The sequence below is a fragment of the Mobula birostris genome, chromosome 6 (assembly GCF_030028105.1).
Source record: "Mobula birostris isolate sMobBir1 chromosome 6, sMobBir1.hap1, whole genome shotgun sequence".
Classification (NCBI taxonomy): Eukaryota; Metazoa; Chordata; class Chondrichthyes; order Myliobatiformes; family Myliobatidae; genus Mobula; species Mobula birostris.
Genome location: NC_092375.1, coordinates 43,152,784 through 43,224,872, shown reverse-complemented (window position 1 = coordinate 43,224,872; position 72,089 = coordinate 43,152,784). Strand labels below are relative to the sequence as shown.

The 72,089-nt window shown below is 41.4% G+C and overlaps 1 protein-coding gene across 4 annotated transcripts; it reads right to left on the bottom strand.

Annotated features, from left to right (window-relative positions):
* Positions 1–41,936: 41,936 nt before the first annotated feature.
* tent5c (terminal nucleotidyltransferase 5C) lies at positions 41,937–68,038 on the bottom strand. Of its 4 annotated transcripts, none has more exons than XM_072260357.1 (3): positions 67,831–68,038; positions 58,512–58,597; positions 41,937–46,083 (listed from the first exon to the last, which is right to left on the bottom strand). In XM_072260357.1, the coding sequence occupies exon 3, from the start codon at positions 46,057–46,059 to the stop codon at positions 44,905–44,907; it is 1,155 nt and encodes a 384-aa protein (XP_072116458.1). In that variant the 5' UTR covers positions 46,060–46,083; positions 58,512–58,597; positions 67,831–68,038; the 3' UTR covers positions 41,937–44,904. The 4 variants fall into 4 exon arrangements, with proteins under 4 accessions (XP_072116458.1, XP_072116459.1, XP_072116461.1 ...); XM_072260358.1 differs by lacking the exon at positions 67,831–68,038 and adding an exon at positions 67,403–67,806; XM_072260360.1 differs by lacking the exon at positions 58,512–58,597.
* Between the last annotated feature and the right edge of the window lie 4,051 nt (positions 68,039–72,089).

The following is a 72,089-nucleotide window of genomic DNA, read 5'->3' as shown; positions in this document are numbered from 1 at the left end:
GATAAAAGAAACAAAGAGGTGTGAGTGGGTGAGAGGGTGCAACAGAGGGGAGTAGTTACCATAGGTTAAAGAAGTTGATCTTCATGTTGACATCTGTGCATCCAGTTTTTGATACCTGCATGGCTCCTCTTCTGGATGCTCATGGTAACCTGAATCGTACTCACTTCCAGTTGGTGGTTCATTAGAGAAATGGCAGCGGTGTCCAGTGTGGAAATGCTCTGATTCTTAAGCCTGCACATTGAAGCACAAAGTCAGTAGTGAGCTTGCAGTGAGTTGGGTCCAAGTCCAGGTGCAGAGTTCTGCACTGCTGAGCTGGAAGACACACAGTTCAGTTCCAGCTCCTCGGCTTGGCAGCAGCCTGAACCTTTGATCTGTGAGGTGCGTCAATTTTGCATAAATTAAAGGGAAGCAAGAGATATGTTTATTTTTCTTTATATAGCTAGCGCTTTAATTAATTTTTTGCACTTAGGGCGATATTTATTAAAGTTTTTTATACAAGGCTATTTGAAAGGTATCTCAAAGACATTTAAAAATCATTCAAGGGTCTTTTACATGAGTGACACTCCATCTATCCTTCTCCCTGGGCCTCCTGTCCCATGATCCTCTCATATCCCTTTTGCCAATCACCTGTCCAGCTCTTGGCTCCATCCCTCCCCCTCCTGTCCTCTCCTATCATTTCAGATCTCCTCCTCCCCCTCCCACTTTCAAATCTCTTACTAGCTCTTCCTTCAGTTAGTCCTGACGAGGGGTCTCGGCCCGAAACGTTGACTGTACCTCTTCCTAGAGATGCTGCCTGGCCTGCTGCGTTCACCAGCAACTTTGATGTGTGTTGCTCCATCTATCCTTTGTATGCTGATCAGGTTAATGAATGTGAATGGGCACTGCAGGTACTGTCTTTGACCTAACGCATTGCTTCCTTAAAATCGGTTGGTCACAACGTTCTTCTCAAGATTAAATGTCCTTATAAGCTATCTATTAAGATTTTAGAAAGATGGTCATGAAACCCATCAGCAGAGGTCTGCTCACATGAGCACCATACTCCAGCAATGCTGCAGAGCAGGAGGAAGAAAACTGGGGAAGATGTTCCACACACTGCGGTAAATGTCCTTCAGTGTTGTAAAATTCAGAAGCGTGAAGAAATATACCATAACAGCAGTTCAGAAATCGGTGGCAGATCTACTCAGTATATTTTCTATTACTAATATGGGTGGAACTAGAAATGATTAACAATCTTCAAGATTAAAGTTATAAAATATTAAAACTGAAAGCGGACCTATGGAGGATGTAAAATGCAAAATATGGGTTGATGTCAGAGTGCCCAGAACAGTTGAATGGATTCAATAAATAATTCCAGCAGTGCATAATTTATGTTGCTTTCATCCATTGTGTTTTAGTGCTGAACACTAAGCATGTAAATATACATTACCATTCACATCGGTTTTGTTCTGGATTATCCAGAATGTTATCATTTAAAAGAAGTCTGATGAGATAATTCTTAAAGGAAAAAAAAATTTTAATTTGTAAGGCTAAGGCAAAAAATTACGAAGTGAATATCAGTGTGCTGCAACTATTAGATGGTAGTTATATACATTGGTTTGACATTAAGGGTGTATCAGACAATCGAAGACTAACAGCATTCACCTCAGTTCAGGCCTCCACTGCTGGTATCACATTCGTCACACTCAATAACATTTTGTTATCTATGTTGTCCCACACCAAGTACACACAACACTTGATTCAAATTATCTCTTTCTTGGTTCCACATCTACTCTGTTGTTATGAATGCTTCTTCGGCAATATATCAGCAGGTCCATAAATTTCCAGTGGGAGATCAAAGCACCCATGGAAACAAAGCAGTGTTTTCATCCCAAAATGTTTTCATGAAATATGAATACCTTTTGTTAGTAAGCTGTATGCTAATCCGGTTTTGGAACTGGATCACTTATGTACAATGAATAAATAGCAAGCTGAGAAAATTCTATCACATCATGTAACAGTTATCAGCTGAGATCTGCTCTGAGTTGCACAGAACAGGTAGGCTCCCTCTCGCTGACAACAGGAATGCCAGCAAGATTGATGCTGGAATTGTCCCAGTGTGTTTATAAGAATGTTGGCTTTATTAATTCCTGTTCACTTTACTGCACAAATATCCTGAAACATAAATTCACTGCCTGAGATAATAGTTTATCATCAGACTTCACATAAATTAATCAATTAAAAAAATCAGCCTCAAAAGCATTTTAGAACATGCACATTACATAATGTTAAAGTAACTATTCACACTCACTAGACACTCGTGATGATAGCTGGATGACTGGAAATGTATTACAAATAGTTTTAACTCTGAGTGGATGTGGTCAGGAATTTAATTATGTTTTCACCTGCAAATAATGCTGGATTCTGAAATTAATTTGCACAGCTGGATTAAGCTTTGCATATGCAATACTTACAGAATAGATTTATAGAATGTTCCAGAAGAGAAACAGGATAGGTGGCGTACCAGTTCTTAGAAAGAACTTTCTATCTTACTCTTCTGCTTCTTTTTGGCTTGAAATATCGTCTCTTTTAATTATTTATCCAGTTCTGTTTTGACAAAACCTTCATCAGTCATATTTGCCTGTCCTAGCTCAAAATCCTCCTGTGCCTCTTCTATTCAAGTGTATAAATGACCCTTGAAGGTATAGGAATTGTATATGACTCCACCTCCACTGGCAGTGAGTTCTAAACATCAACAACTCCCTTTAAAACTCTTACCTCTCACCTTAAACCCATGCCCTCTTGCGTGTGACACCTCAAGCACTTGTCCATAGGACCATAAGACATAGATGCAGAATTAGGCCTTTCAGCCCATTGAGTCTTCTCCACAATTCAATCATGGCTGATCTATTTTCCTCTCCGTCTGATTCTCTTACCTTCTCCCCATAACCTTTGATACCCTAGCTAATTAAGTGTTTATCAACATCCACTCTGGCCCTGCAGTTATCAATCTTCATGCATCTCATAATATCTAAAACTTCCTCTGTCTTAATACTGACCTATACCAAATTATCCATGTACACCTCTCTGAACCCATTTAAACCTCAGATGTTTCTTCTTGCTCATCTCCATGTAACAGAAACTATACAAGTTCGAACATAATCACAAACTAAAGACCAGTTAGCCTGACGTCACAGACACTGTGTCATGGTCCAGTCTGTTAACCACTCATTTCAGTTAATTTCCTTTTCCTTGTGTTCCACTAGGCTCCTTGATTAGGGCACCTGATCCTCATTTGAACTGGCAGCATAAAAACTCCGACTTTCACCTACTCGCTGCTGGTTCGTCACCATAGTCAGTGCGGCTATGCTCGTCCCACAGCAGCCGAGAATCGTGGACTCTAGTTGCTTCGGTACCTGTGGCTGCATAGTGAATTCAGTCATTTTCGTGTCCAGCTGAGTTGCTGGCTGTTTTGCCGCTACTCCGAGCTAAGATGCGAATTCTGTCATTTTCATGTTCAGCTGGGATTTGCTGGCTGATTGTCGCTACTCCAAGCCACCAAGAATAAGGGAACGTCTTGCGAGCTGCCAAGAATAAGGGACCGTCTTCATGAGCTTCTCCATGTCTAGATACAAATGGATTGTCATTGTTTGGTTTCCGTTGTCTCATTTCCAGCTGAGTAGGTCCGGCCATTTGCCGCTACTCCGAGTTGGGAATTCTGTCTCTTCGTTTCCAGCTAAGTGATTGCTGGCCGTTTGCTGCTTCATGAGCTATTCCATGTCAAGATTCGTATTGTCAGTCATTGGTTGGTTTAGTCGTTTTGTTCCCAGCTGAGTAGGTCCGGCCGTTTGCTGCTACTCCGAGTTGGGAATTCTGTCTCTTCGTGTCCAGCTGAGGATTGCTGGCCGCTTGCCGCTCCTCCGAGCCAAGGTATGACTCGTCTGTCTTTGTTTGGTGTTGTCGTCTCCGTGTTCCAGTTCCAGGCTCCGAGTCCCAGTTGTTCAGTCCAGGTCCCGGTTCTGAGTTCCAAGTCAAGTCCAAGTCCTGGTGATGAGTTCCTAGTCAAGTCCAAGTCTGTCTCTGTGCCTGTGCCCTGCACCTGAGTCTGCCTCCAGTCACTCCAGTCGACGCACATTGCAACAGAATGGACCAGCCAAACACGAACCCAGCGGACACAGACATGGTCTTACAGACTCTTGCTAACCAGAGTCCCCTCCTGCAAACTCCCACCCACACCCCCCCCCCCAGCCCAGGTCGTCATTAATCCGGGCAAGACTGTTAGATCGCCTGGAGACTCCCATTGAGTTACTGTTATGGTCCGGTCCGCTAACCACTCATTTCAGTTAATTTCCTTTTCCCCATGTTCCACTGGGCTCCTTGGTTAAAGCACCTGATCCTCATTCGAACTGGCAGCATAAAAACTCTGGGTTTCACCTACTCGCTGCTGGCTCGTCACCATAGCCAGGCGGCTATGCTTGTCCCGCGGCAGCCGAGAATCGTGGACTCTAGTTGCTTTGATGCCTGTGACTGCTTAGTGAATTCAGTCATTTTCATGTCCAGCTGAGTTGCCGGTCATTTTGCCGCTACTCCAAGCTAAGATGCAAATTCTGTCGTTTTCCTGTTCGACTGAGATTTGCTGGCAGATTGTCGCCACTCCGAGCCACCAAGAATAAGGGACCATCTTCATGAGCTTCTCTGTGTCTAGATACAAGTGGACTGCCATTGTTTGGTTTCTGTTGTCTTGTTTCCAGCTGAGTAGGCCCGGCTGTTTGCCGCTACTCCGAGTTGGGTATTCTGTCTCTTCGTTTCCAGCTAAGTGATTGCCGGCCCTTTGCTGTTTCATGAGCTACTCCGTGTCAAGATTCGTATTGTCAGTCGTTGGCTGGTTTAGTCGTCTCATTCCCAGCTGAGTAGGTCCGGCCATTTGCCACTACTCCAAGTTGGGAATTCTGTCTCTTCGTGTCTAGCTGAGGATTGCTGGCTGCATGCCGCTCCTCTGAGCCAAGATATTTCTTGTCTGTCTTTGTTTGGTGTTGGCATCTCCGTGTTCCAGTTCCAGGCTCCGAGTCCAAGTTCAGTCCAGGTCCTGGTTCCCAGTTCCAAGTCAAGTCCAAGTCCTGGTTCCGAGTTCCTAGTCAAGTCCAACTCTATCTCCATGCCTGTGTCCTGCACTTGGGTGCCCCTCCAGTCGCTCCAGCTGCCGCACATTGCAACACACTGTGGCAAAGTAGCATAGCAAATAGAGACTCCATCTCACAGCACCAGAGACCTACATTCAATTCTGACTTGGGTGCTGTCTGTGTGGAGTTTGCATGTTTTCCCTGTAACCACATGGGTTTCCTTCAAATACTCAGTTTTCCTTCCACATTCTTAGGACTTGTGGGCTGGTAGGTTACTGGCCACTGGAAATCACCACCAGCATGCAGATGAGCCAGGGGCAGTCAACAGGCATAACGATAATGAAAGTAAATACTTTATACGTTATACTTTATTGTCGCCAAACAATTGGTAATAGAACGTATAGTCATCACAGCAATATTTGATTCTGCGCTTCCCACTCCCTGGATTACAAATATTAAATATTAAATATATTAAAAATAGTTAAAATTAGTAAATATTAAAAATTTAAATTATAAACCATAAATAGAAAACAGAAAACTGGGAAGTAAGGTAGTACAAAAAAATCCGAGAGGCAGGTCTGGATATTTGGAGAGTACGGCCCAGATCTGGGTCAGGATCTGTTCAGCAGTCTTATCACAGTTGGAAAGAAGCTGTTCCCAAATCTGGGCCATACGAGTCTTCAAGCTCCTAAGCCTTCTCCCTGAGGGAAGAAGGATGAAAAGTCTGTTGGCTGGGTGGGTTGTGTCCTTGATTATCCTGGCAGCACTGCTCCAACAGCGTGCGGTGTAAAGTGAGTCCATGGACGGAAGATTGGTTTGTGTGATGTGCTGCACTGTGTTCACGATCTTCTGCAGCTTCTTTCGGTCTTGGACAGGACAACTTCCATACCAGGTTGTGATTCACCCTAGAAGAATGCTTTCTACGGTGCATCTATAAAAATTAGTGAGGGTTTTAGGGGACAGGCCAAATTTCTTTAGTTTTCTCAGGAAGTAGAGGTGCTGGTGGGCCTCCTTGGCAGAGTACTCTGCTTGGTTGGACCAAGCCAGGTCATTTGTGATATTGACCCCGAGGATCTTAAAGCTTTTGACCTGTTCCACTTGTGCACCACCGATATAAATTGGGTCGTGCGGTCCGCTACTCCTTCTGAAGTCAACAACCAATTCCTTCGTCTTGCTGACGTTCAGGGATAGGTTATTGTCTTCACACCATGCCACCAGGTTCTTAACTTCCTCTCTGTACTCAAACTCATCATTACCTGAGATATGGCCTACAACTGTGGTGTCATCAGCAAACTTATATATTGAGTTCGATGGAAACTTGGCTACACAATCATGGGTGTACAGTGAGTACAGCAGGGGGCTGAGTACACAGCCTTGTGGGGCACCGGTGCTCAGAGTGATTGTAGAGGAGAGCTTGTCCCCTATTTTTACAGCCTGGGTCCTGTCTGTGAGGAATTTGAAGATCCAGCTGCAGATCTGAGTGCTAAGGCCCAGGTTCCGGAGCTAAGGAATCAGTTTATTTGGAATGATGGTATTAAAGGCAGGCTGTAGTCAATGAAAAGGAGCCTTACGTATGCGTCTTTATTCTCCAGGTGTTCTAAGGAGGAATGCAGGGCCGGAGAGATGGCATCTGCCGTTGACCTGTATCTCTGGTAGGCGAATTGCAAAGCGTCGAGGTTGAGCAGTACGCTGTGGTTGATGTGTGCCATAACCAATCTCTCGAAGCACTTCATAGCAATTGATGTTAGAGCCACAGGTCAATAGGCATTCAGGCATGCCATCTTGCTCTTCTTCGGCACTGGGATTGTCGTTGCCTTCTTAAAACACGAGGGGATCTTAGACTGAAGCAAGGAGCAGTTGAAGATGTCAGCAAACACTCCAGCTAGCTCGCTTGCACAGGCCCGGAGAAACCGTCCTGGGACGCCATCTGGGCCCGTCGCCTTTCTTGGATTTATCTTCAGGAAGACCCTTCTAACGTCCTCCTCGGTGACGATGAATCTCGATGCCACCAGGTCCGGTTCATCCGGAGTGAGCTCCTCTTCTGATCGAATCTTGTGTAGGATATGTTAAGTTCATCAGGAAGAGAAACGCCACAGTTATTGATATTCCCAGCCTTTTCTTTGCGCCCAGTGATCTCATTTAGACTCTGCCATAGTCTACTGTCATCCCTTTGGTTAGCCTGGGCCTCCAACTTGGCTCTATATTGCCTCTTGGTGCCCTTAATGGCTTTCCGCAGTTCACGCCTGGATTCCGTGTAGCGACTGGTATCCTCGGACCTAAAAGCCACAGCTCTAGCCTTTAAAAGGGACTTGACCTCATAATTCGTCCAAGGTTTCCAGTTAGGAAATACGCGGATCGACTTGCGAGACACACAGCCCTCCGTGCATTTCCAAATAAAGTCCATGACAGCTGAGGCATTCTCATCGAGGCTAGCTGCCGAGTCTTTGAATACTAACCAGTCCACCGATTCAAAGCAGTCACAGAGGACCTCATCTGTTTCCTCCGTCCAACGCGACACTACTTCTGACACCGTGACCTCCCGCTTCAGTTTCTGTTTGTAAGCCGGGAGGAGGAGTACGGCCTGATAGTCCGATTTTCCGAAGTGAGATCGTGGGACGGAACAGTAGGCATCCTTGACTGCTGTGTAGCAGTGGTCAAGTATATTCGGGCCTCTAGTGGGGCAGGAGACATGTTGGTATAACTTTGGCAGCACCTTTCTGAGGTTGGCCTGGTTAAAGTCCTCGGCTGTAATGAGCAAAGCCTCCGGATACCTGGTCTCAAGTTCACTGATGTTGGCATACAGTATGTTCAGAGCACACTCCATGTCCGCCTGGGGGGGAATGTAGACCACTGTCAGCATAACCAAGGTGAATTCCCGTGGCAGATAGTAGGGACGACACTTCACCGACAGGTGTTCCAGGTCCGGGCTGCAGGAGCTTGTCAGTGCCACTGTGTCTGAGCACCACACAGTGTTGATCAGTAGGCAGACACCAGCTCCCCTCGTCTTGCCCGAAGACGCCGTGCGGTCCATCTGATGGATCGAAAATCCCTCCGGTCAGATGGCACAGTCGGGGGTGGCAGGGGAGAGCCAGGTCTCGGTGAAACAGAATACACAGCAGTTCTGCATCTCCCTGCAGTAGTTGAGTCTCCCTTTAAGATCTTCCACCTTGTTCTCTATGGCTTGCACATTAGCTAGCAGGATGGTGGGCATAGGGACCCCGAAGCCCCTCAGCTTCAATCTGACCAGCAGCCCAGCTCTTTTCCCACGCTTTCTCGGTAAGTAGTGCATTTTTCCAGGTCTCCATCGATGCAGTGTGTTGTTGTCAGCTCTTTGATGTTGGCGGATGGCGTCATTGTGCGCTCCTGGTCGGGCCGAGTAACGGGGGAGGCTCCGCTGCCACTTCCAGCTGCTGGGGGCCCAGGCTGTCGACTGGGTCGGGCCTCGAAGCCGACACTTAATCCCGGATGGCCGGGCCCCTTGCTGAAACAAATCGGTAAACCGAGTTATGGTTGCGGAGGCCTCCACTCCAGTCGAGCCTTGGGCTTGATTTCCAAGGTCGGCGGTGGAGGCCTCACTTCCGGCAACTGTGGATGGCCACCAACGGGGCTTTACGGTGGTCTGTCCGGGGAAGCGTCTGGGGCATCTTGAGGTCTTCTGTGTGGTCGTCTGCTCCGGAGAGGTGCTGGTTGGAATGGGCCGTGTCTTCAAGCGCTCCAGCACGGTAGCAGACCGCGGGTCTCCGGGAACGTGGTGCGTCTTGTTGGTCGGGTCCAGGTGCGGTCCGGAATTTAAGAACCAGTTCTGGCGCGGTGGTCTCCAGCTGGGTCATTGCTTTGCCAGGGTGTTGTTGATCTTTATCTTGCTAAATTGGAGGCTTAAAAGGGTTTCTCGGGTATGGGATAGTGAAGAGGGCACTTTGCTGGGGAGATCACGCGCAAAGTCGCCAGTTACCAGCGCCATCTTTAAATACGAGGATTAATGTAGGATTAGTGTAAATGGATGGTTGCTGGTCAGTTCGGACCACTGGGCCAAAGGCTCTGTTTCCTTGTTGTACGTTTATATGAAATCAGGAGGAGGAAGAGGAAAAAGTACTGGAACCCATTAATAAGGAAAATAGAGGCAGAGTGTGTCACCCACAACTCCCCTGTCACTAGCCCATATTCACTCTGTTTAATATTTTAAACTAAATTATGTTTAATACCCCCTTACCTCCCCACCCTTCTCCACCTTCTACAGGGATCCCACTAATTTCCTTCCAGCACTTACTCCTGCAAGCAGCCTATGAGCCACCCCTGCTCAGACACCTCCTCCCTCACCTCCATTCAGCGCCCCAAACAGTCCTTTCAGGTGAAGCAACACTTCACCTGCGAACCTGCTGGGGTCCAGTGTTTGCAATGCAACCTTCTCTACACTGGTGAGATCCATTGTAAATTGGGGGACTACTTCATCAAACACCTCCGCTCCATCCACCGTAAGTGGAACTTCCCGGTGGCAAAACGTTTTGATTTTGATTCCCATCCCTGTTCCGATAGCTCTGTCCTTGGCCTCCTCTTGGCCCAAGAAGGGTGGAGGAGCAATACCTTATGTCCTGTCTGAGTAGTCTTCAACCTGATGGCATGAATATCAATTTCTCCTTCTTCTCTTCCCCCCTCTGACCTTTTATCTCTCTCACCTGCCAATTATTTTCCCCTGGGTCCTCTCCTCCTTCCTTTTCTCCTATGGTCCACTCTCCTCTTCTATCAGATTCCTTCTTCCCGAGCCCTTGATCTTTCCCACCCACCTCTCTTCACCTCTCACCTTCCAGCTAGCCTCCTTTCCCTCCCCCCACCAACATATTATTCCAGTGTCTTCCCCCTTTCTTCTCAGTCCTGAAGAAGCCTCTCGGCCTGGAACATCGACTGTTTATTCTTTTCCATAGATGCTGCCTGATCTGTTGAGTTCCTCCAGCACTCTGGTGTGTGTGTGGCTTTGGATTTCCAACATCTGCTGACTTCCCTGTGTCTATAACACTTAATAAACCCAGATTTTTGGGTTTGTAAGTGGCAGAATAAAACAAGGGGGAAAAAAGAGGTTGCATATCTGTACTTTGATGGAATGCAATGCAAGAGGTTATTGAACAAGATTGAAATACCGAGAATTGGGAGGGATACACTGGAATAAATTGAGGGTGGTTAATGGGGCAGAAAGTTAAGTAGGATAAAACTGGCCCTTATCAGGCTGGGAGGTTGTGGTCAGTGGTATACCACAGGGACCGGCCCTGTCAGCTAAAATGCTTAATATCACTGATTTGAATAAGAGGACTAAATATATCATATCCAGGTTTGCTGCTTGTGAAAAGATAGTTGGCAGATTGGGTAGTAAAATGAATGCATAAAGGCTTCAGGAGAATGTACACATGCTGGTAGAAGGGTGAGGGAATTTTGAAATGCACTATGGAAAAATATGCAGAAAAATATGTAGAAAAGCTGGAGAGATGGAGTATTTCTTAAGTTATGAAGGATTGAATGTTGTTGGTTCTCAGAGAGACCACTATCCTTGTGCATGGACCACTAGAAATAAACATACAAATGCAGCCAGTAATTGGGCATTCTTTGTTGCATTTGACTACAAGTGTAAAGATTTCTTGATTTAATATACATGGTCTAAAGAAACTTCTGTTTTTCATGTTAACATATTGTTATGTCTTTCATGCTGGATACCCAAGAAAATGTCTCCAGAACCATACTGAGTACTTATGTGTAGAATTAGCCATGGGAGTCTAGGTGATGCCAGAGCAGTGCTTTATAAAATGTTGGCTTAACTTCTATTTTTGTACTATATATTTGGGTATTTTGAATGTCAAGCATTCCTTCTATACTTTAACAGCTTTTGATATGTTCTTCATTTTTCAAACCTTATTTTTAACCCTGATTTAAAATCGTATCTGTTGCTTTATGTTTCCCCTCTTTGTTCTTCCTACACAATAACTCCTTTCACACTTCTCTTCATTAAGTTGTATCTGCTCCGTGGCTCCCCATTTCATTCTATATCATTGTAACAATTTTTTAAATTTGGCTGTATTTGTATGGGACTTATATTATAGGGTAATGTAATTGGTGGAAATGCACATAATTCACAACCACCGACATTTAGTTGGGGTTTCATTTAAGAGCCTGGTCTGACATGATGATATAATTATGTGAAGTGTTTCTGGCGTGCTTTGTGTTCAGTTTTATGGTGTTCAAGAAATGAGTTGCTTTACAGCTTTTCTGAAACATAAAATGCCTCCACTGTTTTATTTGCGAAAACATACATTGGTGACCCCATCGCTCTAGGACGATTGCATAGTTATTGAACATGTTAGCCAATGCAGTCACTTTGAAACTGCCAGAGTTTTGGGAGCAAAATGCCATCACTTGGTCCATACAAGCCAAGGCTCAATTTGTGCTTTGAGAAATCTCCGCAGACAGCACCAAATACTTCCCTGTACTAGCGTTGCTCAGCAACTCCACGGATGCAAGAGTGGTGAGTCTACTAGAACACCCGCCTGAACATCATAAATATTGATCGCTGAACACTCACCTTGTATAGACTTTTGGACTATCGTAGTCTGAGCATGCCAAACAGTTACTCTCCTTGGCCAGCCTCATGGATACTAAGCCACTGGAGCTAATGGACCATATGCTGTCCCTCCTGGAATATCACCATCCTCATTTTATTTTTAAAGAGCTTTTCATGCCGCAAGTGCCTAATCAGGTTCATATAGCCTCTGTGATGCAGCCATGATAGACTATAGGGAGCTTGCTAAAAATAGCTGATAGTCTACACTCAACTGGGCAGTGACGCATCATTCCTCCTCCTTTCTCTACCTCAATATGCCCAGTAAGCAAAGCCTCCAGTATAAGCACACTGGTGCTTGTGAAACAGACAACACCGGGCCTGTGGTTTTACCATCCTTGCTTTGGTAGTTACGCTAGGAAGTGCCATGGGTGTTTCAGGGTGACACCTCTTGTGTGACGTGGGAGCACAAGTGGATACTATAGAAAGGGTGCAGAGGAGATTTACAAGGATGTTGCCCGGATTGGGGAGCATGCCTTATGAGAATAGGTTGAGTGTACTTGGCCTTTCCTCCTTGTAGCGACAGAAGATGAGAGGTGACCTGATAGAGGTGTATAAGATGATGACAGGCATTGATCATGTGGTTAGCCAGAGGCTTTTTCCCAGGGCTGAAATGGCTAACACGAGGGGGCATAGTTTTAAGGTGCTTGGAAGTAGGTACAAGGGGGATGTCAGGGGTAAGTTTTTCACACAGAGAGTGGTGGGTGCCGGCGATGGTGGTAGAGGCAGATACAATAGAGTCTTTTAAGAGACTCTTAGATAGGTACATGGAGCTCAGAAAAATAGAGGGCTATGCAGTAGGGAAACTCTAGGCAGTTTCCAGAGTAGTTTTCATGGTCAGAACAACATTGTGGGCTGAATGGCCTGTAATGTATTGTAGGTGTCTATGTTCTGTGTTCTATGTTCTAAGTGATTGTGCTGCCAGCATCTTCCGTTGATGACAAGGCAAAGACCGATGAAACCTCACTGAAGGCCCCAACGACAGGACATTAGATTATTAGATTAGATTATGAGGACACGCAGTCCTCTTTTATTGTCATTTAGTAATGCATGCATTAAGAAATGATACAATATTCCTCCAGTGTGATATCACAAAACACAGGACAGACCAAGACTGAAAAAACTAACAAAACCACATAATTATAACATATAGTTACAACAGTGCAACAATACCATAACTTGATGAAGAAAAGGCCATGGCACAGTAAAAAAGTTCAAGTCTCTCAAATGTCCCACATCTCACGCAGACGGGAGAAGGAAGAAAACTCTCCCTGCCATGCCCAATCACAGTCCGACTCTGAGTCGTCCGAAAACTTCGAGCCTCCGATCAGCCCTCCGACACCGAGTACCGAGCACCATCTCTATCTGAACGATTCGACCTCAGTCTCGGTTGCCAGCAGCAGGCAAAGCTGGGGATATTGGGGCCTTCCCTCCGGAAGATTCTCGATCGCCAGTAACAGCGCCAGCGAACCGGCATTTCAGAAATTTCTCCAGATGTTCCTCTGTGCTTTCACGTCTGTCTCCATCAAATCAGAATTGTCCACGACCCCTATTTAACAGATATGATATCATTTTCACTGGAGAGCCGCACGCACGCAGCGCGCTGCTATCTTCTCCTCCTGCCAAATAATAGGTGACACTCTGTTTCAGTGGGCAACGTTACATGTGGGACTTTGTCCTGACTAAAGTAGCTAGACCTCTGTCGGTACAGAATTCCGGTGTACCCGAGGAATGCTGGTCGATCTTAGGAACTGCCTGCTTGTAGATGGCAGGGACATTTGGGTTGTTACCCTTCTCCCCCAGTAAGTTCCCCACAATGACTCTGTCAAGCGCACGCACTTGGCACTGTATGCCAGTTGAATAGCCCCTGGGCTTTGCCACTCCATGTGGTCTCTAAGTCCAATGGTGGTTGCTGCTATGTGGCTATTACCAACACCTTAATGACACCCGATCACTAACCAATCCCAAACATCCAAGGTTTTTAAGCACGTTTAGCCAGAAAGTCAATTTATTCCAAAGTGGATTTGGTTAGCAGCTACTATCTGGTGCCTGTATGCTCTGAGGACATTCCCAACACAGCTGTCATAACCCCATTTGACCTCTGAGTTTCTGCACATGCCATTTGGGCTGAAAAATGCAGCACAGACCTTCCAACAGCTGATAGACTCTGTATTAAAAGACTTAAACTTCCTTTCCTTTTGATTTACCTGGATAACATACCTGTCGCCAGTACATCCAAACATGCGTCCCATCTCTGCACGCTCTGAACACTTAAGCCAACACGGGTTCATTATTAACTCTGCTAAATGCCAGTTTGGGTTGACTTGGCCATTGACTTTCTCAGCCATCACATCTTCGCAAAAGATGTGAAACCCCTCCTATCTAAGTAGCCACTGTTATGGATTTCCCACTGCCCTGCTCTATTAAAAAAACTACAGGAGTTTTTAGGCATGGTAAATTTCATCACCACTTCATTCTTTGAGCTGCTGTACTTATACTACCCCTGTATAGTGCATTTAATACTCCTAATCACGTGCTTGACTGGTCAGCGGACACGATCAGGGCATTTGATGATCATAAACAAGTTCTTTCCAATGCGACTGTACTGGTGCACCCACTCCCCAACGCACCCGTAGCCATTGCAGCTGACCAAGCTACTGGCCCAGAGGCCTAGGCTTACCAAATGGCAGTTGCGGGCCTGTGGTTGGCTGACATTAAGTTCGAGGAAGCTGGGTTTCTCTCCTGTGCGATGTCTCAACTGGTTGCTCTCGCCCCACCATGTCCACAAACTGGAGATAGACTATTTATGACTCTATTCATGGCTTCTTGCATCTGGACCAGAAGGCCTCACAGAAACTGGTTGCACTAAAGTTTGTGTGGCATTGCCTTCGAAAAGACGTGAGTGATTGGACTGCAGTCTGTGTGGAGTGCCAGCAGGCAAAAACTAACTGTCATATTCAGGCGCCATTGGCACCTTCTGAGATCGCTAAGTGACGGTTTGACTGTGTCAATGTGGACCTTGTTGGCCCTCTTCCTCCACCCTAACCACCCCCCTCCCCCGTGGTTTCACACACCTCCTTACCATGGTGGACCTCACCAAAAGGTGGCCAGAGGTCCTCCCTCTAGCATCGGCTATGGCTGCTGACATGGCTTGGGCGTTCTTCAGCACCAGGGCTGCTTGATTTGGTACCCCATCTGATATTTCCTCTGACCGCAGTCCCCAATTCATATCAAACCTCTGGGCTGCGACGGCCCAGAACCTCAGCGCTAGGTTACATCACACCACAGTGTGTCACCCACAGTCCAATGTCACCCACAGTTTCACCGCTCCTTAAAGGCTGCTCTGACGTCTCCACTAACTGATGAGTATTAGCTTGATCAGCTCCCATGGCTCCTACTGGGGATCAGAACAGCTCCAAAAGAGGACCTGCAGTCGTCCATGGCTGAGCTGGAATACAGGCTGCCGTTATGAATGCCAGATAATTTTATTTCTGAAGCCAGGACCGCCTGGTCGCCCTCTCTACAGCGTCCCACCCTCCTCAGTAAATTCAATTCCTTTGCACCTATTTCTACTTCCTATCATGGCGTACAGCACTCTTGGGTTCCTGTTGTCCCATGTTCCACCTCGTTTGTTTTGTCCGCCATGATGCATACCAACATTTTTCTTAGGCCCCTGACAAAGGCCTGTTCTGCATTTTGGAATAGGGAGAAAAGACTTTTATCACTGATAAGAGGGCTAAACCCGAACGTATTTCGGAAGATCGCCTTAAACTAGTCCACCAGGTTTCTGGAGACTCCGCTACCCTGCCCTTCCATCAAGACATGACTGTGTGTGTCTGTCAAAACACCTCTGGACAAACCAGAGCCACCTGCTGTTCCTCCACCCTTGGAACACAGGAACTGAGCCGGGCGACTGGTCTGAGTTCCAGACAGGCTCACAATGCTGGTTTTAGTGAATGCTGGTGGGGGTGGGGGTGCTGTGTAGGGTAATGTCATTGGTGGAAATGTATAAAATTCACATCCACCAACATTGAGTCAGTGTTTCACCTTAAGAGCCTGGTCTGACGTGATGACATAATTAAGTAAAGGGTTTTTAGAGCGTTTTGTGTTCAGTTTTTTTGGTGTTCAATAAATGAGTTGCTATAGTTTTTCTGAAACATAAAATGCCTCCGCTGTTCTATTTGTGAAAACCTGCCTCAGCATGTCATGCAACTATTGAAGTAGAATCACTGTTGTACTATTGAAAATACCAATTCCTTCTGCATCATTAACTCTGTTTGTAATTTGTGCCAACTCTAAACTGTACACTTAAAATCCATTTCAGGGGGAGCAACAACTCTGAATCTCCCTTTTATTTATAAGCATCCGTTAGTCTCATCAGACCATGGATTTGCACCTTGGAAAGTCTCCAGGGTGCAGGCCTGGGCAAGGTTGTATGGAAGACCAGCAGTTGCAAGTCTCCCCTCTCCACGCCACCAATGTCATCCAAGGGAAGGGCATTAGGACCCATACAGCTTGGCACCGGTGTCGTCGCAGAGCAATGTGCGGTTAAGTGCCTTGCTCAAGGACACACACGCTGCCTCAGCCAAGTCTCCAACTAACGACCTTCAGATCACTAGACAAACGCCTTAACCACCTGGTCACGCGCCAACCTCCCTTTAAGGGAACATTAAACATCTCTCAGAAAAAAGAACTTTTTCATCACCACCTACTGCTTCATGTTCCTAGGCTATCATACCTATGCAAACATTGTCCTCTTTTTCAGTCTATACGGGATTTGTCTTACATCTATTGTGTATATTTTAGAAAATTCCTGCTGAATATCTATACCTACAATATAACTGCAATATCCCCATTCACTCTCTCACTTTAATATTTTTTTTGCATTTTCTATGTTACTTCTGGCAGTTTCCCTAGTGATTGGTGAACATGAATGCTCGTGGATCTGGATATTATGGAAGGTAGAAAAAAACACACACAAAGTATACACACACAAAAAAAATCACACAAAGAGGTCAATGTTGGAAGTGTCCATTGTGAATATTGACGGCAATTATGATCATGATGGCATTCAGCTACATTTACATTTCCACATCATCCTCAAACTCCAGATAAATTCAGATTTCGAAAACATTTTGAATGAGCTGTTCAGCCTTTAAACTGGGTCAACTGAAAGAATAAATGAAAGATGTTCGATTATAAAGAGCTTGTCATGATTTTTTTCCAGGATCCTAAGGTCTTTAAAGCCAATTACAAGGAGTTACCCTTCTTTCATGAATGAAATCTGATAACTCTCAGGTATTGCTGGGCAGATGGTATATGATCACTTGCAATTTAGGCATTCCTCTAAACCCAAATAAATGAACACGGAAGTTACATACAAGGTAAGCTTTCAGGATTGGGCCACATAGATCAAGATCACAACTAGCAATGTTTCTGATCTTCTCATAATCATGATCACAAAAGAGTGGTGGGGCATTATTCATTGTAGTGAGTTTCAGTGTTGGTTCTTTCAGGTTTACACCCATCTTTGTGAATAGAATTTGATGCTTTCTCTAACCCTGCTCTAGAACTACCAGAGATACTGGTTAGAGAATCCGCCATTACTTGTCTCGTTAAATTTATTGCAGATTAGGCCATCCCATTTATTACTGGAAATTAAGAGCTATTGCAGAGAATGGAGAAAATGGGAGTCTGATTCAAACAGCAATTCGGATGCCTACAGATACAACATTCCTCTGTAACACGCACTCTGTTCCTTTTAGGACGGTGAACAGTTTTACAAAGAGGCCCATGATGGAAAAAAATTGCTAATCTGCTGTTGATGGCTAGAAGGATAATTCCTGCTTTTGTTGAAGAAGAAGCACATCATGATCGACTCCAAGTGAGCAAACTAAGTTTAAAGCCCCTCCTGTAAAGCTGGTCTACATTTCCTTACTGCTACAATGAAGTGTGGGCTTAAATTAGAGGTCCCAGAGTCATGTGCTCTCCTCCAGTTTCCCATCTTCTTCCAATGCCTTATTATATATTAACTCTTTAATTGTCAATTGCCTGTCACAATCAACTGTGTCCTATACACCCCTCTCTGTGACCCCCACTTCAGCAGATACCCTGCACCTCCATTATCTTTTACACACAGACTTGCAATTACACCATTGTAGAATTTGTTCCCCTCCCCCTCCAGTGAAGTCTTGCCTACTTCTCTGTGTATGCATACTGAAGCTTGTGAATGCCCAGTTCATCTTGAATACTCAAAAGCTGCAGTAATTCTTAAACTCACAACATTGTATTGTAAAAATGCAAGGAATATAACAGGAGCAATAATTAAGTTTTGCTTTAAATTTAATGCAAAATTTGAGGTACTTGAGCAAATAATATTCATCAATAATTGATACTTCTTCCAGCATTCAGTTCTTCCATTTTATTGCACGAAGCAAAATAGGAACTAAAGTTGAAACTGACTAAACAAACTTGATTGATACCCCATAAATAAAGGTGATCATCAGTACCTTCCTGGCATGCTGTGCTCCTTATTGGTGTTGGTTTATTATTGTCACACATACAAAGATGCAGTGAAGAGTTTGTCTTGCACGCTGTCTGTTCAGCTCAAATCATTACACAGTGCATTGAGCTAGAACAGGGGTTCTCAAGCTGGGGTCCATGAACCCCTTGGTGAGTGGTAGGGGTCCATGGCATAACAAAGCTAGAGAACTCCTGAGCTCGAACAAGGTAAAAGAATAACAATGCAGAATGAAGTGTAAAAGCTACCGAAAAAGTGCAGTGCCTGTAAACAATAACAAGGCAGATTGTGAGGCCAAGAATCCATTGTATCAGATAAGAGGTCCGTTCAGAGTCTGATAACAGAGGTTGTCAATGAGTCTGGTGGTATGTGCTTTCAGGCAATTGTTTCTTCACCCAGTGGAAGAAGGGAGAAGAGAGAATGTCTGAGGTAGGTGGGGTCTTTGATAATGCAGGCTGCTTTACTAAGGCTGCGAGAAATACATACAGAGTACATAGAGGGGAGGCTGTTTCCTGCGATGTGCTGAGTTGTATCCACAATTTTCTACAGTTTCTTGTGGTCACATGTATAACAGTTGCCATCCCAAGCTATTATGCATCCAGACAAAATGCTTTCTATGGTGCATCAATATAAAATAACAACTATATGTGACATACCAAAAATTACGGCATAAAATATTTCAATTAGAAACAGTACATTACCAGAAAACTCAGTTAATATTTTTTTGATTTTTCATAGCATAAACAAAAATGCCAGAATAAAAAGATGCATCAGGGCATTTTCTTTTAGTCAAAGAACATTCTTAGGATGCTCAAGCAACACACATCAAAGTTGCTGGTGAACGCAGCAGGCCAGGCAGCATCTCTTCCTACAGATGCTGCCTGGCCTGCTGTGTTCACCAGCAACTTTGATGCGTGTTGCTTGAATTTCCAGCATCTGCAGAATTCCTGTTGTTCTTAGGATGCTGATGTTTAAGAGCTGATGATTTAGCAGAAATTTTCAAAACAAAATGAAAGCTAATATTAATTTGTTTTGTGTAGAAAATCTTTTTAAAAAACAGAAAGCTTCACCTTCAGCCCAGCTACTCAATGGAACACCCAAATGATTTGGCCATTCTACGGTGAGGAATGAAAAGGAGGGAGGCAAATTTAACAGCATTTACCACTTGTATACAATAATATGCTTTGTGTCATTCTTAGTATCATCTGCCAAATCACTATGAAATTAATAAATCTTCTGTGCATTGACTAGCTGGAATTATAATTCACTTACGAGAAAAAGCAGAGGCTTACAGAGCTCCCTTAAAAGCTTATTCAACTAAGTGTAATGAATATACGGTAGCGCTAGAAAGTTTGTGAACCCTGTAGAACATTCTCTATTTCTGCATAAGTATGACCGAGCATCTGATCAGATCTTCACACAAATCCTAAAACCAAAGAAAACCCAACTACATAAATAACACAAAAACATTATACTTGTTCATTTACTTATTGAGAAAAATGATCGAATATTATATGTATTTGTTGGAAAAAGTATGTGAACCCTTGCTTTCATTAACTGGTGTGACCCCCTTGTACAGCAATAACTTCAACCAATCGTTTCTGGTAATGGTTGCTCTGTCCTGCACATCAGCTTGGAGGAATTTTAGGCCATTCCTCCTTACAAAACTGCTTCAACTAGAACCATAGAACCATAGAAACTACAGCACAGAAACAGGCCTTTTGGCCCTTCTTGGCTGTGCTGAACCATTTTCTGCCTAGTCCCACTGACCTGCACACGGACCATATCCCTCCATACACCTCCCATCCATGTATCTGTCCAATTTATTCTTAAATGTTAAAAAAGAACCCGCATTTACCACCTCGTCTGGTAGCTCATTCCATACTCCCACCACTCTCTGTGTTAAGAAGCCCCCCCCCCAGGTTCCATTTAAATTTTTCCCCCCTCACCCTTAACCCATGTCCTCTGGTTTTTTTCTCCCCTTGCCTCAGTGGAAAAAGCCTGTTTGCATTCACTCTATATATACCCATCATAATTTTATATACCTCTATCAAATCTCCCCTCATTCTTCCACGCTTCAGGGAATAAAGTCCTAACCTATTCAATCTTTCTCGGTAACTGAGTTTCTCAAGTCCTGGCAACATCCTTGTAAACCTTCTCTGCACTCTTTCAACCTTATTTATATCCTTCCTGTAATTTGGTGACCAAAACTGAACACAATACTCCAGATTCGGCCTCACCAATGCCTTATACAACCTCATCATAACATTCCAGCTCTTATACTCAATACTTTGATTAATAAAGGCCAATGTACCAAAAGCTCTCTTTACAACCCTATCTACTTGTGACACCACTTTTAGGGAATTTTGTATCTGTATTCCCAGATCCCTCTGTTCTACTGCACTCCTCAGTGCCTTACCATTAACCCTGTATGTTCTACCTTGGTTTGTCCTTCCAACGTGCAATACCTCACACTTATCTGTATTAAACTCCATCTGCCATTTTTCAGCCCATTTTTCCAGCTGGTCCAAGTCCCTCTGCAGGCTCTGAAAACCTTCCTCACTGTCTACTACACCTCCAATCTTTGTATTATCAGCAAATTTGCTGATCCAATTTATCACATTATCATCCAGGTCATTGATATAGATGACAAATAACAATGGACCCAGCACTGATCCCTGTGGCACACCACTAGTCACAGGCCTCCACTCAGAGAAGCAATTCTCTATCACCACTCTTTGGCTTCTTCCATTTAGCCAATGTCTAATCCAATTTACCACCTCTCCATGTATACCTAGCGACTGAATTTTCCTAACTAACCTCCCATGCGGGACCTTGTCAAAGGCCTTACCGAAATCCACGTAGACAATATCCACTGCCTTCCCTTCATCCACTTTCCTGGTAACCTCCTCGAAAAACTCCAACAGATTGGTCAAACATGACCTACCACGCACAAAGCCATGTTGACTCTCCCTAATAAATCCCTGTCTATCCAAATGCTTGTAGATTCTGTCTCTTAGTACTCCCTCCAATAACTTACCTACTACCGACATTAAACTCACCGGCCTATAATTTCCCGGATTACCTTTCGATCCTTTTTTAAACAACGGAACAACATGAGCCACTCTCCAATCCTCCAGCACCTCACCCGTAGACAGCGACATTTCAGGGCCCCCGCAATTTCAACACTAGTCTCCTTCAAGGTCCGAGGGAACACTCTGTCAGGTCCCGGGGATTTATCCATTTTAATTTTCCTCAAGACAGCAAGCACCTCCTCCTTTTCAATCTGTACAGTTTCCATGATCTCACTACTTGATTCCCTCAATTCCATAGACTTCATGCCAGCTTCCTTAGTAAATACAGACGCAAAAAACCTATTTAAGATCTCCCCCATTTCCTTTGGTTCTGCACATAGCCGACCACTCTGATCTTTAAGAGGACCAATTTTATCCCTTACGATCCTTTTGCTCTTAATATACCTGTAAAAGCTCTTTGGATTATCCTTCACTTTGACTGCCAAGGCAACCTCATGTCTTCTTTTAGCCCTCCTGATTACTTTCTTAAGTATTTTCTTGCACTTCTTATACTCCTCAAGCACCTGATTTACCCCCTGTTTCCTATACATTTCATACAACTCCCTCTTCTTCTTTATCAGAGTTGCAATATCCCTTGAGAACCAAGGTTCCTTATTCCTATTCAATTTGCCTTTATTCCTAACAGGAACATACAAACTCTGCACTCTCAAAATTTCCCCTTTGAAGGCTTCCCACCTACCAATCACATCTTTGCCAGAGAACAACCTGTCCCAATCCACGCTTTTTAGATCCTTTCTCATTTCTTCAAATTTGGCCTTCTTCCAGTTCAGAACCTCAACCCTAGGACCAGATCTATCCTTGTCCATGATCAAATTGAAACTAATGGTGTTATGATCACTGGAACCAAAGTGCTCCCCTACACGGACTTCCGTCACTTGTCCTAACTCGTTTCCTAACAGGAGATCCAATATTGCATCCCCCCTAGTTGGTCCCTCTATATATTGATTTAGAAAACTTTCCTGAACACATTTTACAAACCCTAAACCATCTAGACCCCTAACAGTATGGGAGTCACAATCAATGTATAGAAAATTAAAATCCCCTACCACCACAACTTTATGTTTCCTGCAGTTGCCTGCTATCTCTCTGGGACGTTGGTGGGCTTCCTTACATGAACTGCTTGCTTCAGGTCCTTCCAAAACATTTCTATAGGATTAAGGTCAGAACTTTGACTTGGTCATTCCAAAACACAGAGTTTCTTTGTCAGCCATTCTTTTGTTGATTTACTCTTGTCTTTCATGGTCTTGTTGCATTATCCAACTTCTATTAAGCTTCATATGACGGACTGCTACCCTGACATTCTCCTCTAAAATATCTTGATACAATTTTGAATTCATTGTTCCCTCAATGATTGCAAGCTGACCAGGCCCTGAGGCAGCAAAGCAGCCCCAAACCATGATGCTCCTTCCACCACACTTCACAGTTGGGATGAGGTTTTGGTGTTGGTGTGCAGTGCCCTTCTTTCTCCAAACATAGCAATGTCCATTTCTGCCAAAAAGTTCAACTTTCGTCTCATCTATCCACAGAACACTATCCAGGAAGCACTGTAGAACATCCAGATGGTCCTTGGGAAACTTGAGACGTGCAACAATGTTTTGTTTTGGAGAGCAGTGGTTTCCTCTGTGGTGTCCTTCCACGAACACTATTCCTGTTCAGTTTAGCAAGTCCTAAAGATTTCTGCAGGTCTTTTTGCTGTTACGCTTGGGTTCTTTTTCATCTCCTTCAGCACTGGTGTGATCTTTACAGGATGCCCACTCCTAGGGAGAGTAGCAATAATACTGAGTTTCCTCCATTTGTAGACAATTTTTCTTGCTGTGGACTGATGAACACTATGATGTTTAGAAATGCTTTCGTAGCCTTTTCCAGCTTCATGCTTCTTTACAATTTTTCTAAGGTCCTCTGAAAGTTGTTTTGATTGAGGTACGGTGCACATAAACAGATCTTTTTTGAGAAGAGCAGGCTCTGTCAGCAGCCTGACTTTGTACATGTGTTTTCTATTGGGCAGGGCACCTGTACAACCCACACCTCCAATCTTAACTCATTGATTGGAACACCTGACTCCAAACACCGTAGCTTTTGTAGAAGGCTTTACACCCAGAGGTTCATATACTTTTTCCAACAAATACTTGTAATATTTCCGACACCTCCCTCCCCTTTCTAGATCTTTCTGTCTCTGTCTCTGGAGACAGCTTATCCACTGATGTCTACTATAAGCCTACTGACTCTCACAGCTATCTGGACTATTCCTCTTCTCACCCTGTCTCTTGCAAAAACGCCATCCCCTTCTCGCAATTCCTCCGTCTCCGCCGCATCTGCTCTCAGGATGAGGCTTTTCATTCTAGGACGAGGGAGATGTCTTCCTTTTTTTAAAGAAGGGAGCTTCCCTTCCTCCACTATCAACTCTGCTCTTAAATGCATCTCCCCCATTTCACATACATCTGCTCTCACTCCATCCTCTCGCCACCCCACTAGGAATAGGGTTCCCCTGGTCCTCACCTACCACCCCACCAGCCTCTGGGTCCAACATATTATTCTCCGTAACTTCCGCCACCTCCAACGGGATCTCACCACTAAGCACATCTTTCCCTCCCCCACTCTCTCTGCATTCCGCAGGGATCGCTCCCTACACAACTCCCTTGTCCATTCGTCCCCCCCATCCCACCCCACTGATCTCCCTCCTGGCACTTATCCGTGTAAGCGGAACAAGTGCTACACATGCCCTTACACTTCGTCCCTTACCACCATTCAGGGCCCCAAACAGTCCTTCCAGGTGAGGCAACACTTCACCTGTGAGTCGACTGGGGTGATATACTGCACCCGGTGCTCCCAATGTGGCCTTTTATATATTGGCGAGACCCGACGCAGACTGGGAGACCGCTTTGCTGAACATCTACGCTCTGTCCACCAGAGAAAGCAGGATCTCCCAGTGGCCACACATTTTAATTCCACATCCCATTCTCATTCTGACATGTCCATCCACGGCCTCCTCTACTGTAAAGATGAAGCCACACTCAGGTTGGAGGAACAACACCTTATATTCCGTCTGGGTAGCCTCCAACCTGATGGCATGAACATCGACTTCTCTAACTTCCGCTAAGGCCCCACATCCCCCTCGTACCCCATCTGTTACTCATTTTTATGCACATATTCTTTCTCTCACTCTCCTTTTTCCCCCTCTGTCCCTCTGAATATACCTCTTGCCCATCCTCTGGGTCCCCCCCGCCCCCGGTCTTTCTTCCCGGACCTCCTGTCCCATGATCCTCTCGTATCCCCTTTTGCCTATCACCTGTCCAGCTCTTGGCTCTATCCCTCCCCCTCCTGTCTTCTCCTATCATTTTGGATCTCCCCCTCCCCCTCCAACTTTCAAATCCCTTACTCACTCTTCCTTCAGTTAGTCCTGACGAAGGGTCTCGGCCTGAAACGTCGACTGCACCTCTTCCTACAGATGCTGCCTGGCCTGCTGCGTTCACCAGCAACTTTTATGTGTGTTACTTGTAATATTGGAACATTTTTCTCAATAAATAAATGAACAAGTATTATGTTGTTGATGCTATTTATTTAATTGGGTTCTCTTTATCTAGTTTTAGGACGTACTGAAGATTTTAGATTTATGCAGAAATGGAAAAAATTCTACAGGGTTCACAAACTTTCCAGCACAACTGTGTAGTTTTTGCTAGAAGGATGGCAATATGAATTTTATTAAGTTATTAAATATTATACAATGCATTCCTCAAATAAATAACGCTAGCTTCTGAAATCCAAGTTTAATATGACCTATTAATTTTTATTTATGTCATTGCTTTATCTCAGTGCCTCCAAGACTAAAGATTATTAAAAGTAAAACTAAGAACTGTACATGTTATCCTCGGCTCCTCGTTTTCCTTTCAGTTAATTTCTCGAGTTACAAAACAACATAGAATGCTGCACTGCCGGCTGCCTCTTCTTGAGAAGTCACCCAGTATGTAGTTCAAGGTACTGACAGCCCCTCCGCACACAAGCAGTAGACAACCTCTCACCACAGACACATCCCAGATTCTTCTCTCAGTTGGTCCCAGGCAGCAGAAAGAAGATAGCCATCTAAATGAAAAGTTCCTTGTGGCCAGCAGGGAGGTTTGCTAAAGTGAAAGGAAGTGTCTTCCAAGCAGCAGCAAGAGGAGACTTGTTGATGACATGCCAGGACATTGAAACAAAGATATAAAAGAAGTTAAATGGAAAAGGTACAAGAATATTCATGCTCTGAGCCACACAAAATGAAGTTTGCATTATTTGATTTTTTTTTTGGCTGGTGTTACAAACAACATATGGGCATTGTTGAATGTAGAATCCTCATGTAAGCATCAGCATATCGAGACAAATGTCAACTTCCAAGACAGGACAATTCACACATCTTCACAATATATTTTACCTGTCACCTTCCTGCCCAGTTATGGTACAGACAACTTAGTAGTTTCTTTGCATCCTCCTCAATCTATTTTATCATCTATATGATAACATCAACTTACTCAGATACAAATATTACTGTCCGTTACATCATACAAGTATATGGTGAATAACTGATGGTTATGGAATTTTGTGTTGCCATACTGAAAGTTCTCTTTCAATATTTTTATTGATATTATATAAATTGCATGAATACAAATACAAAGTTCATAAGGATACAAGTAAATAATACAAATTACATTACATTTAAATTACAGTAATGTGATCACAGTATCCCATATTCCAAATAAATCATGTAGAAAAAAAGATTGAATTATGAAATGAAATAAAATGAAATGATTGTATTTTATTAAAAAAAAATCTACCCCCGCTACCAAAATGAGCTGGTTGGTTAAAAGAAAAAGAAGAAAAAAAAAAATACCTTACCATATGATATTATAATAATAATGGCTCAGATGCATTCTTTAATAACAGTTCAAAGATTATGAAAATAATTCAGAAAGGGTCCCCATAACATTAGAAAATCATGTTTAGAATCAGAAATCGAACAACGAATCTTGTCTAGATCAAGGCACAACATAATGTCAGATAGCCATTGAGCATGAGTGGGTGGGGCGGCCTCCTTCCACTTGAGCAAGATCGTCCTCATGGCCATAAGAGACATAAAGGCCAATACCCGCAAATTAGATGGCTTCAATTTTGTAGCACAATCCTCAACAATACCAAACATGGCAGTCAAAGGACTGGGCTTAACGCTGACATTGAAAAGTACAGAAAAAGTTTGAAATACATCCTTCCAAAATTTTTCAAGGCTGGGACGTGTCCAAAACATAGGAATTAGTGTGGCCACTCCATTAGTACATCTATCACAGTAAGGGGAAATATCTGCGTAGAAACGAGAGAGCTTGTCTTCAGACACATAAACTCTATGTATCACTTTGCATTGTAATAAAGAATGACGAGCACATAGTGATGAAGAATTAATCAATTTTAAAATAATCTTCCAGCTCTCTTCAGATATGAAAATCTGTAAATCCTTTTCCCAATCTCCTTTAATCTTATCTAAAGAGGCCTTTTTCAGTCCCAACAATAGACCATAAATGTAAGATATTGAACTGTTATCAGAGTTTCAGATTAAAAATTTTATCTATTATATTCTTTTCTGGACTTGTAGGAAATGTATGTAACTGAGATCTTAAAAAATCTCTAATCTGTAAGTATCGAAAAATGTGAGTATCGGAAAGGTTAAATTTCATTGAAGGTTGCACAAAAGAAGAGAGATTCCCTCCATCAAACAAATCCTGAAATCTTTTAATACCCAATCTATCCCATTCTTTAAAAGATAAATCAGTTAAAGATGGTTTAAAAAAAAATTAGAAAATGTGGGACTTGAGTGGGAGAATCTCAATAAACCATCCATACTGAAAGTTAATCCCAATTTTAGTTTGTTAATTGATCCTTGTTAACGTTATCATGTTACACCCTCATATCACATGGCCAAATATTTTACAAAAATATCTAAATATACTGTAGTCCACAGTTTTGCTCATTTATCTTATTGTTAACAACTTCAAAAACTACTAGAATTATTGAGCATCATTTTATTCACCTAAAGTCACATTGACTCATCTTAATCACTAAACACAATCTCATTCCTCCAAAATCCTTTGCCATAGATTTAAATGACGTGGCTACTGCTAATGCCCAGCTAATTGGACTACAGACCAACTATTAAACCAATTTTACCTTCCCATTAATTTCTTGAACCTTGGAAGACTTTTACCTGCTAAAAATTGATAATTTCCTCACTTGCAGACCCCAGTCAGTGTGGATTGGCAACAAAATCTCCTCCACGATCACCATCAGCATGGGTGCACCACAGGTGATGAGCTTAGCCCCCTGCTCTCCTCACTTTGTACCTATGATTCTGTGGCTAAGTACAGCTCCAATGCCCTGTTTAAGTTTGCTGATGACATCACTGTTGTCTAGGGAAGAGGTGAAACTGTACAAGAGGAACAGGTTGCACCTGAACTGGAGGTGAACCAATATCCTGGCTGGGAGGTTTGCAGATTACTCCAGACAGTTTAAACTAGGTCTGCAGGAGGCTGGGAACTGAAGCCCCAGGTCAGTAAATGGAGCAGAGTTTCTAAGTGCATCCAAGAAGGTTTTTTAAATCAATATGTGGACAGTCCAACAAGAAGAGGGTCTATTCTGGACCTGGTATTGGGTAATGAGCCTGGCCAGGTAACTGACCTTTCAGCGGGGAAACAATGACCACAACCCTTTAACTTTCAGGACAACTATTTTTAAGGATAGGCTTATCCTTAATGGGAGGGTTTTAATTTGGAGTAGGGCAAATTATGAGGGCATTAGGCAGGAACTAAGAGGCGTTAACTGGGAGCACCTTATTTCTGGCAAGTCCACACCAGACATGTGGAGGGTGTTTAAAGATTAATTGCAGAAAGTACAGGAAAGCAATGTTCCTGTTAGGATGTACGAGATGAAAATATAACAGAACCTTGGATGTCCAGAGAGGTGACGAATTTAGTTACAAAGAAAAACGGAAAGTATGTAAAGCTTTGGAATTTGGGATTAAATGAAGCACATGAGAACCAGAAAAGACTAAGGAAGGGAAATGGAAAGGCGGGCGAGGTTATGAAAAGTCCTTGGCAAGTTGTATCAAAGTGAACCATAAAGCATTGTATACATACATCAAGAGCGAGAAGATAACTAGAGAGAGTGTTGGGCCACTTAAGGATAAAGGGAGGAATATCTGTTTGGATACAGAGAATGAGGTACTCAGTGCTTCAGTATTTACCAAGGAAGACGTTATGGATGACCAGGAGATCAGTGCTGAGTGTATAAATAAGTTAGGGCATTTAGAGGTCAAGGAGGAGGAAGTGTTGAGGCTCCTAATGAGTATTAAGGTCAGTAAGTCTGATGGGATTTACTCCAGGTTATTGAAGGAGGTAAGAGACAAGATTTCTAGGCCCTTGACCAGTATCTTTGTATCCTCTCTAGCCACAGGCAAGCTCCCAGAGGACTGGCACATGGCTAACGTTGTATCTCTATTTAAGAAGGGAAAATGGAAAATCCTGGGAGTTATAGACTGGTCTCATGTCATTTGTAGAGAAATTGTTGGAGAAAATTCTTAGGGATAGAATATATGAGCATTTGAAAACCCATGGCGTAATTAGGGAGAGACAGCATGACTTTGTGTGTGGCAGGTCATGCCTTACCAACTTGGCTGATTTTTTTTGACAAGGTGATGAGAGAGAATGATGAAGGTAGGGTGGTGTATGTTGTCTATATGGATTTTAGTAAGGCATTTGAAAAATTCCTCATAGGAGACTAATCCACAAGATTAAGATGCATGGGGTCCACAGTGGATTTGGTTTCAGCACTCGTTAGTGCATAGAAGACAGAGGGGAGTGTTTGAAGGGATTTATTTGAGTTGGAGGTCTGTAATTAGTAGGGTTTTTCAGAGATCTGTGCTGGGACCTCTGATGTATATAAATGATCTGGATAGGAGGAGAGAGAGCAGCACGCCTGTGCAGCCCTCCGGTGAAAAATGATATTGTATCCGTTAAATAAGGGCTGAGGACAATTCTGATTTGATGGAGACGGACGTGAAAGCACAGAGGAGCATCTGGGAAAATTTCTGAAACGCTCATTCACTGCTATCGTTACTGCGCGGTAGGGAATCCTTCAGAGGGAGGGCCTCAAAATCCCCGGCCTTGCCTGCTGTTGGCGACCGAGATGGAGGTCAAATCGTTCGGATAGAAATGGCACTCAGCACTCGGTGTCGGAGAGCTGATCAGAGCTCGAAGTTTTCGGATGACTCAGAGTCGGACAGTGGCCGGGTATGGCAGGGAGAGTTTTTCTTCCTTCTCCCATCTGCGTGAGATGTGGGACATTTGAGACACTTTGAACTTTTACTGTGCTCATGGATTTCTTCATCAAGTTATGGTATTGTTGCACTGTTGTAACTATATGTTATAATTATGTGGTTTTGTTAGTTTTTTTTCAGTCTTGGTCTGTCCTGTGTTTTGTGATACCAGACCGAAGGAAATATTGTATCATTTCTTAATGCATGCATTACTAAATGACAATAAAAGAGGACTGTGTGTCTTCATAATCTAAATAAAGATGGGTAGGTGAGTAAATTTGTGGATGATACCAAGATTGGTACAGTTTAGAAGACTGGCAAAGAATACAGCACAAGATAAATCAGTTGTAGATATGGGCTGAGAAACGGCAATTGGAGTTTAACCTAGATAAGTGTGAGGTGTTGCACCTCGGTAGGCCAAATGCAAGGAGACAGTACAGCTGAGCAGAGAGATCTTGGGATCCGAGTTCATAGCTCCTTGAAAGTGGCTACACAGGCTGATAAGGTGGTTAAAAAGGCTAATGGAATGCTTGCTTTTATTTGTCGAGACACTGAGTTCAAGAGTCAGGAGGTTATATGCAGTTTTATAAAACACCGGTTGGGCCATATCTGGAGTATTGTGTACAGTTCTGGTCACCCCACTATAGGAAGGATGCTGAGGCTTTGGAGAGCGTGCAGGGGAGGTTTACCGCGGTGCTGTCTGGCTTAGAGGGTATGTGCTATCATGAGAGGTTGGATAAACTTGAGTTGTTTTTTTCTGGCGAACTGAAGGATGAGGGGAGATCTGATAGAAGTTTACAAGATTATCACAAGCATAGATACAGTGGACTGAGAGTATCTGTTTCCCAGGGTTAAAATGTCTAGTATCAGAGGATATGCATTGAAGGTGAGGAGGGGTAGGTTCAAGGGGATGTTTTTATCTCAGAGTCGTAGATGTCTGGAATGCACTGTCTGCTGTGGTAATAGAAGCAAATAGATTAAAGGCTTTTAAGAGATGTTTGAATAGGCACATGGATGTAAGTGAGATGGAAGAATATGGACATGGTGTAGGTATGAGGGGTTAGTGTTTGGGTGTATTTGATTGCTTTTTACCTGGTTCGCTACAACTTTGTGGGCTGAATGGCCTGTTCCCATGTTGTACCTTTCTATGTTAAAGTGGAGAGCAATCAACATATTGGACAGAGATTGAAAACCTGGTTGAATGGTGCCACAATAAATTCTCACTCAGTATCAGCAAAACCAAAGAGCTGATTTACTGACTACAAGAGGAAGAACCTGGAGGTCCATGAGCCACTCCCCAATCGGGGATCAGAGGTGGAGAGGGGCAGGAATTTTAAATTTCTTGGCGTTATCATACAATGGACCTGTCCTGGTACCAGTATGTAGAGCCATCACAGAGAAGACATTGCAGTCCCTCTACTTTCTTAAAAGTTTGCGTAGAGTTGGCATGTTATACAAAACTTTGACAAGTTCCTCTAGGTGTACAGTAGAGAGTTTCCTAACTGGTTGATTCATGGCCGGATATGGAAATACCAATTCCTGGGAATAGAAAAGCCTACATAAGGTGGTGGGTACAACCCTATCACAAAGCCCTCCCCATTATTGAGCATGTCTACAAGGACGACTGCCACAAGAAAACAGCATCCATCCTAAAAAAAACCCCATCATCCAGGCTATGCTCTCCTCTCATTACTACCATCAGGCAGAAGGTAGAGGAGCCCACACAACCAGGTTCAGGAACAGCTATTACCCTACAAACATCAGGCTCCTGAATAATATAACTCACCTCAGCTCTGAACTGATCTCGCAACCTACAGACTCATTTTCAAGAACTCTACTACTCGTGTGCTCAGTATTATTTATGCATTTATTTTATTTGCACTATTTGTCTTTTGCACATCATCAGTCTTTGTTTTTCATCAATTCTTTATTGTCATGTAAATGCCAGCAAGATAATGAATCTCAAGGTGGTATATGGTGACATATATGTACATTGAAAATAAAGTTACTTTGACTTTGAATCTGCGGAAGTCATCCTGGAAGGTATGGAATACTAGATGATTAGATCCAAGGCGTCCATTCACTCTGCAGCCACCTCTTTTAAATCTCTTAGCATGACAGTAGCCTTTCCATTATTTTATAAATCTAGTCCAATTTGACAATAACAGCAAACCTCTTCTCAGCAGAATAATCACTGCCTTTTCCAATATCTGGACTTCTAAAAAAACCTGGTTAACAGATTCAGCATATGTAAAATATTCTTCACGATTAGAGGAAATTCCATTCATTCCAGAAGTGCATACCAATACTCTAGATAGCTAAATAAGGACAGCTTAATGCTTCTGTTATAATTTTTAAAGGTTGTAATTTAATTGCACTGAAAACTCACTTGCATTAGTAATTATTAATAAACAAATTTAGTGAAGAACTTGCCTTGCCAATTCAAAATTTAATATCCATGTCTGTAGATGATTTGCCTCAGTTCACACCTAACCCATATTACTAAGTCTTCTTTCCTCTTCACTACCGGCTTGAATCCTGTTTGCACAAATCACTAGCAGTCATCGGTGCCTCTCTCACCGTTCACTCTGCTATTCAGTGTGACTTCAATGGGCTTTTTCTCCACTCACACTGATTTCCCAATCATATCTTTGCGTGCAATCTCACCAACCCTCTTTACACCTTTAAATATCTTCACATGAGGAAAAGCCGCATTTGTGCCATCCAAACAGTGTTGCTTTATTTTTTTTTAAAGGGACAACTGCAGAATACAATCGACAAAGGTATAAATTATGAATGTGGACTGAGGAGATCTTGTCAGCTCTTCACTCAATCCATCAAGATAGTTACACACATCAAAGTTGCTGGTGAACGCAGCAGGCCAGGCAGCATCTCTAGGAAGAGGTACAGTCGACGTTTCAGGCCAAGACCCTTCGTCAGGACTAACTGAAGGAAGAGCTAGTAAGAGATTTGAAAGTGGGAGAGGGAGGGGGAGATCCAAAATGATAGGAGAAGACAGGAGGAGGAGGGATGGAGCCAAGAGCTGGACAGGTGATTGGCAAAAGGGATATGAGAGGATCATGGAACAGGAGGCCCAGGGAGAAAGAAAAGGGGGAGGGGGGGAAAAAACTCAGAGGATGGGCAAGGGGTATAGTCAGAGGGACAGAGAGATAAAAAGGAGAGAGAGAGAAAGAACATGTGTATATAAATAAATAACAGATGGGGTACAAGGGGAGGTGGGGCATTAGCGGAAGTTTGAGAAGTCAAAGTTCTCAAAACAAATTCCTCGTGTTTGCGCCATCAAGATAGTTATTAGTTATCACTCAATTCTCTAGTCAAAGATTCCCCCTCACTGCTAAACACTACCTCTTCAAACCATCTATCTAATGACCACTTTTTCTTTCTAGACCCTCCTTTAATGAGTGCACAAGATCTTCAAATCCCGTTTTCTGGAGAGGTGATGAACACTCAGACGCCACTTTATTAGGTACACCGGCTTGCTAATGCAAATATCTGAACAGCCAATCAGGTGAGAGCACCTCAATGCATAGAAGCATGCAGACACCATCAAAAGGCTCAGCTGTTGTTCAAACCAAACAGCAGAATGAGGGAGAAATATGTTCCAAGTGACTTTGACCGTGGAATGATTGTTGGTGGTTTGAGTATCTGGAAAAACTCCTGCTCTCCTGGGATTTAGAAACATAGAAACCCTACAGCACAATACAGGCCCTTCGGCCCACAAAACTGTGCCGACCATGTCCTTACCTTAGAAATTACCTAGGGTTACCTATAGCCCTCTATTTTTCTAAGCTCCAGGTACCAACAGCATCTAGGGAATGCAGAGATGGTGTGAAAAACAAAAAAAATCATCCAGTGAGCAGCACTTCTGTGGCTATATATCCCTTGTTAATGAGAGAGGTCCGAGTAGTATGGGAAGTGGTTCAGAGCATATCCCCGTGGCAGGGCCTGGATCTGAGTGCAGGGGATGACCTGGTACGTGGACAATTTCACACTGGGCCAGAGGGACTGAAAAGGCAGGGTGTCAGGACTGGAGGCGAGGGTCGCACCAGTTCTGCCCCGCAAAGTTTTACTCCACTCTCATCAGTGCTGATGTGTGTTGTGCTCTGGCTGCCCTGGGCCTAGTGTCTGCCAGCTTCACGGCAATTCGCCCCTCTGTCCGATGAACCGAGACAAAGACTATGGGCTGCTCCGACTGCTCTGGGTTCACTGAGTCATTTTCATTCTGAATGCCGATAATTGCTTTATTGTTTGTTTGTCTCATCCCTCTCTCACCTCACATTGGGTGTTGATTTTATTTTAAATTGGGCTCTTTCAGGTTTCTTGTCTTGTGCCTGTCTGTAAGCAGACAAATCACAAGGTTGCATAACTTATACATACAGTACTTTGATAATAACTGTACTTTGAACAGTAACTCAAATAACCATGTATTAAAACAGTGGTGTGCAAAAGAGCATCCTGAATACACAACAGGTCAAAACTTGAAGTGAATGGGTTACAGCAGCAGAAGAGCATGATTGCTGACGACCTACTGACTACTTGATAGAAAGGCCCAGGGCCTAATTTGCATGTGTTACTCAAGTACAATGGTTGCACCTCACTTTCCTATCATGCATTGTATTGGCTTGTGTTTCAGGGCCTGAGAGCTGTAAAGTTTTTTTTTCCCTAGGTTGATGAGAGAAAACTAGGAATCAGTCTTTCTAGTAAAAAACTGAATAAGGGACAACAAATCTGCAGCAGACCTGACTTCCTAACATCTTTAAATACTCAAAATAACCCAAAAATATTCTGTGCTTTATTTTGTCAGTGTTAGGGAAAACCAATCAATAGTACTTTGACTCCATCTCCATTCCCAGAAAACTGACCCTCTTCATCCACTGGAACTCTAAACCAGCACTGATCTGGTTTCCAGGCAATCATTCCTGGAAAATTTGTTGTGTCAACCTTTTGACCTGCTCCAAGAGTAGGTGCATGAACTTGGCCAATAAAAGGACAGGAATAAATAGGGCTCCTGTAGATGCACTTGGCTATGCCTCTGATTTGTAAAAAGTGGGAGGAAAAGAGAAGTTGTTGAGAGTAAGAACAAGTTCAGGCAGGATGATGGAGTTGGTAGATGAGAACTGGTTGGATCTTTGTTCCAGAAGGTAAAAGAGGGAACCAATACTTTCCTGATGACGATGGATGTGTAGAAAGAATGGATGCTCTCTCCTTCTTCTCAAGAACTTCTTTCTTGATTTCTTACACTTTCTACAAGTCATCTTTGGTGGACATTCTCAGATTGTTACCTTATTCCCATTATGCCGCTGGCAAAGGTGATACAGTGACGACAAAGGAATATGTCAAGGTGGCATCCAATTATGCAGAGAGTTGTAATCTACTATGTCAGATTGTAACAGGTTAGAGGGATGTTTGTAACTCTGGATCTACTACGCCCTGCATGATACCAGCAAATTAAAACCATGGATGAAAATGTGAAACATTCGTGAAGGTGCTACTGATGAACACTATTGAGTATAGTGCCCTTTTTGAAAATAAAATTTCACACTTCACTTAAGTGTGCCTGAATGACGAGTGGGGATCAAATCTCACAGTCTAGCTTGATAGCCCAATGTTCTGCTGCACTAGAATTGTTAACTTTCTGACAAATTGCTAAAGACAAAGGTCTAAAGTGGATGAAAAGAATCCTTTTGGTATGATTCGGGGGGAGAAAACTTCTCTCTAGTGTACTGAGCATTATCTATTCTTTTGCCACCCAAATCAAGTTGATCTTGGTCTTCTTTGTGAAAAAGCTATTCCCTTATTAACAGTTGCAATGTGTGTCGAAGGCACTGCTGTGAAGGGTAGTACACAAGTAGGCGTTTTACATAAGTACACAAATTGGACAGAGAAACTGGTTCCTCAGGCTACGTCCACACTAGACTGGATAAACCCGTAACCAAAGCTTTTTCTCTTCATTTTGACCCTCCGTCCGCACTGAAACGGCATTTTCTTACCTGAAAATGGAGCTTTTCTAAAACGCTCTCCAGAGTGTTTAAATCTGAAAATGCCGGTTGGGCGTTGTAGTGTGTACGGGGTAACCAGAGCTTTTACAAAACCTGTCACCCCTTTCATTGGTGAAGAGACTATGGCTGTAGGAAATGTTTCCAGGGTGACCCATCTGTGGGAGTGGGGAAGATGTTGGTTGGGCCACCCGGGGGTCTGTGTGTCTGTATGTGTAGTTATTTTAGTGACTGTGAGGCTGGTATTGTGGTGGTGAAAAGTACTGCGGGGGGAGCCATCATATTCTTCATCATTGCAAATCCCTCTGCAACAGAGATAGTCAGTTTTTCAATGTTCATCGGCAGCCGGGTCATACTGTCCGTGAACTCCCTGCCAGTTGCCTCCATACGTTCCAGTATTTGTTTTTTCAGTTTTAAGTCCTCCTGCGCGTGAGCCAACAGCTGTCCGTCATTTGGCAATTTCCTTTTAAGTTTTTCAAGCCTGTAACTGGACAACCGCGCACCACGTATACAGTTTCCTCTTTGCTTGCTTTCTATAGATGTGTCCTGCGCATGCCCAGTAGGAGGAGATTCGCCCAGATACCCGTTTTAATGTGGACAGAGGTATTTTCAAAAACGCCTGGTGTGGACACCTCTTGTTTTTACTCAGAACTGGCATTTTCAAAATTATCCGGTCTAGTGTGGATGTAGCCTCAGTCTAACCAGATTTATTGCCAACATACAAATGTTCACTAAAGGTTGCTGTACCTTTATGTCCTTCACTGTCATTGACCTAGGCAGTGTAATCTAATCTTGAACATTGGCATTTTCTGACTCAAATATTAAAGTTCTTTTTCATTTAATCTTTTCATCCATTGCTCAATCAATGATAAATCTTATCTAGCTACCCATCTAAGCCTTCAACTAATTAATTAATAATAGGCATCCGTTAGTCTCATGAGACCATGGATTTGCGCCTTGGAAACCTTCCAAGGCGCAGGCCTGGGCAAGGTTGTATGGAAGACCAGCAGTTGCCTATGCTGCAAGTCTCCCCTCTCCATGCCACTGATGTTGTCCAAGGGAAGGGCATTAGGACCCATACAGCTTGGCACCGGTGTCGTCGCAGAGCAATGTGTGGTTAAGTGCCTTGCTCAAGGACACACACGCTGCCTCAGCCAAGGCTTGAACTAGCGACCTTCAAATCACTAGACGAACACCTTAACCACCTGGCCACATGCCAACAACGCACCTTCAACTAATATTGCCCCATAATCAATATCGCTTAGAGAAATAACCCTTAATTACAAGCGTATACAGTTCAATAATTTTCTGGATTCAAGGAAGCAATTTGCCCGACTCTTGCTATCTTCAGCAGGAACTCTGTAGCAAACAAAGGGCCTCTCTGCCTTTCATTACCATTAATATGTATTTACATATGCAATTTCAACTACCGTATTTGAGAACATACGCACATTGGAGGCACTGCAAAGTGGGTTCACCAAGTTGATTCATAGACTGAAGCATCTGAAATTTTGGACAATTCAGCCTACCCTCATTGAAGAAAGATGTTCTGATTGAAATATTGTTTCAAGGGTCATTAATAAGGTGGATGTCAACAGGATGTTCTCTCTAGTGGGGTTATTTAGAAAAAAGGGGTGAGATTTCAAAATAATAGATTACCCAAGGAAGGTACGCCAAAGGTGGTTTGCAATCTTCACCCTAGAGCTGAAGAGGCAGTTATGGAATGTATTCAAACAGTTGCTCAGGTCCCTTGCAGTATAAACACCTGTTAAAGTGAGCGCAGTAAAGTGGTGTAAGGCAGTAAACAAATGACTTCATGAATGATGGTGTTATCTCAAGCTTTACTAGGCCTATCAGTTCTGTTTTACAGGAGGTAAATTTCACAAGTACGTGGGGATTTTAATTGGTAAAAGCAGCAGGACCATCCCTGTTTTCTAATCTCACAGATGAGACACCTCAACAGCATTGATGACAAGGGGGGGCATTGTCTCATGTTTGAGACAGCCAAAATGGAGTTTCAAGGCAGCCATTTGGAACTAACAAGAAAATTTGTTATAGAACTGCATATCTTTGGAATTCTTTATCCCCGAGGCATCTGTTTATGTGCCCCAATCATGTTATTTAATATGCAAGGGATTCTTAAGTATTGACAAAGATCAGCTTTGTATTCGGGTGGAGAATAGGGTTATAACAGACATCCCACCCTGCAAAAACTCATTTCAGGGAGGTAGCACCATTAATTTGTGGGAGACTCCCAGAACTTCCAGGAGAGGTGGGATGTCTGCAATACAGTAGCTCCTTAGCAGCTAGCCAGCTAGTTTAAATAACGTTAGCTATGCTAATGAACGAATGACACCTGTTAAACTCACCTCAACGTGTCTTTTACAGTCTTAACCCACCAAGGGCAATAGAAAAGTCACTGTTGCAAACAGTGCAGCGAGCAACACTGTCATTATTTTTGACCCCTATTAGGCAGGGGTACACTTTAGTGTAGTCTGGAGTGATGTATGTTTTATACTTTTTTTTGGAACACTGTCGTGGCACATTCTCTCACTCTCTCTCTCTTGCTTTCTCTCACGCTCGTGCTCAAAAAATTGATTTCCATGATATTGTATATAATTTGCAGGCATCAGGGAGCCACTATTAATATGCTGGAGACTCCCGGGAGAGGTGGGATGTCTGGTTATAAGCAGTAAGTGGCACTGAGCAGAAGAATTGATTCCCAGAGGACACTGCTGATCTGTCCAATAACAAAAACATTTCAAGCGTCTGGAACTGCATTTTTTTTTTTAAAGTGAAGATTTTAGGATTGTGCTAACTATTGTGACAGCTCACAAGTCTCAGCTCCACAAGGAAAAAAAAACATTGGAAGAACCCTTTGCACAGACTGGATCAAAAACAAAACTGAATAAACTGCTAAGAATTGGCTACACCTGCTTCATGTTATGATAGTACTTCGTCACCCAAAGACATGTTCCATTCCTGATTAAATTTCTACAGATGGAAGCTAGCTCACACCTGCACATAAAATGAGCAGAAAATTAAATCCAGGCAATAATGCCACATTTCTTTAACCCAGTTAGCTGAATAGTTGCCAGTGTTCTGAATCAAAATTAAATTTTAATGAACAGCAGCAGCTATAGCACAGAGACACCAACATCTAGCTTTCTGAAGATAATATGAAATGCCCAGAAGGGAAGAGACTTGCCAGACTGAATCTTCGGCCTAGACTGAAGTGGCAGGACCTGCTCCAGAGAGCAGATAACAAACTGATGTTTGGTCAATTTGAATGCCAAACCAGATTAAAAAGATTAAGGCAGAGGGTGGAAAATGAGCCAGTGTTCAGCTCACTACTCACTCACCTTAGCACTGAACTGACACTGGAGCGGGAGCATTTGCCTCAGCACTAAACCTGCACCACAGCTCTAGCCTGCAGCCATCAAGCTCCTGCACTGGCCGCAGCACTGAACCAACTCTCTGGCTCATGATCTGTGGATTGTTTGCTTTTTTTTTTATTATTATCGCTCACACCATTTGCTTTTTCCCCCTTGCACATTGGTTGTATGACTGGCTTTCTGGTGTGTGGTTTCTCATGAATTTTATGCTGTTGATTTGTTCTATGGCAAAACGTTAAATCTGAAGGTTGTATTTGGTATACACATTTTGACAATAGATGTACTTCAATCTTTGAACCGACATTGATTCTCTTATGCTATGCAAGGCCTCAGCCAGTGCAATCTGGTAGCTGACTCCTTTCCCTTATTAATGTTCAGCTTAATCCACATTACCCAACCTCTTTAGAACGTTAACAACCATAATCATATCATGATTATCCCTAAGAACCGACTTCAAACTTTCCTTTCATTCCCTTGCTCTTTAGTTATTCTTTCATCCCCTTGCTGGTCTGAAGTTGAGAGCTTGGTAAGTGGTGATGAACAAGCCATGACGAATGTTTGTCCAACAGCTTTTCAGCTACCATTAGAGCACCAAAACAGTGCACAGAAGTAACTTACCAAAATGAGTCAATTTTAAGGCACCTGAGATATGTCCAGTTTGAAGAGGCTGACATCATTCTCCTTGGAATGGAGAAACTAGCAAGATGCATTGGATGAAAACAGTAAGAAAGTAATTGGCAAAGAATCAAAAATACATTAAGTGATTATGTTCTGGAGTACACTGCCTGGATAGCATGGACAGATTCAATTGTGACATTGGAAATGACAGCTCACGCTCTGAGCTGGTACTGAGTCATTGGGCCTGAATTGGCTTCCGCTGTCATGAAGTTATCTTGACACATCAAAATTAGTGATGTTACTACATTTTAGAAATTAGCTATCACAATTCGAAGCAGATGTGAAAGCAAGAGATTGGGTTGGAATTCCACATCTTGGAGACGAACTTTCTGTGATGCTCAAATAGATCAGTATTAGAATATACCGCTGAGTGGCACATGAATGGAAATTGTAGGGAGCAGGAGATTTTGAAAACAAGGAACAGAATTATTTGAAATCTTTGATCAATGACTAACATTGGTCAGTGTGGTCAAAATTAGGTTAGGGGTTGATACACTTATTGCTAATTGCAATATTTACAATAGCAAATAGCACATTAACTCATTTTCCTTTGAATTTAAGGGTTAATTTACTCCGTGGCTTGGAATTTGAGGAAATCAAATCACTTGCTGACGAGAAAGTGCTGAGCCAGCATTATGCACTCCTAGACAAAAAATGCTTAATAAACTCCATTATTGATGTTTTGGGGTCAAAATTTCACATCAGGTTTTGGAGCAATACAGTGCAATGCAAAAAGCTAAATTATAATATATAAAAATTGTATCGGTGCAAAGTTATAATAAAAGTAGTGAGGTAGCATTCATAGGTTGCTTCATTGACCATTCAGAAGTCTGATGGCAGGGGGGAAGGTGTTCCTAAAATGTCAAGTGTGTGTCTTCAGTGCTCAGTTTGCTGAGTTCCTCAACAGATTGTTGGTCCAGATTCCAGCATCTCATGTCTCTAATAGATCATGTTGACTTCTATGATAGAGATGATTAGGGATTAATATTTGCTCTTTATACTTTTGCTGGCATGTCAATGAGAAAACACCTGTCCTTTACGTCTGTTCCATCCAATTTGTTTGCGTAGCATCTATGTTCAAAGTGCAGTGTCGACCCAAGCGCCTGTCTGGCACGAACTGCCAGACTCCCACTTTGACCTACCTTCAAGCCCACTACATTTCCACCCCCACCCAACAAAACCCAAGACTGAAGAGCATCTATCTTGGCACAAGACACATTTTTTGATAATCAACCATTGCAGTCTTGAGTCTCACTTGCAGTTCTCTCCTCTCAACTCTTTCCCCCCCCCCTTCTTACTTGCATCACCTCCAACACCTTTCAGATTACATTTATCCATGCCCTCGCTCTTGCTTTCTGCCTCCCTTTATTCAGAATTTAAGACTAAGAATTACTTAAAATTTCTCAGCATACTGATGAAAAAGTACAAACCCCCAAACCATTAACAGTTTCTTTCCACAGTTGCTGGCACACAACCTGCTGAGTATTTCCATTGTTTGGTATAATTTTAAAATACTAAATATCTAGTTCAGATTAGTTTCTATCAAGTGTACGTCAATTCAACATTTTCATTCAAGGCCAACGGAACATCAATAATCAAACTGCTGAATACAAGGTTACTAATCTTAGTAAGTTCAGTGATCTTGACTCAAATGAATGTGGAGCTTTCCAGAGAGTGGTGGTCAATGCAGCATTCTGCAGAAACAAGTTTACATTAAATATTTTATCAAACTTTCATGTTAAAGCATTAATAATTCAAGATTCCTCATGCATTCATAGATTAAACAAGAATTTGGGTTCTTAAAGTGATAGTTAAGTTGTTAACAACCTTGATCAGAAAATTGATGGTCAAAAATTGTTTTTTTAGTATAGATAATCACTTAGTACAGCTTTAAACATTCAGAATAGAGGGAATTTCAGAGTTTAGGCCTACATAACTGAAGGCAAATAATCTACCTGGCAAGAAATTTGATATCCTCCTCAAACATAGCTGTAGCAATTATGTACAGGTAAAACAGTAAACGTTATTTAGAAAAGGCTATTGTATACCATTAACAGTACTTAAACTTCCATCATCTGGAATTAAAGTGGGTTAGATCATACGTTTCGTCTCATGTTTCATTACTGCAAACCACTTCAGAAGTTTCAGTTTCATTGCAAGTCAAATAAAATTGTTAATTACCCTTTAATAAACACAAGAGAGCTGGCCTTTTCATCAGATAGTCTTTATTGTCAAATAGGGACCAAAGGTCTACAGGTTCTTTGGTTTGTACAAAGCACGTACAGCAGCATAATCTGAAAACAAATTTAATATACAAACACTGCCAATAACAGCTCATTAAATCTGGAAATAAAAATGCAACTTCAAACTCCAGAGAGGTCTCAGTCCCAACATTCATGCTTTACCATATACCAGCATGAAATGGAAAAATAAATGGGTTGAGATAGGTCATTATCATTTCATTCTCAGGCTCTTGCAGGATAACTGGTTTGAGTGTAAAACCCCAAACAAAAATGTACACTGCACAAGAATTCCAGTATATCATTTGTACTGGCATTTACATAATCCTGAATGCATTAATGAGTCTCATTTAGCTGCATATTTACTAATGCAACATAAAGCACCCACAAGACTGAGCGTACTTGTAGATCCACAGAAATACCCTCTCTAGCTGTGATAATGTTTTAGTTAAATCCACTATGTGATTACAACAAACCATGAAGACCAGGAGTACCCCAGGTTTGACTATCTGTAGTACTATTACCTCACTATTTAGCCTGTGTTCCCCCCTTCCACTGACCATCACCTCCTATGTCCACATTTCCAATTCAGGTCATTTACTAGTGACTCTCTCAAAGTGCATAATTATGTGTTTATTTGGAGGACAGGATCGGGTGTAGCTATAATGCCCCAAGATATAACAACTCGTTAACAACCTCAGCAAATTGTGCAAGATATTAGGAGTCTGGCATTGCTTGTATACATTGCAACAAAAGTCAACAATATATAGAACTCCCAGTGCAAGAAGAGAATCTAAAGTGAGTTTAAAATTCACAGAATGCTCCATTTTCCATATGCAAAAATGTGTTCCAGAGATTGGGCACATTTCTTTTCATACGTACATTTCAAACAGGATTCGCTGCCAAACATTGATAAATATTTGTGATAGATGTTGCAATATTCATATTTTGTACAACACACTTCAATTCATTTTACCACAACTCTCAACTCCAACGGTCATAATACAAGTTGCATTTTCTATTTGCACACCCTTAGCACTTCTGATGAAATTGTACTTCTTGGTAGGCAGTGAAAAATAAATATCAAAAATAGACAGAAAGCTTTCCATTTGCAAAGTTTATCCTATTTTCAATTCCATGTATTCTAGAGCTGGTGTTTGGAAATACACAGTTTATTATTAAAAAGATACAAATTGCCACTGTTTTTTGTCCCCTGCATTTAAAGTACAGCAATACTATGTTCACACTGGATCTGGAATGCGCACTGGACCAGGATTTCTACACTGACTACATTTTTCACCTTATTAGTGTAATGAAGTCTTAAAGACAAAACCTCACCACCGTTTTCTTTAAAAAAAAACAAAGTTCTATATTATGCCTGGTGTTGACTTTTTATTTAATGTGCCATGCAAAAAGAATTTATAAACTGAATATCCTTTCTGCTTTAAATTGCTTGCAGTATTTAAAAGGAGTTATTAATGCCAGATGATAAATAACATTTATTTGTTTTCAACACTCCAAGAATCTTCAGTTTGCTGCAAATGGTCAAAAGAACAATTCGCACATCACCTTGGAAAGCAAAACGAACAAGAACCAAACTTCAGCCTGAGGCGAAGTGCAAATCAAATTTCAAATGCCATCTTGATGCATAGTTTACAAAACTTATTCAAAGTGATCCAAATCCACAGAAAAGACAGTTTTCTTATCAGCAATATCCTAGCTTTAGACAGCAATGTCTGCAAGAGATTTTTCCTCCACCTGTTTTTTTTATTCTGTGAATAAAGCTTCTGACAGACTTTAAATTGTGCTTCATCTGTCCTGACTCCAGTATACTCACTGAACATAGGGCAAAATTGACACCTGTAGACCCCATACCCTCTGAAGCCTGCTTTACTGAATTGGAGAAGAGTACAATCATTTCCCTACATTTTCATTGCCTGGGAATGTTATTTAGTTTAAAAGGCTGATGCATGCAACCAAAAACACTCATGGTGCAGAATCAACAAAAGCAGTAGCGCAATTTTCAGAACCAAAAATAATTCAACACTAACTCAACTCAAAGGAAACACACTGAACTCACAAACATGAACTAAATTGGCAGAGTATCATCTAACTCTCATCTCTATTTTCTGATTAGCTTAGTATGATTAAGCGAGTGTGACAGTTCTGAAAATCATTCAAATGCTTTGTCAAAGGTTTGTTCTCCCTTAAGTTTTGAAATGGAAGATTTTGTTATTTATTCAGGAGGCATAAATTCAGATCACAATTTCTTAGGTTACTAAGAGCCTAGGTTACATGCAAATTAACCAACCAAATTATGCAATTTGGTTTTGAATTGGCATTTGGCAGCTTAACACCCCCATAATATAACAATTCTTTTCTCCCAACAACACCCCCCCCCAATCTACTTCAGAAATTGCTTATTAAAGCTAAGCACAATAAATTTGTCTGTAACCTACTAAATCAAAAAAAAGTTGTGATAAATGCTCAATGTGCAGCCCCTTTATTTATTCACCATTAGATAAAGTTTTTTTGTCTCCTTTTGGAGTATTTTGCAAACTGCTTACTTGTACTTTTGATCTAAAAATATTTTTACAATACAGCTTGAAAAATAAACATTCTTTTTGAACTCCCTTCATAGAAAGCAAAAGTTTCATTTCCAGAACAGTATGACACAGTGTACAATCAGGACTCTTGCTAGAGACGAGTCTCCTTTAGATGTTCCAAACAATGTAGTGCCATTTGTTTTTGGATTTTCCCTACACCAAAAATTAGTGTGCATATTATCATTGTATTGTCATTGCAGTTTAATACATGCAACATGTACAACAGCCACAGGTTTGCTCCCTTCTCAGCTAATGTGAATGAAAGAAGCCATTAAGGCAAGTTGAACTGCATCAATCTGCACACGTCAACTGTGAACATAACATTGCTTATTAGTTGCATGGAAGCCAAGTAGGATATGACTGTTGGTATGAGGTGGTACTGTGTGCTACATAGTAGTTGCTAAAGTTGGCATCACTGACATATGGAGCAGGCTGATAATAGCAAGTTACGTTGGTAACACTGGGGATGATGTTCTGCTCTGCCAGCACCCTGAGAGCCAAAAGGCTGATGAGGTTGAGAGTCTGGCGCCTTTCATGTCCCATCAGACAGACAGTGCTCTCATTCACAACATTTCTCAAGATCATCAAGTAGTCATATTTGCTTTTCTCCTCTCCGATGAAGTGGTTCTGGAGATACACTTCCAGTTTTCTTTGTTGTTCACTAATGTCTGGGAAATCAATAAAGAAGCGAGAACACATGTATCGCTCCAAGGATTTGATCACCTCTTCACTGGCTGGTTTGAACTCTCTCACCAGAAGATTACAGTACTTCAGCAGTCCTCCTCCTCTGATCTCCTCTGGAGTCTTGGTTGCAATTAGTGTATTCCTGAGGTGACCTAATGCTTCCTCAAAGTCCCCGTATACACTCTCTCCAATCACTGTTGGGTGAAAGTGCTCACTCATTGGGTTGTCAGAATAATCATAGTAAAATAGAAGGGAATCCAAGATGATCTGGAAAGAGTCAACACTGAACTCAAACTGGCGACGGAGGGAATCCACAAATTTCAACTCTATGTTCTTTCCATTGTTGTTGCAGAGGGAGATTAAGCTCCAGCGGTCTGTATCTGTGCAAACTTTTACCATTTTTTGCACATAAGCCTCCTTGAGTGTAAGCGGTGTGATTCGTTCCTTGTTGACACCTTCTGGAAGAAATTCCAACAGGCAACCCAAGACCACATCTTTTACCATCTGGAATTCGAGTTCTCCTGGTAAATTAACCCCAAAAATCAAGTCCAAATCTTTGTAGTTTAAGCCATTATCCTTTACTAGGACATGGCTAGCTGCTGACCCATTAAGACGGACGTCACGAACTGGAATCCCACTTTCCAAAAGCCTGTTTCTCACAGTCTTAACCACATCTTTCAGCCTGACTTCTAATGTTGGAAAATTCCCACGGCCATGAATAAGTACCACCTCAGTAAGGACATCATTCAAGCTGCTGACTTGATCCCAGCTCAATACACTAGTGGCTTTACTTTCTGCCATACTGGGTCTTTGGTCTTCAATCAGCTGGAAAGAAACAAAAACATGTAAACTATAACCACATCTACGTTTATGTACAACTTCTTGAAAGAGATCAAAACAGCAATTCACACACCAGAGACAATCCAAACATTTTTCAGAAGTGAAAGAGAACCACTAATTGAAAAATCATAAACACGAGAGAGTTTGCAGATTCTGGAAATCTACAGTAACACTCAGACAAAATGCTGGAGGAACTCAGCAGGCCAGGCAGCATCGATGCAAAAAAGTTCAGTTGGTGTTAACTGTACCCTTTTCTATAGATGCTGCCTGGCCTGCTGAGTTCTTCCAGCATTGCGTTGCTTGCTCTTCCAGCATCTGCAAACTCTCTCGTTTGCAACACTTGCAGAACTCAGGTCAGGCACCATCTATGGAAATGAGTAAACAGTCGATGTTTAAGGCCAAGACCCTTCCTCAGGACTGAGAAGGGGGAAAGATACCACAATAAAAAGGTGTTGCTCCAGCATTTTGTGTGTTGCTTTGGATTTCCAGCATGTGCAGGTAATAGGTAAAGCCAGGCAGGTGGGAAAGGTCAAAGGTCAAGGGCTGAAGAAAGAATCTGATAGGAGAGGAGGGTGGACAATGGGGGGGAACCCAGGCAGAAATAATAAGGTGTGAATTGAAAGGCCAGAGTGAGCAAAGTGGGGGCAGGGGGGGGGGGAGGGAGGGAGGGAGAGAAGGCAGGGGGGAAGAAGAGGAGAAAGACACTTTTGTAGATGCTGCCTGGCCTGCTGAATTCCTCCAACATTCTGTGTGCCACTAATTGTAGTCTTGTTTTTCTCAAGTCAGTTAAAAATACTTGTAATAAATGCTCTTGCATCAATTAGATTGAGACCACAGCTTGGTGTTTTATCAATGACCAAAAGTGACTTCAAAAAGATAATCCAAGTTTTCAGAAAATCCAATGCCCAAGGTGAAATAAAAGAAATGACAGAAGCTCCTGTATTTAGCTGGTATCAATCTGCCACTTTTGTTTACAAAAGTTAATTTGTTACATAGTAAAAATAACCACACAGTAAATAACCAATAAGGTCACCAAGTTCATGTCAGGGCACTTTGACAGCATTGCTTTAGCAGCCAGAGGTCAAAAAGGAACCTAATCAATTGCTGCAACCATTCATGGGCTTCCAAACATAAAATGAAACTGAAAACTTTTGAAGTCCCCGAAACACTGAAGTTCTCAAAGTACTTTTAAAAGCAAATAATATCCAAAAGTTTGAGGTCACTACATGAATAATTTACAATTTAAGTTGCATTTTAAATGATAATTCATCTATTTCTATTGCAACTTCCATGCTTTCCAGGCAGCCAAACGACTTTAAAGCCAATTTATTTATTTATTTATTTATTTAAAACGTCATCACTATGTAGGAAATGCAGCCACCAGTGAAGATAATGCCAGCTCCCACAGTAAGAAAATACTGTATCAGAACACAGACAGAGCCATGAGGACATTCAGTTAAATGCTATTGCTGCATAATACATCAATTTTTGGAAATTAAACATCTAAAGGCTACCTCTCAGATATCAAACTTTAGTAGTGAACTGAGCAGAGCAAATGGATTTGTTCTGCGCGAAGATCCAGCACTGATGCGAGTCTAACAACTTCAGAGCACCAAAGACAGGAAAAGCAATATGTATTTTGCACTTCTAACTATTGCAGGGTGCTAGCGGTTTGGCAACAACCCATGGTGCTTATTGGAGCCTTTCCCCAGACTACCCCTACTGCCACTTTGCAGTTTACCCGGTGTACTTGATTCTCCCTTAAAGGATACAATAATTCTTGTTTCAACTATTAAGAGGAATCCTAAATTTTCTTCTGCATGATTTACCAATATCTTGCCAATCATGTTTTTTTCCCTCCAAGTTATACTTGCTGCATTATTGTATTCTGTCAAAGAGCCAGGAATCACAAGTACAATTCTGCAATATGTTGTTTCCATCCTTGGTACCACTCTACATTGTATACTTTTTATAATATATGGTGAAGTCTTAGAAATGCTTTCTAAAAACTACTTACTGTTCTTATCTCTTCATTAGCTCTATTCATAAAAACTAGAATCAGATTCTATTAAAAGTAAAATATTTGCCTGCAATTCTATTTTCAGTGAAATATTTGCCTGCAATTCTATTTTCAGTGAAATAGGAGCGTGAACTATTGGTCATAGCTGATCTGCAGCATTCAGTGACTATATAATCACAACCCTTGGCTTCCTCAAAAATTAACTACATGGGGTAGTGGAGGTATAATTTGTCCATCTGTGCTGATCACCCCATCCTTGACTAAGCTGATCCACCATGAGCACGATCTGTTTTGGGTCAATATGATGCTTTCAGATCAGGTCATGCATAGCACATACCTCCGCCGCACCACTCAGGTGTGTTTCTGGGGTACAGGGGCGAGCAACCCTTGTGTCTCTTTTGTGTTCTATCGCTGAGCAGCAGTGAACTATCTGATTGGCCTATCAGAGTTCACTTTGGGAACTAGTTGACTTGATCAGCATTTCTGATCTGGCTATTGTTCACAATTGCACTTAATGAAAAAAGTGCTTATCCATATGGGATTATACCTACTAGCTTGCCACTTCAGAGCAAAACTTTGCTCCTCACCATACATTTCTTAACCATTTTTAAAGCCAACAAAAAAAAAAATGCCTAGGTCACCTCAATACATTCCTAGAACAAAAAGTGGACTGATTAAGGAATCCTGGAAACTAATCTCTGGCAATCAACCAAAATGCACCCCGTTTATCACCTTATGATTCAAGCAACTTTAAAAGTCATAGAATGAAAGTGAACTGTATTCTAATGGCATGTGCTGGAAATCAAGTTTAACTTCACCTATTGATAGCTTTTAGTCAAACATTCAAATTTATCAAAATAGTTTGTGTTGCTAATCATTAATAACATGTATTTTAAAATTTGGACCAACTTAATTTAAAAGAGTAGATTTTAATTTCAGGCTTATCTGAAATGAGAGCCCCTATAGTGAATTCATAGAATATAGCACCAAAATTGTCCCTTTAGCCCACCTCCTCAGAGCTGACTGCAGAACCCTCCCTAGACATCCCAAGTGCCCATACCTGTCCATGTCTTTCCCCTCTGTTCAAATGCCCCTTAAATGCTGCACTTGAACCCATCTCAACCACTTCTGGTAGGTCATTTCAGATATTCACTACCTTCTCTGGAAGCAAGTTACCCCCCCCCCCCCAGGCCTTTTAAACCTCTCCCCTCCTATCTTGTCATGAACCCTCTAGAAATGGACACCCCAGTCCTAGCTGCCCACCTTACCCATACTCATTCTGATTTTATAAACTTCTTTGAGGTCACCAATCATTAATCTAAACTCCGAGGAATTAAAATCCAGCACAGCAACCTCACCCTATTACTTAGATCTCTAACCCAGGCTAGATCCTGGCAAATCTCTTCAGCACCACCTGTTAAGTAACTCAAAATACTTTCAATCCCATAATGATTTGGTAGCCTACAGAATTCAAAGCAAAACTTCATTTTTTTAAAATTACTAAATTAGTAAAATAAAAGACTGATTATAGCATTAAAATGATACTAGGACCATCTGAAAGTAGAGAATATATTGAAAGAACACCCACTTGAAAACCCACTATGAATGGAACTATTAAAGAAAACTTCATCACTAATACAGTACTGAATTACAAACATTGTTAACGCAAGTTAAAAATGGTCCCAGCAAATATCAAAACAAGTATTAAACATTGCTTATTTAACAAAGTTAAAGTGGGAAACAGTGATAGCTTAAATGTAAAATAATTTCTACTACAAGTAGATCATAAATTAAGAAATAAACTTAAATTTACTTCCGAGGTAAAAAACTAAGTTTTATTAAGTCCTTTGCAGGGAGTCAAGTGGTAAAATTGTAACTTGCATATTAGAAAGTACCAAATTTAACTTTAGTCCCCAACACAAACACTAAAGGAGTAAAAAAGGTTAACAGGAGTTATATAACTAGATTGATCTATTCCCTAAATTAAGACCATCTAACGGTAGTAATGCGAAATTAATTAAGGCCATTAATGTTACAAAACAACCTTCAGCCCCCTGGAAAATAGGAAAAGAACTCTTTCAGTTATCTCACAGAACTACTTAACCAGTTTTACAGAGAAGGAAACTCCAGAACTACTCACGTTCGTTCTCTCGCTCACTCTCTCTCTCCCACACACACATAGAATTAACACTAGCTTCTAATGAGTCCCCTACTAGCGGCCTTGTAGCAATTTATAGATTTCAGACCGCTTCACACACAATTGTGAGTGTACCCCTCCACCACACAAATAACTTTATCACAAAAAGTGGCAAAGGCAAAAACCCGCCTTCAAAAGAAAATCGTTTTTTTTAATTAGGTTGAAAAAAAAAACCTTCAAGCACTTATTCTTTTCTTGGACTATTTCGTTGGCAAAGGTCGAGCTAATAAAATTTATCCGAACTCCCTGCCTGATTGGCTACTTGTTCACGTGCTGATTGGGTCCTCTGCGATTGTACAGGTACATTGGGAATCTGAAGTTTCTGTATTTTAGGGTAGTGTTCTCCTATATCTGAATTATATAACTGTGACTGTACAGCAACATTATACTTAAACACTTATCAGCATTTCACATTAGGTTTACCATCAAGAAGTTTGCACTTGCAACGTAACAAAAGCTATAAGATCAACCTAGGAAATCAAAATAAATTTGTTAATGCACATATTCATGTTTTTGCCTTTTAAAATGTTCTCCTGTTAAAGTAGTCTAACAAATTGCTTTCTTCTTACTCATTCCATGGTTAAAAATTATATACCACTGCTCCATTTGTTACCTCTGGGTCTGGATAAACCTGCAATCCACGGTTACGTTGTGATAAGGGTATTTAAAATCATAAGAATGTTCAGCTCCCTCGAGGGGAATATACCTGAACTTGTGGTGCCACCACAGCCCATTGCTTCCGAACTTGGGAAGGGGTAAGGGGGTGCGTGTTTGCTGATCGACGAGCAGTAGAGTTGCGACATTCATTGTTGCCTTGAAGGTTCTCACAACTGGTTAGTATCACTAGGGTAGCAAAACGGGAGTATGCAAGTACTGTATCCCTTGTTTCTTTTTAAAGGGTAATACTAACTGTTTCTTAAGAGGGGGCTTTGTTGAAAAATCTACTGTTTTCTTGTCAGACGTTACAGAGAGATATATCAAAACTTGCTCGTGAGGACGTTAAGTCTTCTCATTGCGAACACTACTACACACTTCATACTTTATCGAGCCGCAACCCGTAGCTGGGCAACAGCTCCCTCTTTTGGAGAAACTGTTGATCGCTACTTGAAGGCGCCTATTGAGATGGCTTCCATTGAGATTAGATTGTCACTCTTCCAATTGTACAGAGGTTATAGTGTCCCTTCAGACTGCACTAAATCTAAATGATATTTGAAAGCGGAAGGAGGCTGCACTGACAAGGTGATGGAATCAGTGGACAAGTGGCAGATTAAATGACCCAAAACTGATAGGAAAAACGAGAGGCAATTTAAACTGTAAACGTAATTCTAGAGGCGCTGAGGAATACAAAGATCTGGAAGTATACATGAGTAGTGGCAGGGCAGTCTACGAAAGCAGACAAAAGGCATGTGGGATTATACATCAAGGCACAGAGTACAGGAGCAAGAGAAAAAAAATCATACACCTCCTTGTGAAACATGGCTTTGATAACAAGTGGAACACTGTGTTCAGTTCTGGGCACCACACAGTAGGATGCAGATCATGGGGTACCATGGGGGCTATAGTGGCTTGTATATCGTGTTCACTGGAAACACAGATCAATACATCTCTGGATATGAAGAGAATCAAGTGATAAGGGATGCTACAGGAAAATGGCGTTGAGGTAGAACATTAGCTATGATCTACACGGCAGCCAAGCTCCTGTTCCTAATTCCTATGTTCTTCTGAAGGGCTTCCATTACATAAGTGGAATGGAGAAACTGGGGTTTTCTGCTTGCAGCAGAGGAGGTTGACAGCGCACGTGGCGGAGAAACTTAGTCATAGAAGCTGTTTACTTGGGAAGAAGGATTAAGAGCTGGAGACATTAGAATATAGGTCATTTGCAAAACAACAAAACACAATGAAAGATTTCTAAAAGCATCAGTGGTTTGGATCCAAAGCGGGATTGTCAGGAGAAAATTGTATTACCTGAAATGGAACCAAATGAGTGCAATGGCAAAGTAATCACTACACTTCAGGAAGGAGTGAAGGGATATGCCCAGCTAGATTGCTGTTGTTTGGAGCGAGTACAGGTCTGAATCCATTCTTCCCTAATTTCACTTATTTTGTTAAGAATGCTTACATTTTTAAAATTATAATTGTTTAATTTTAATTCTTAGTGCAACTTCATTACAAGGGATCCAGACCATAAGGATTATCCAAGTGGGCCTCCTGATTGGTTGTTTCCATGTTGATGTGAAATACTTAAATAGAATAGTAGATTGGTGAATGGGAGCCTGTGTATTTCGAGTAGTAAAGCTGTAATATGTACTATTAACATACAATATATCCAAACAGATTACCCTAAGATCTTAGGATAGAGAACCAGATATTAGGCTATTCAGCCCACTGAGTCTGTTCCACCATACAATCATGGCTGATTTATTTTCCCCCTCAATTTCTTTCTTCTGTCTTCTCCTCTTAACCATTCATGCCCTTACTAATCAAGAATCAACCTCCTTTTGAAATATACCCAATGATTTGGCCTGAGGCAATGAATTCCACAGATTCACCACCCTCTGGCTGAAGAAGTTTTTCCTCCTCTTTGTTCTAAAAGGATGTCCTTCTGCTTCTAATTAAGAGTCAGCATGGCCTTGGGAAGAGCAGGTCGTGTCTTACGAGCCTGATTGAACTTTTTGAGGATGTGACTAAACACATTGATGAAGGTAGAGCAGTAGATGTAGTGTATATGGATTTCAGCAGGGCATTTGATAAGGTGCCCCATGCAAGGCCTATTAAGAAAGTAAGGAGGCATGGGATCCAAGGGGAAATTGCTTTGTGGATCCAGAACTGGCTTGCCCACAGAAGGCAAAGAGTGGTTGTAGATGGGTCATATTCTGCATGGAGGTCGGTCATCAGTGGTGTGCCTCAGGGATCTGTTCTGGGACCCTTACTCATTGTAATTTTTATAAATGACCTGATGAAGAAGTGGACAGATGGGTTAGTAAGTTTGCTGATGACACAAAGGTTGGAGTTGTTGTGGATAGTGTGGAGGGTTGTCAGAGGTTACAGTGGGACATTGACAGGATGCAAAATGGACTGAGAAGTGGCAGATGGAGTTCAACCCAGATAAGCATGAGGTGGTTCAATTTGGAAGGTCAAATGTGATGATAGAATATAGTATTAATGGTAAGACTCTTGGCAGTGTGGAGGATCAGAGGGATCTTGGGGTCCGAGTCCATAGGACACTCAAGGCTGCTGCACAGGTTGACTCTGTGGTTAAGAAAGCATATGGTGCACTGGCCTTCATCAGTCGTGGGATTGAGTTTAGGAGTCAAGAGGTAATATTGCAGCTATATAGGACCCTGGTCAGACCCCACTTGGAGTACTGTGCTCAGTTCTGGTCGCCTCACTATAGGAAGGATGTGGAAACGATAGAAAGGGTGCAGAGGAGATTTACAAGGATGTTGCCTAGATTGGGGAGCATGCCTTATGAGAATAGGTTGAGTGAACTCAGCCTTTTTTCCTTGGAACGACAGAGGATGACAGTTGACCTGATAGAGGTGTATATGATGATGAGAGGCATTGATTGTGTGGATAGTCAGAGGCTTTTTCTCAGGGCTGAAATGGCTAGCATGAGAGGGCACAGTTTTAAGGTGCTTTGAAGCAGGTACAGAGGAGATATCAGGGGTAAGTTGTTTACACAGAGAGTGGTGAGTGTGTGGAATGGGCTGCCGGCAACAGTGGTGGAGGCAGATACGATAGGGTCTTTTAAGAGACTCCTGGACAGGAATATGGAGCTCAGAAAACTAGAGTGCTATGGGTAACCCAAGGTAATTTCTCAGGTAAGGATATGTTCGGCACAGCTTTGTGGGCCGAAGGGCCTGTATTGTGCTGTAGGGTTTCCATGTTTCTATTCTGAGGCTGTGTCCTCTGATCCTAGATCCTCTCACAGCCTCTCCACACCTGCTCTACCTAGGCCTTTCAATATGTGGTAAGTTACAATGAGAGACCCTCTCATTCTTCTAAGTAGCAGTGAGTGCAGGTTCACAGCCATCAAATGCTGCTCAAATGTCAACCCTTTAATTCCCGGAATCATTCTTATAAACCTCCTCTGGACCTTCTCCAACAGCAGCACATCCTTTAACATGGGGTCCAAAACTACTTCAATACTCCCAGTGTGGTCTGACCAATGCCCTATAAAGCCTCAGCATTACATCCTTGTTTTTATATTCTTGCCTTGAAGTGAATGCTGACATACACATTACCAGGCTTGATTTCCAGTCTAAATTCCTGGCTGAAAGCTTTCCTATATTCCATTAAGAACACATGTGCTATTCTCCAAAATAGAGTTTACACAACCAGCCTAATTTGATTTTTAACTATCTCATAAGTCAGTTCTGTGTTTCAGAGGTATTGCACTTTTAGCCACTTATTCAAATCAAGTTGTACTGTCTGCTATGGAAGCATTCTCCGAACTGGTTACAGTTCCAGGTTGGTACACTATGGGATTTCCCCCTCCCATTAACCTTGCAGCAGAGGTGGTATACATCAGTGATTGACTTCTCGTAGATTGCAACGTGAACATTAGTTTCCACTGATCTATGAGACACCTTCTGATGCTCATTATACAGGAAAGAACTTGTATTAACATAACTTTAAGACAATAAAATGTTCAGAGTTTCCAGCCAATGACGGTTTCTTGAAGTACAATCACTATTGTATGTCTGGAAAATATACTCAGTGGCCACTTTATTAGGTACACCTCCACAACTGCTCATTATGCAGATATCTAATCAGCCAATCATGTGGCAGTAACTCAATGCATTAAAAAAGGTAGACATAGTCAAGAGGTTCAGATGTTGTTCAGACCAAATGGGGAAGAAATGTGATCTAAGTGACTTTGACCATGTTAAAGCCACAACAATTGTTAGTGCCAGATGAGATGGTTTGAGTACCTCTGAGTCTGCTGAACTCCAAGGGTTTTCATGTACAACAGTCTCTAGAGTTTACAGAGAATGGCGCAAGAAACAACAAACCATCCAGTGAGCGGCAGTTCTGTGGGTGAAAAGCCTTGTTAATGAGAGATCAGAGGAGAATGGCCAGACAGTGATGTGCAGAAGAGCAACTCTGAACACACAAGACATCGAACCTTGAATTGGATGGGCTACATCAGCAGAAGACTGCGAGTTCCACTCCTGTACCTAATAATGTGGCCACTGATTGGAAGTTCACAATGGTTTGCATAGCAATATGTAACCACATAATTTGTCTTTTGGTTATGAATTTAAACAGAAGCCCTGTTTTTTTTTGCCTGAAGTGGAGATAAAAATATTAAGATCACCATTTTAAAGAACACGAGGGCTGTAAAATTTAATTTTTGCTTTAGCTGGGTCCTTTTCTATGTGACTGAGAGAGAGAGAGAGAGAGATAATAATTTGGCTTCATGTGCCGAATACTTGGATCATGCCCTGGTGCAAGATTCATCCTAGACACAAATGAGATTTACAGCAGTAAGCACTTCATGTGACAGCTTAAAAAGTGGAAGCCAGTACTAATTCAATAAAGATACTTACACCATTATGTAATTTTTTTAAAGCTAGTTACATTATGTCTTTCACACCTGTAGCATGCTCCAAAGTAATACACGATCTGTTAGCTAGATCCTTTGCAATGCGACAATGGGCTTGAAGGAATGTGCAACTGTCGGTTTGCTGATAACAATCTCAGTTTCACTATGTAGAAAATCTGCTTTGGTGGGAATTGTTACAGTGTAAATGTCTGCCGCAGTTGTGTCCAATGGCTACAGCTATGCAAAGAAAAGTAACTATGATTTATGTTCAGCTCCACAGGCAGTCAGTGCTTTTGTCTTCTGGGTGATAAGACTGATGAGAATTTAGCACTTCCTCGGCACTGTAGAGCCAACCTGAATTTGTGTGCTCACTTTTCTGAATTGGAGCTTGTGCCTATGACGAACTGGTCCAGTAATAGTACTGACACTGAAGCAAGGAGCAAGGGAAGGTCCAGTGGTGCACACCTGACTGAATACACAAAACCAGACTCTACTTTTTGTGTGAATGAAAGGAGGAAGCAATACCAAATAGAGTCAAACTAAACTTCCAACATTTATTTTGGATTATGATTATCTATGGAAGACGTTATTGGCCATTCTCTAGTACTCAGCTAAACAAACCTTTATTTGGCCATGAACTTTGACAGTGCCGCAGACTACACAGTTATGAAGGAATTATTGTCTGGGTTTTAGACATTTTCAGCCAAGATCCTATAACTGACATTTGCACAGGCAGCTTTTGTTGACAGATCAGTATGCAGGATTTTCAGTTTCTCCCTCTGTGAAAATTACCTATTTAATTAATACTGTGAATTGAATCTAGGACATTTCCGTATGGCTTAGCTGAAGAGTGACTCGGAGCAATGTTAGAAATTACTTTGGTTATACTACTGTATAATATAAATGTCCTGTAACTCCATTACACTTTTTACAAAATTGTTACTTCATATTTATAATAGAATTACTTAAATAAATAAAATTTATACTGGTAAAATTTCTGTTAGTTATTGGGGAAGAATAGATCTCAAACTGACCTGCTTCATTTACAGTTACATTACTATTTGGAAAACTGAGGATGGGGGCCACTGAGGTACTACTTGACTGTCACACATCTTTAAAGGACAGGAGCTCCATGCCCTGGCTGCTTAAAGTACCCACGTTATAACAGCAAGAAAGAAATCTGACATTGGGGCTAAAAATATTTCCACAGCCGTGACATCACTATGACATCATAAAATATCTCATCTGATTTTACTGGTTGAAAAGAGCACTGATTATACTTTTTTCCCACTTTTCATTCAGCACTTTCAAATACTATGCATGGAATGTATATGACGTAGACTTTACTTCAGTATAAAATTGTTAGCATGTGAGCCTGTCACATAATATATTCCTGACTTTAGAATTCGTGAATCAGTCTCATTCACAAAGCTGTTTATTTTAACTTGCAAGGCCATAAACATTGTGCTTATTAGAAACATGTGATCAAATCATTAGGTTTCTTTGATTTCTCTCAGTCAAACACTGTATAATTGTTCTCTGAAGACAAGGAGAAGTCGAATCAAAGTTGCCATAAGAGAATTGCTTAGTCCATTCCCTGGCATCGCCCACACAATTCTTATCTGTGCCCCCATAATAATGAAGTTTGGAGAAGCTTGGGTATTAATCTGAGATTGTTACTCTCTGACAAGGTATTTACTAGATAGTTCAATGACAACAGGGCATAATTTTTGCCAGGTAAGTTGCAGGGGCTCCTAATGTAACATGTGCAGCCATATGATAACTCACGCAAAAAATAGTGGCCCAGATCACAAAAAAAGAGGAGAAAAAAGTGGGAAGAGAAAACAAATGAGAGAAAAAAAAAAGAGAAGAGAATTGGAAAAAAGATTGAAATTGAATTCCCAAGTGCTAGGCACTCTCCTTGTGCTCTTTGTCAGATGTAGTTATACACTGATGCCATGTGATATAACTGGAGGTGTTTTATCCATCTGATTCCAAAAACCTATTGAATGTGTAAGGTTGGCAATCAAGAAGATGCTTTTTAATGGGTGTCTTTTCTTGATGGATTCTGTGGTCTAGCATACACCTTGTTCCTTCTGCAGAATAATAGCTTTGTGATGTCAGTTTGCCATTGCATGCAGCAGAAGACATGAACTATAATCATGTGCATGGCCACATGCGTTCATTACCATGCCAAATCCAGTTTCAGTAGTTTTATGGAGACTGGAACACTGGTGTCATTCTTCTGGGATCTCACAAGCAATATAAAGATACATGTATTACACTTGGTACTCCAATATACAGTAAATGATTGCAAGTAAAGAAAGAAAACAGCTTGCATTTATAAAGGTACATTCCACAATGCAAGATACCTTACACTCAAAGAGGTATTTTTGAAATATTATCATTGTTGCATTGTAGGAAACACAACATCCAATTTGAATGCAGGAAATTTTCAGAAATAGTGAAAACATAAGTGCATTGGAATTTGGTTGGTGGATACAGTGCATGTTGGGCAAGACATGGGGTTCGTTCTGCTCTTCTTTGAATGGTGCAGGGGTCTTATTTTACATACCCTTATAGAACACGTGAAGCTTCGTATCTGAAAGGCAGATGATGGTAATGTATAAATTTGACCAGTTACCTACCTTTAGATAACTGCTTGCTAGTAACTTGTTCACAGCTTTCTCAATCTGGAATCAGTCCTTCACTTCCTACAATCCACAAAAATGACCTAAACAAAGAGATTAAAAGTAGAATTTCTTTTGTTTGCTTTTGACATACAATGTTGGATTGTGGTGAGATATTGATCTGAGAAAATAATACAGAAAGAAACCATTTTAAAAAGCTTGTATTCTGAGAACTTAGCAAGTCCTCAAAAAGGAAGAGAAATCAAGAAAATTAACAATCAACTATTTATTTTTGACATTGTGATTCCTGTTACATAGGTCAATGTGGTACTCCATTTGGGCACAGCAAAGTCCCATTAGCAAAATGGAATACTATACTGTTTAATTGGGGCAGGACACTGTTGCCAAATAATTTCTAACTAGCGTTAGACATGTGCACTTGTGCGGCTGTTAGATACTACACCTTGATTAGAGCAAACAGTTTTTAAATAATATCAGATGTGAGTATTTGTGTTCAAAAAGGCAGTAATTTTTGTCACCAATAGTTGGTGAGTAATAAGCAGAAAGACAATTCAGACCTGTTTTACTCACTGCAGTTTCAAGCATTGATTGCCAGAAATGGCCTGAAGTGAAAATGAAACTTTTTTTTGGATTACTTCAAGAAGTTAGAAACTATGAAGAATTTGAAGGTATCAACAATCATCTTGAATGTTACAATGAAAATGAAGGCGTGAAGGATGCAATCGTCCGAAGCTTTCCATTTGAAGGCAGTCCATTACCTGCATTAGGTGACTGTGCTGACTTTGTTCATTTACAGTTTATCAAAATCACACATACATTGGATGAATTCCTCCATCAATAAGTTCTAGGAACTAATACTCAGTTTTATGGTACTGTAGTAGTATTGATAGTGTTCTAATGTGTACTGTATTTCATTTTAAATACACAATTTGTTACTTAGTTAAATGATAGTTTGTCTTTTTTATACCTTTTTAACTATTTCAATGAAACTTCAGCTAATTGGAGCAGCTGCTTAAATTGGCCAAAATGTACTGGTTCTGATGTGTCCCAATTAACAGGAATCCATTGTATTCTTAATTTCCACATCAATTACCCTCATATAGTTTCTAGGATAAATTGCAAACATTTTGTCAAATTATGTGTAACTTTTTGTCATCAACATCTATTTTTAAATGCAATTTCAAAATGCCAAGGCGTTGATCGATGATGAGAAAAGGAAGCTAAGTATCTACAGCAGAATTAGATCTAAGTATACTTGCAAGTACCCAAAGAGAAATTGAATATAATGGAATAGATCATAAATCATGGTTTGTAGTTTAGGAAAAAAAATATTTGCCAGTCCTCAGTGGCTATTTTATATACATATTAAAATATTCAAATAGATCTAATGAATATGACTTGTGAACAATATATTATTGATACAATTCCACTTTGATTTCCTGAAATAAGAGGAACTGGATGGTTATCTTATTGTTTCAAGAATTTCTGAGTTCTGGATCAGAAAATGGCCTGATGCATTCGTTCAGAAATGCCACTGATCACTCTCTGCCCTTCCACCATGCTGAATCCCAACCTATATGTTATTTTTGAACCTGAAGTGAACTTTAAATTATTTAGTACTTCAGAGGCCCTATTGATCCACTCAGTAACACTATCTACGACTTGGGCTGTCAGCCTTAATAGTAATGAAATCTGTGTGCAGCTCTTTTTAATGACAAATAGAATACTGGAAATTAATTATTTAAATTCACCGTTGAATGGTCAATGCAGACTTGGTAGGCCAATGGGCCTGTTTTTATGTATCTCTTTATTACTCTAGACCCTATATCACCTTTTCAGTGAAACTGTGGGATGTGGGGAAAGCAAATAATTGGAGCTGAGGAAAGACAACTGTAACTTTATTGAAAGGCTGAATAGGGTTTGGGTATTTGATCCTCCACAATATTCCGCGTGGGAACTTAAACTGGAGGTGGCAGTGTTTATTTTAACGAGGTCGAGTTGCGAACTCGACATCAACCCGGCACAGATGGAGAGCGCACTTGGGAGTGGTCTTCCACTGGATCGAACTCGGGAACCTCCATTCACGAGCCCGGCGCTGATCTCACTGCGCCACCAGCCGAGAACCAATGACCGACCGTTCAGATTTTGTATGCTCTTAGCTTCATCTTTTGCTCACCATTATCTCACCATTCAAATTTCTGCCTAAGGGTTTCACAGTCCTATTTGCCTACCACATCAACACTAACACAATGACTTTCTTTTGCAAAACAATTTGGGTCACAAAATCAGCATTTGTGGCTTTGTGAGACTGTTGCCTTCACGCATAGTTCAGGGTATTCTTTAGTACATTCAGGACTTTTTGTGGCCATAATATCTTCATGATCCATGTACTCAAGTGACTAGCTATCTTTAAAACCACTCTCTCTGGCTTGTTACCATTCAGTAATTATTCTATCCAAATTAGCTGACCTCACATTTAGCAGCCTCGAAATCCATTTTGCGAGGTTCTGCCAGTTTATTCAATCCATTCATTTTTTTTCCTTTTACACATGCTGCTTAAAATGTTACCCAGCTTTGTGGCTTTAAATAACACAGGTATATTACTTTTTATTCTAACATATAACTCATTTAAAAATAATGTTAATATTTATCTTTGCAACATAGATCCTTGCAAGAGACCAATAAATATAAGCTATCAGTTTGTGTTCTTACCATCAACATACTCAGGCATTTTACAACCTTGGAGTGTTTCAGTGAATTTCCCAACAATACAATGAAAATCAATGTCAGCTAAGAATCTCTTATGAGGAATCTTATCAAACATCTTCTCAAAGTCCATGTTAATAACATCTATCAAAATCTTACAGTTCTCTACTTCAATCAGCTTCACTACTCTTGCCTGATGCCTCATCACAAGCCCATTCTGCCTCCTGCTAACATCTAAGCTGCCTACTGTGTCAGTATTTGTGATAATGATGGCTGTAAGCATTACAATGAGTGAAGGACGGTTTTCATCTTCACTCTCATAATTTTATCATCAGGTAAGAAAGGTGCTGGTCTTTCCCACCTAAATAAACAAAGTCATGAGGGTGGGGTTGTATTGCAGCCATTGAGAAGGGCAGAGGTGCATGCATCCTACGATCTGCTAATCAGAAGGGACTGTGGGATTGGGATATAAACAGAATTAGGGTTGATGATACTGTTATCTCCCATGCTCTTTGCCAGGGCTTCCGCCACGGCTGCTCCAATGATGGGAAGAAGTCTCTCCACCATGTCTGAGGTGATCCACCTGTGCTGGTTTGCAAATGCTGTCTGCCCTTGTGCATCAACCCGTCATGCAAGAGAATGGGGCAAAAGCATATTAGTTAGTGACATGCAAGGTGTGTTATTCCTGTCTTCAATGACCAGTCAGCAGCTTATGCATGCTGAGTGATGGAGATGTGAAGTTTACAGTAGGGATAGGCAGGTAAAATACATTGTACCATTTGAATGATAAGGATAATTAATGTTTGATTGAAGCTGTTGGTGGGTGTTGAGAGTAGGGTGCATTGAGCTTTGATGGTGCACTGCATTTGAAGATACAGCTACTGAATTGGGCCACAACTATGAAATCATTGAACATCTCTGTCCTCAATCATTGCTTCTAGCTTTCATACAACAGATGCCTTCCCCCCCCCCCCCCCATGTTTTTTGCAGACTTTCTCTGCTCCTAGCCTTTGTGGAAGAATGAAACCTATGATTCTCTCCATGCCCTCCAGCAAAACTTCAGTGCATCAGAAGACCTTAAGGCCTGGCCTTTCCTAAGTAGTGAAAAGCCATTGTTCATTGTCTCCCTCTTCAGAATGAGTTCCACGATGCCTGTCCATGGCCATAAATTGCCAAATGGTGCAGATCAGCTTTATGGGAAATTGAATATCAAGACAAGCCGCGAGTAATCAGTGTGATTAACGCAGGCAACTGGAGCAATAATGTCAGTGATCAGACATAGGAACAGTGAATTGCTGCCTGTATCAGAAGTGATGGGAGCAAGTACAAGATGGTCCTTGGATGTACTGCTGGTGATTGAATTTTAAGCCCTAAAACTTTGGAGATGTTACTGTTATTTCAGCTGAATGAGAGAAATATCAATAAAATCCATATACAGCTAAGAAATAACAATGTACCGCAAGTAAGCTTTTGTTAATTCATTATCCTGAAGAAAGCAGACAAATCAGCTTCTCCCAGGCTTCTGAAAAATATTATCATAAACCAGCAGTGCCTGGTTTGTGCTTGTTCCTCTTCCCTCTTCCCTGATCAGTGACACTCTTCAACCATAAAATGACAATTGAGAATCCATGAAGTAAACCCAGGCTTTTACAATATAACATATCTGAAAACCTCTGCATACCTTTTCTATTGTACTCTTGTATTGTGCACTTCTTCCCAAAATATAGTCGTTTTTTAATTTGAGACATCGGTGAATGCTTGTTAGCAAAGAGAACTGAAATGGCAGCATAAATTAAAAACCTTGTTTTCATTCTGATAGTCTTTAGAAAAGTCTGTTTGCATGCATTATGCAGAGTTGCCAAATCTGGATATACAGTGGATTCCGGTTAATTGGGCCATCGTTTAATCGGAACAGAAATTATTTGGGACAACTCTTAAAGTATAGAAGTTAAATAGAGAAAATAGCCTGGATCCCCTTCATTTATTTGGGATACTATGATGCTCAGTTGGGGCAGGAGACTGTTGCTGAACAGTTTCTATATGACTAGCAACAGTCATGCACTTCTGTGGCCATTAGACTGTGCTTAGAGCAATCAGTTTTTAAGTTGCATCAGTTGCGTGTGTTCAGGTTCAAAAAACAGATTTTTTTCACTGATAGTTGGAAAGAAATAAGTAGTAGGGCATTTCAGAATGGTTTTGCTCTCTGGGGTTTCAAGCATTCAGGCTTGGAGATGCTAGAAAAGGCCAGGAGTGAAAATGAAATTATTTCACTATTTCAAGAAATTCTAAATTATGAAGAATTTGAAGGTATCTTGAATGTTACAATGAAAAAGAAGATCTGGAGTATGAAATTGTCTAAAGCATTGTACGAATGCAGAAGCTGGCTGCACTGATTTTGTTCAATTACAGTCAATCAAAAGAACACAGCTGATGAATTCCTCTGTCAATAACTAGTAGGAACTAATACACAGTTTTATGGTACTGTAGAGGTATTAGTACTGTTTTAATTTTTTCTGTATTTCATTTAAATACCTAATTTATGACTCAGTTAAATGGTAGTTTGTCTTTTTTAACTACTTCTATAGAACTTTGGCTAATTGGAACAGCTGCTTAATTGGGCCAAAATATACTAGCCCCAATGTGTCCCAATTCTCTGGAATCTACAGTATTTCAGGATTGTCACTGAATGAATTTTACCTCCAATTGACTCAATCCATCAATTTTGTGAATGGTCAACCAACACCATCACCCTTGTGGTTCACCTTCTCTTGGAACTTGGAAAGTGAAGAGATTCTCGTGTGGGTGGTTCATGATAGCTGATTGGGGTTGTGGTTAAATTACAAGGCTGGCAGTCGGAGGCTTACACCTTACCTCCAGAAGCATGAGGTTCGAATCCCACCATGACATCAATGGAGTTTAGATTCAATAAATTGGGAATAAAAGGCTAGTATCAAAAGTGGTAACACTGAAACTCCAGGATTGTTGGAAAAATGCACCTGCTTCATTTATACCCTTCAGGAAGGAAATCTGTGGTCCTTACACAGTCCAATCTATTTATGACTCCAGTTCCAGTTACATTGTTACCTCCTCAGTTCAAGTGCAAGTAAAGGCTGGCACTTTCAGTGAGGGCTATATCACAAGAATAAATAAATTGAAAAATCATGAAAACTTATTTCCACTCTTCAAAGTCTCTATAGTAAATAGCGCTGTTTAAAGACATTTACAAGTATACAGAACTTTTTTTAATGTATCTATGATTTTTCTCCTGGGTGCTACCAGCAGGGTGTAAGAGATTAACATTCAATTCCTGGGGACACCAAGACAATCCTGGAGTGTTGGCAAGCCTGTATATGGAAAGGAAGACAATGGTTACCCTATTTTTTTTACAATTTGCAGCCCCATAATTTAGTTAAATTAAAACAATTAAAATTAATAAGAATGGCTGTGCTTTGGTCCCAAAGAATATTTTGTAAATATGTAAATCAATTTGCATTAAATAATTGACCAAATAGAATAATTTAGCAGTGGTATGAAATCTGCTGCACTTGTGTAGTTACAGACCTTAAATGTAATGGAGCAGTTTCAACAGGGGAGATTGTTTTTTTTCTCTCTCAAGAGGAACTTTGATTTTAATCCAAACAACACAATAATTAACCTGAAATACCATAGGTGACATCACACATCCTGTATTTTTTGGAGTCTGCCAGGATATCCGGGGAACATGGGAGGGATCATTGTAACAAAGCTGTTGGGATTTGTCAAATGCATTTAAATAACTTTCTTTAAAGTGTTAGACAATGTAATAAACAAAAACTATTTTGTTAGTGTGACAATATGCAGGGGAGAGATGAGTGGCAATCTCAGAAACAGAAATTAGAGAAAAAAACAGTGGATCATTCTGGGTCTTATTTGGGAGAGCCAAAGAATTGGGATGCTCTGTAACGTTTAATATATTTGGTTGTTTTTCAGTTCCACAATAAATCTTAAAACAACAAGATGAGTTGTTAGAATAGGACCCCAGTGCACAGGATAAAACTTTATTCACCCCCTTCCAACCTTTGATCAAAAATGAAACAAACAATGTGATTTCTTGAAAATTGCACTGATATTGCCCCTAGTCCTGTGAAGAAGCCCAATGTTGTGTATCCCATACAATGAGAATGGAGCGAAAACAGAACAACCCCCTCCCACCAACCTAAATACCAAAAATCAAGAACCACCATTGACCAAGCTCGCTGTATATGTCATCCATCTGCAGTGTACTTCATTTAAAAAAAACATTGTCCTACTCTCAAGTCCCCTGAACTTCTCAAGCTCTTATTCTGCCAGTTTTAGGTTAGGTTCCAGACAGACATTTAGAAATTATAAATAATGGAAAGGATCTTAAGGATCACCATGCAAGAATAATTTATTGACTACCAGCCAGCCTGGATTTGGAAGGATGGTACCCTTCTCCTTTCATTTCCTTTTGAGAAATACCAGCATGGAAACACCATGACCTGAGGTATCTGAATTTTCAAAAGGCTTCCATGCAGACAGCTAGAAGATTAAGATAGTATTGTGGGGTGGGGAATTTGGATTTAAAAAAAACAGGTAAATGGCAAGAAACAATAGGAGGAGTTGGCAGAATTCTGTTTATTTTATTTGGTCGAAGAAGGCTCGTGCGCCTCCCTGCCACCAGGTGACGGGCAGCAGGATGAGTTCAGAACCGCCCGGCGTAAATTCAACTTCTAAATTGTTGTAGCGTTGGTGAAACCATTTACAATAATGTAGATACTGGAAATTTTTGAGGTAAACAATTTGTTAAGTATGGAGAAAAAGACAACCCAGAGATAAGCTGTGGAAGTAGATCTGGACCTATAGCTTGACATCAGGAATTTTGCTTCAAAGAGTGGTTCATTTTTACAGGAAATTTATTTCCAGACGAGTAAAGGATGCAAAAAGAAAAAAAAAACTCAGACCATTAAAAGAAGTTGAGGGCAGTAGAACTCCACCAGCTAAACTATGATGGATTGAGCATTTATCTGTAATTAACTTGTGACACACTCCGGACGCTGCCTGACCTAAATTAGCAGCGTGCATTTTAAATATCCATTTTTACACGCTTCTATCATTTCTATCTATGACAACTCTGTAGCTGTCGATGGGATTCCTTCTTCCATTAGCCTTTAAATTATTTGCTAATATAAATTCGGTTTAACCTGAAGCATTAAGCAAAATTTTAATCATTATCCGTCGTCTGCAATCAGTGATACATTAGTAAGTATTTTACAATCCATGTGCTACTTTCTAATCCAACAAAGCTGCGCCTGACTCCAGATCTTTAATCCTTCATGTGGCGACGCAAAAAGTTCTTTCTAAATCAAATGTTTGGTAAACAATACAGTACACCTAATTTTTATTGACATTTGTTTATGGTGTAATTGGTACTTTACGTTTCCCTAATTTTACTATCTCCTGCAACTGCACAAGGAATGCTTACAGTTTTGAGCAACCCAGATCTGGAATGCAGGAGATAATCGGCGATTGACGATTTTGCCACTCTGTATATCGTTCACAATGTTCACAACTCTATCACAATGCAGAGTTGACACCTCGATTCGTTTTCTATTTCTGTCCGCAACGAAAAGATCTCTCGATCCCAAGAGTCAACCAAACATCTCCTTCACACATTAACTCAAAGCCCCTATTTAGGTTCGCGTAAGAACTCGCCAGTAACTTAAGGATCGTTTTAAGATCAGTGGTCGCATTTTGTTCGCAACCTGAGCTGCCAAATCAGGAACAGACTCAGACGCGGTTCTTGTCTTATTTCGTAACATTTGTAGAACAACGTATTCTTTCAAATAAATCTGTCATTAAACGCCACTCTTCACATTAATTTTAAAAGGTAGGTCATGTTAACGACCAACGTTCATTCTTGGGCCTATAGTACAAGATCCTACAAATTAAAGCTAATAACTGATGCAGTTAAAATGTCACATTTATCTTGTTTTTTAAAAAGGGCCTTCTAATTCACAGCTTCGAAAATACTATTTAAAACTACTTCCCATGAAAGTAGCTGTAGAATTTGGTGTACAGGACATACATTTCGTCTTAACATATAAGACTTTCGAAGAGAATACAAAAAAAACAATCATCTCTGTGCCATTAAACTTTACCATTCTCAATGAAGAATCACCGACCTGAAGCGTTAACCCGATTTCCTCTTCCCACAGATACGGCCCGATCTGCTTTGTATTTCCAGCATTTTCTGTTTTTATTTTAGAACCCCATTACCCGCTCATCAATCAGCTAACATCAAGACTTGTTCGTTATAATAAATATATTTATCTATATTTTAGCAGTTGAAATCGACAGACATTAAAAAGCATCGCACTACACATGCTTTCCAACATGCAACGTAACAGCTAGTTCTGCTGGAAGTTGATAGTTAGCGTTACCTTATTTAAGCAGATGAATTATATATAGATACTATTTAACGTAGGCGCTAATATCCTTATCGGTCAGTTTGTAAAAATAGTATTAGCTGACTCAGCGGCATTAGTGGTGGCGTTGCCTGCGGTGATTTTGTGACAGTTCACAGACGGAGATACTCTGCAGTGCTACTCACCTCTGCAAGCAGAGCAATCAATGGAACTGCCAGCCAGACTTTATGATTTTCAGAAATTCACAGCCAAAGCTTCGTAAGTGAATTACAGCATGATATGCTAAAATGTTTTTTTTAATGTCTTGGATTCAGTCTCACTTGAAGTCCGTGTTGGGTAACTTGTGAGGATCTTTCTCGGTTTGCTCGCTTCACCTCCACCTAAACTGTGATCTATCGCTCTCTCGAATCATCCTGTATAAATGGGATCTCCGCTCTTATCCTCCCTGTGATCCGTACGTAAACTTATCTCCATGGCGACCATTTCGTCAGACCTTTCGGAGAAAAGCCAAACTGACGGTCCAAAGCTGAGGACAACACCCCCTCTGCTGTCAGTAAAAACTCACGGCAAGAGGAGGCGCCAACCAATACACAGCTCAGAATGTCCCAGCGGCAACATCACTGTGTAATATTCTAACGCCTGGACTCCCTCCATCGTGCCTCCCTGTCTCTCTCTGCATATATATCTGTCCTTTTATGTTATCACTCCTAATTTAATTTGGTTAAAAGGCGTTTCGGAAACTAACTTAGTTCAAAAGCCGGAGAAAGGGAAATGCAAATAACAGTTTACATCTACTAATCTTTTATGCACTGTTCATTTCTCATTGTACTCATTTTTGAGCTGGAGCCAATGATTTGTATTCCAATAAGTGGTACCATTCGAGTCGCATGTACTTTTGAAACTGCTAAGAAATAACACTTAGTAAAACAACTCTGAAATATTTGACCTATTTAAAAGTTTTTTTGAAAAAAAATGCGGGTTGTTAAAATGGCACGCTCTTTTTTAACTAAATGAAAGTTTTGCAATATATTAATTCTGCATGGAAGATTAAAACACAATTAAACAAAACTAATTGTCGCAGGAATAACCGTCCTGCTGCATACTCACTATCACTATCTGCAGAGGGAAAACCAAATTTGTGAAATCCAGACCCAGAAAAAACTGTCATGGGAAGTGCCTTAGAAGGAAAAGAACTGGACGTTATTGAGCCTATAAAACAGCTGATATATTGCCAAACCTCAAGCACCTTGACTGCATATTTACTCTATGTAGGATACAATGGTGTTTGGCAAACAACCATCATTAAGATTTCAAATCTACAGTCATTACCTACCATTTGTAGGAGTGTTCCAGATTTTCAATACTGTTTTCTGAAAAAACAGCTTTCTAACTTCTCCTAAGTTAATATCATCATCCTCCTGTCCTAGATTCCTTCTAGTTTCTCTATATATTTTAATCCCCTTACAAAATCCAAATGTCAAATCAAACACCAGTCTTAATTTCAAGCAAATAAGCCTGGTTTAGTCAACTTCTCCCCATAACCTAGTCTTTAATATGGTAAAAAAAAGTATTTTGATTTAAAGGAATTTGGGGATATGGGCTCAGCACTGGTGAACGTTTAACCAAAATCCTATTGAGCAACAGAACATAAATGGGTCTTATTTCCAATAATGATGAGATAGCCTACAGAGGAGAAGTTAACATCCTAATACAGCAGTGCCAAGAAAACAACAACCTCTCCCTCAATGTCGAAAAAACAAAATAATTGATCATGGATTACAGGAGGAATGGAAACAGGCTAGCCCCTGTTGGCATCAATGAGACTGTAGCTGAGAGGGTGAGTCATTTTAAGTTCCTCGGTATACGCATCACTGAGGATCTCTACTCGGCTCTACATACTGGCTGTGTGGTGAAAAAGCACAACAGCGCCTCTTTCACCTCACAGCTGAAGAAGTTCAGCATGAGTCCCCAGATCCTCAGGACTTTCTGCAGGGGCACCATCGAGAGCATCTTGACTGGTTGTATCATCGCCTGGTACAGGAACTGTACTACCCTCAATCTGCAGAGAGTGGTATGGACAGCCCAGCGGATCTGTGGATGTCAACTGTCCTCTATTCAGGACATTTACAGCAGCAGGTGTGTAAAAAGGACCCAGAGGATCATTAGGGGCTCCAGCACCCCTACCACAAACTGTTTCGGGGCTTCGGTCTGGCAAACGGAACAGGCAATAGGTTCTGGGACAGCTTCCTTCACCAGGCCATCAGATTTATCAATACACACTGATCTGATTGCATATCTGACTGTGTGTCGGTCTGATTCCGAATCTGTGTGTCAATCTGATTGAGTATTTGACTGTGCGTCAATCTGATTGCGAAACTGTGTGTCAATCTGATTGAGTATCTGACTGTGCGTCAATCTGATTGCGAATCTGACTGTACATTGATCTGATTGAATATCTGACCGTGCATCGACTTGATTGTGAATCTGACTGTGCGTCGATCTGATTCCGAATCTGTGTGTTGATCTGATTGCAAATCTGACTGTACATCAACCTGATTGCGAATCTGACTGTGCATCGATCTGATTGCGAATCTGACTGTGCATCAATCTGATTCTGAAACTATGTGTCAATCTGATTGCGAATCTGACTGTACATCAACCTGATTGCGAATCTGACTGTGCATCGATCTGATTGCCTATCTGACTGTGCATCAATCTGATTGCGAATCTGACTGTGCGTCGATCTGATTGTGAATCTGACTGTATGTCGATCTGATTGCATACCTGACTTGCGTCAATCTGATTGCGTATCTGACTGTGCGTCAAACTGATTGCGAATCTTACTGTGCATCGACCTGATTGCGAATGTGTGTTTCAATCTGATTGCATATCTGACTGTGTGTTGATCTGATTGCAAATCTGACTGTGTTTTGATCTGATTGCGAATCTGTGCATCGATCTGATTGTGTATCTGACTGTGTTTCGATCTGATTGCGAATCTGGCTGTGCGTCGATCTGATTGTGAATCTGACTGTACATCGATCTGATTGCATATCTGACTGCGTCGATCTGATTGTGAATCTGTGCATCGATCTGATTGTGAATCTGACTGTGCGTCAATCTGATTGTGAATCTGGCTGTGCGTCGATCTGATTGTGAATCTGACTGTACATCGATCTGATTGCATATCTGACTGTGCGTCGATCTGATTGTGAATCTGTGCGTTGATCTGATTGTGTATCTGACTATGCGTCCATCGGATTACGAATCTGTGCATCGATCTGATTGTGTATCTGACTGTGCGTCGATCTGATTGTGAATCTGTGCATCAATCTGATTGCGTATCTGACTGTGCGTCGATCTGATTGGGTATCTGACTATGCGTCAATCTGATAGTGAATCTGGCTGTGCGTCGATCTGATTGCGAATCTGACTGTCCATCGATCTGATTGCGAATCTGACTGTGCGTCGATCTGATTGCAAATCTGTGCATTGATCTGATTGCATATCTGACTGTGTTGATTTGATTGCGAATCTGTGCGCCAATCTGATTGCATATCTGACCGTGCATCGATCTGATTGCAGATCTGACTGTGCATCGGTCTGACTGTGAATCTGTGCATCGGTCTGATTGCGAATCTGACTGTGCGTCGATCTGATTGTGAATCTGACTGTACGTCAATCTGATTGCATATCTGACTGTGCATCGATCTGATTGCGGATCTGACTGTGCGTCGACCTGATTGCGAATCTGACTGTGTTTCGAACTGATAGTGTATCTGACTGCGTGCCGATCTGATTGCGAATCTGACTGTGTTTTGACCTGATTGCGAATCTGTGCATCGATCTGATTGTGTATCTGACTGTGTGTCAATCTGATTGTGAATCTGACTGTGCGTCGATCTGATTGTGAATCTGACTGTACATCAATCTGATTGCATATCTGATTGTGCGTCAATCTGATTGTGAATCGAACTGTGCGTCAATCTGATTGCGAATCTGACTGTGCGTCAATCTGATTGCGAATCTGTGCATCGATCTGATTGCATATCTGACTGTGTGTCAATCTGATTGCAAATCTGACTGTGTTTTGACCTGATTGCGAATCTGTGCATCAATCTGATTGTTTATCTGACTATGCATCAATCTGATTGCGAATCTGACTGTGCGTCGACCTGATTGCGAATCTGACTGTGTTTCGATCTGATTGCGTATCTGACTCTGTGTTGATCTGATTGCAAATTTGACTGTGTTTCGATCTGATTGTGTATCTGACTACGTGTCGATCTGATTGTGAATCTGATTGTGTTTTGACCTGATTGCGAATCTGTGCATCGATCTGATTGCATATCTGACTGTGTGTCGATCTGATTGCGAATCCATGCATCGATCTGATTCTGTATCTGACTGTGCGTCGATCTGATTGCGAATCTGTGCATCGGTC

Excerpts from the sequence above, each read along its gene's own strand:
- tent5c (XM_072260357.1), bottom strand. The coding sequence starts at position 46,059 with ATGGCAGAAAGTAAAGCCACTAGTGTATTGAGCTGGGATCAAGTCAGC.